The 72,089-nt window shown below is 42.9% G+C and overlaps 1 protein-coding gene across 4 annotated transcripts; it reads left to right on the top strand.

The window, feature by feature from the left end:
- The first annotated feature begins 19,681 nt into the window (after nt 1-19,681).
- Nucleotides 19,682-47,461, top strand: TAF5L (TATA-box binding protein associated factor 5 like). 4 transcript variants are annotated; one of them, XM_075203450.1, is made up of 5 exons: nt 19,889-19,973; nt 33,077-33,221; nt 33,481-33,585; nt 43,786-44,513; nt 45,614-47,461. In XM_075203450.1, the coding sequence occupies exons 2-5, from the start codon at nt 33,080-33,082 to the stop codon at nt 46,394-46,396; spliced, it is 1,758 nt and encodes a 585-aa protein (XP_075059551.1). In that variant the 5' UTR covers nt 19,889-19,973; nt 33,077-33,079; the 3' UTR covers nt 46,397-47,461. The 4 variants fall into 4 exon arrangements, with proteins under 4 accessions (XP_075059555.1, XP_075059551.1, XP_075059552.1 ...); XM_075203451.1 differs by lacking the exon at nt 19,889-19,973 and adding an exon at nt 20,058-20,154; XM_075203454.1 differs by lacking the exons at nt 19,889-19,973; nt 45,614-47,461 and adding an exon at nt 19,682-19,700 and having other exon boundaries at nt 43,786-44,519.
- Nucleotides 47,462-72,089: the final 24,628 nt, after the last annotated feature.

Raw genomic sequence — 72,089 nt, 5'->3', positions numbered from 1 at the left:
AGGGCCATCTTAACAACATTATGGGCCCCCGGGCAAAGCAGTGCACCGGGGCCCCTATATATATATATATATATATATATATATATATATATATATATATAGATGTATAGAGATACAGATATAGATATTTAGAGATAGATGTACTTGCTCAGTGACCCTTGAAGGTTTTTTTTGCAGGTTTTTTCTTTTGCAGGATTATTTATTCTAATTAAGAGCCCTGTCTATGGGGCCCCCTTGCCGGTGGGGCCCCCGGGCACCTGCCAATCGTGCCCAATGGAAAAGATGGCCCTGTATGGAACTTCTTACAATGTAGTCATCATCCAAAATGGCTGACTTGCCATGCTTTGTTATGAACACATGTAGGCCCACAAGGCCTCACTTACTAAACAATGTGAAGTCAGTACAGACCCATTACTCATTACAAGCAGTATTTAGCCAATCCACCACAAATAGCTCTCTATTCAGTCGTTAGCACACAATGTCCACTGGCCAATTTTAACACATGGTATTTCACATAAAGCACCAATGTTTTCAGGACCAAAACTTAACCAACAAAGAACCATGCATAGCACAAACGTCTCCATGACCAAAGCCTAAACAATCGATCCAAGCACAACAGGAATTCAAACACAAATGCTTTCATTTATCCCAACCAGGCATGCATTTATGTCACACTTTCATTCTCACTTAAACTTTCACTTACAACATTCATTCTCAAGTTACAACATTCATGTATCCATATTCACTCACCTTTTACTACATTCAGGCTCCATCATTCACTAGTTAGGGCCTATGTAGGCCATGGCCTGCATCATAGCATGTCTCGTCAGCCCAGCAGCAGCTTCCTCTCCGTTCGGGAATCAAGCATGGAGTGAGGGAGAGAACTTTTTCCTTGTCCAGTGTAAACCCCTCTTGTGCGCGGATTCTGGAAGCTGGCTACAGTCTTTCATATGTTAATTACTGGCCAAATGTATTCAAAACCTGTTTATCTGGTTTTTACAAGCAAGCCAAATGTTTGCAATGGGGGAAGAAGGCTAATTTCTCTGTTATATGTTATAAAATGAAACATAAATAATAGATTATTTATGTACTCTTTATCAGAGCAGATGGTATTTAGTTTATAGTTATATATATTAAGGTTATATGCACACTTTAGTGAAATCAAAGGTTCAGGTTGCAAGAACTATGTCATGTTTAGTATCATCATCATCATCATTTATTTATATAGCGGCGGCAAATTCCATAGCGCTTTACAATTGGGAACAAACACTGATAAGACAATACTGGGTCATACATACACACAGATAGCTAAGAGAACCCTGCTCGCAAGCTTACAATCTATAGGATCATCATTAGTATCATTTTAATCCCCTATTAATCAGCAGTTGTCCGGTTCATTCACCGAAGAACGCACCTTGCATACTCTAGCTAGCGATGTTAGGGAATAAATGTTTAAAGTGATACTGACTGTATAATGCAAATAGACTAGTTGAAACTGGATTCTTGGCGGGAAAATCGGAGTAAATCCCCTGGAGAGTTGACCCCCACCTTTGGATATTTTGGTTTGAACCGGCCTATGACCTGCAGTACACTGGACCCTCCTGAAGCCTGGACTTATAGAAGCAAGCCACATCATCTGTATTGTTTTCTCTGTAACACTGAGTGTATATATACAAGCTCCCTGGGACCAGCTAGTCAGTCATCTCTGACCACAGTCTTCTGGAGTGAAGTACTGTAGCTGGTACCAGCGGAGAGCAGCTGAGCGCAGCAGTATGTATTTGGTATCGGCTGTACTGTATTATAAAAATGTATTGAACTGCTAAACTTTTGCTTCTGCTAAATAAATTGTTTGTGCTTTGGAAACACAAGAAATCACTTAGACAATGCTTATTGGATAACGATAAAATTACTTTAATAGGCTAGATACAGGAGCCGGTGTAGAAGTCAGCAAATTGGATAAAGTCATCTCAATTAATATCGAGCAAACTTGATTGTCTTTGTCTGAAATTATGCGTAGAGCACGCTACGGCGTGGGAGGGCGTATCCAGCCGCAACACGTGGCAATAACAGTTTTTACACTTTTGTATGCATTCGCACAATCACACACATTTGTAAATAGTACACATTAATCGTAGTTGCAACACAGTTATTTATGTCGAAATATAGTAGTGTTTATGTGTAATATTATAAGCTATATGCATATTAGTGATACATATGGTTCAGGTTAAAGGAAAGGTGTCATGTCTGATATCATATTAATCCCCTTTATATCAGCACCTGTCCGGTGCATTCGGCGAAGCGATTGCATATTGCATACTCTAGTTATTGATGTTAGGGAATAAACCTTTAATATGATGCTGACTGTAAAATGCTAATGGACTGGTTGTAATTGGAGTTTTGGTGGGAAGAACAGAGCTCATTCCCTGGAGAGATGACCCCCATCTTTGGATTCCTTAGATTGAACCAGCCTATGATCTGCAACCCCCTGGACCTTACTGAAGCCTGGACCAATACAAGCAAACCATACCATCTGCATTGTTTCACTGCATTTCTGTTTGCATATAAGCAGGAGATTTTCATGTAGTGTTCAGACATCTTGTCCACAGACTTCAGGACTGAATGACTGTTCACTGGATCCAGAGCGCCTGCGATAAGTAATGGCTGTACTTACTATTATTTTGCTTGAATTATTCTGCTACTTTTTGAGAATAAATATTTGTGCATTGGAAACACAAATCGAGATTCGACAATCGTTATTGGATATTGACAAAACGTGCATAACACGGGTATAGTGGAGTAGATTAGTTAAACTAGCGCCACAAGCAAAGGGTGCGTTGCGACATGAGAGGGGAACCCAAAGTAGCTCAGACCATCATTATATGGCAGGACATACAACACCATAGTATTATTTGAAGCATATGCCAGACAGGAGATTTGGAGAACCTGCACCAACAACACCCACACAGGCACAGTAGACTAAAGATTGCCACTCAGCATACATGCAGATGCTACAGATGAGGGGGAGCTTCCAGGGCAGCCACCAGCCGTATGGTAAAACACAGACTCCTATAGGGGGAAATGATGCAGCAGATGTACAAGACAGCCTCAATGCCCTTCTCCTCTGGTTGGTAGCACTACAGCCAATGCATAAGATCTGATACGGCTGGAGGGTGTGTATGGCTGGTAGCCAGCTGGTCTAGCTGTTATATCAGCAGCGGTGTTTAGGCCCGTGAATTGGGAGTCCGGGTGAAGGCAAACCTACCTCCCCATTAAGATAATCAATATCTTGTGTCGCTTTATGCAGCGTGTTTTAATTTGAGTCCACTTTATGTTCAATAGATGCAGTACGTTTAGTCAACAGTGCAAATTCTCCACGAAAATCAGCCAACAGTTTTTGGAATTCAACTGTGAAGGAGTTCTGCAGAGACACCATCATTGCTTGAACAGTAGCCAGAGCGTCTGCAGGTTCCGCCGGTAGTGCAGATGAGGCTTGAGGAGACGGGGGGGGGGGGGGGGCGGTGTGTGCAGGAGAATCTCGTCATATGTTGCAAGATTCCCGTTTGAGTCCCTCTCCTACTTTTGGCGCTCTTTTTCTGCATTGTGGATAATCGATCACCAGCAGGTTTTTGATAAGAAAAGTGTTTCCGGTTAGGCCGGGTTGGGCAGAGTTAATTATGCAGACATAAGAAGAAAAGTGTGCATCTCAAATCTGTTGTTAGAAGGGTACAAAGTGCGGACATTCAGACAAATATTCATACATGACATTTAAAGTTTAAATAAAGGTGACAATAGGTGGCAAGCTTGTAATGTGCTGTAATAGCTGTCAGTCAATATGTTTGGTGTGAAAGCAGGGCTGATAGAGACACACAATCCTGGGAAGAGATAGTTCAGGAGCTGATGACACACTCAGTCCCAAGACATACGTACAGAGCCTTGTAGTGGCATGACCTTGTGTACTGACCTGGGGACAGCTGGTTCAATTTGAGGCACAGATGTATCAACCACAGGCCAGGTGGATGGGATTCTCTAGTGGCAGACTTTAGGAGCTCCAGTGTAAATTGGAGTATAGGCTAATATGTCAGAACCTGGTTCCAGGGATGAGAGCCCAATATCAGCGTTCTGCAGCCAACCGGAAGTTCGGGTGCACCAACAAATCTACACTTTCAGTTTCTCCAGCGGTGGATGAGCGTACTTCATAAGCCCCAGCCAGGCAGCCAGAAGAGCCGTTCAGCGGGGTCTGGAATCTCAGTATCTAAATATCACAACTGGGGAGGGCCAGACTGCCTGTCCAAGGCAGAAATAAGGTGTATAAGCCCCTGGAAGCAGGAGTTATTAGACACGGGCCACGCTAATCCGTGGATCCTTGTGAAGATAGGCCCTATTGCCGTCCAGGCATAACAGGGCAGCTAGAGGGACAATTTAAGCTACCAAATATAAGGGGGAGTGTGGCGCCGATGTTGGATGTAAGCAGATGCAAATATGGAGCAGCGATGGTTTGTGATAAAAGCTTGTTTGGTGGAGAGCTGAGGAAAAATTCACCAAGCCACACCCACCGGACTTTTGGTTTTTAACATGTACAACAACTGTGTCACGACCCGAGAGGTAGCTACTAGTCGGTATTTGCGCTGCTGAGCAGGGAGGCGCGGAGTCTAACATACCCCCGGTGTTCAGCAGGGAACCCCGCTAGGGAGTTTGGGCTTCACTGCAGAAGGGTGCGCAGGTCATGGTACTCTGAGTCAGCCAACAGTGTAGTAAAAGAGTCAATCAATCCGGCTCTGAACCAATCAGACAGTGAGGTACAAGGGAAGATCTGAAGAATGGTCAAAGACAAACCAGGAATCAGGAAACCAGAACAAGCAGCAAGGTACCAAAACGAAATCCAAAGGAAGGTCAGAGGAAAAAGCCGGGTCACAACAGGAGCAGTATCTGGAAACTAACAGATATAATAAATGTGAGTTTATACACCACTCCTGTCTCCAGATATATGCAGTATTACGCTATGGTTCTGTTTTTTCTTTTTCTATATATTATTGTCTTCGACGTACGTGGATGAATATGAGAATGCTTGGCACATCAGAAATATAGAATTGTGAGCTTGAAGTTCCACTGATTATATGGGAATTCGTTAGAGCACATTACATACAAAACCCACAGACTGACGGAGGATCCAGCAGAGAAGAGTATTTTGTACCGGGACTACACTTTATTGAAAGAAACCTGTGTTCAGTAGACTGGTTTATTTCATTTATTTTTAATTTTTGTTAATTCTTTATCATTTATATTGGTTTATGTTCTTATTATTTTATTGGTGTTTCATTCTGCATTTTTTGCGTGGCTGACCCATCTTTGGATAGATAAGATTTAATTCTATTTGCAGCCTCGATATGTTTGAATGAAGTTATACTGAATTTTTAAAAGGTTTGAAACAAGGGCTGTCTTAGCCCTACATTGCCTCATTTTTCGTGTATATTTACTGATTTCCTATACATAAGAAGTGCTAGGAGATTTCGCTTATTTGTGTATAACTTGGAAACCAGTAGTTTCACTAATCAATTTTGTAGCTATGGGTTCTTCACCAGGAATCATGTTTCTTTTGCCACAATGTTCATACTGTGTATGTATGTATGGTGGTGATGTAGGCTTATGAATATCAATCATTTCATCATGTGTAATGGTCATGACCTCAGGAACCAGTTTATCTAAAAAGCACAGACCCTTGGAACTAAAGAGTTAACCAGGAATAAACCTTTATCCCACAAACATAGTACACATCATCTGGGAGAACATAAGGTACAGTACGATCATTGATGATATCACACAAAGTTATGACAATAACCTATAGGGACTTTCCCAATGGATACTTTCCTATGTTGGTTGACACGTCCTAGTCTATGATGCCCATCAACATTGCTGCCTATTGGTGACCTTGAAAGTCTCCCCTCAACACTAGTGTGGCGAGCCATTGTCTGATCGGGTGGGTCAGCTTCCCAATTCTCCAGTCTTTTTACCTGCGAGATATTCATACACAGCAAAGACTGATCTAAGGAGTATTGGCAAAGACCTAGTGATATTAGTGGACCTAGTGATAATGTTCCTCGTGTCTATGGGCCTCCCTCCCCTTAATTTGAGTACCTCAGATGTTTAGTGGGAACGGCACTAGTCCTATGTTATGCTGTCCCTGAGGCACATGAGAGCCCACCCAGCACTCGGTTTGGTTTAAGACTTTACCCACTAGGGAGTGATAATCCTCCAGAGGATGCTCGCCCATGTCCAGATTACTATAGGACTGGCATGGCTGGATGCACTTTTCTTCAACTAGGGAGTCACAGTACTTACATATACAATATTCATCAGACAATAGCCCCTCACACTGCCTCTGAGTTCCAGAGCTAGCAGACCTTTTCATAACCCCTGGACTGAGCTTGACAATGGGCTTCACTGTTGGTTCTATCAACCTTTCCTCCAACTCCCCTTCATCAGTATCAATACCAGACCCGTTCTCCGTCATCCAGCCTCCTTCACAAAAATAAGATGTCCTGAAAAAAGTAAAAATAAGAAAAATCCTGGAACAAAAGAAAAACAAAAACCGCCACTCCATTGCTGGGATGATAGTCTGGGCAACATCCTTGGCTCAGGTGTCTTGGCTGCAGGCTTTCGGTCTCTCGGAACAGGTTTACGAGTGACAGATCTGTGTCGTCGATCTCAGCTTTGTCTCGTACTTTCTCCGGGCTACTGACTTTCCTGCAGTGAGTCAAATGGACCCAAGTGTCTCTTTCTGCAACCTTCAGTGATGTGGTACTGGTCAGCAGCACTTGGTACGGGCCTTCCCAACGGTCTGTTAAACAACCTGAGTGTAAGAAATTGCTAATCATAACATAATTCCCAGGTTCAACATCATGACAGTTCGTTTCTGGCATACCAGGTGACAGCATTTTCAGCTTTTGTTGTTGTTGTTTTAGTTGTCTGCTCATTTTTATGAGATATTGCAGTCACTTCATTATTACACTTTTAATCGTACTGCGGACTTATGATCAAATGAGGTTGTCTGCCAAAAAGGGGGACAGATTAAGAGGAGGTCTGGGAGTGGTTCTGATGCTATGGAGGACTAGGGGCAAAGCTTCTGGCCATGCCAACCCAGTTTCAGTCATTATCTTACTCAGCTTGTTCTTAATGGTACTGTTTACCCTTTCCCCCTTCCCAGTGGCTTGTGGTCAGTAAGGAGTATGAAGTCTGCTATTTATTCCCATGAGTTTACACATGTTCTGAAAGATATCACCAGTAAAGTGGGTTTGCACATACCTTCTTTACCCCGTTGAGTCAGACCATGTGCTGCCTCAGCCAGGCTTGGGTAGTATGCTCTGGGAGCCACAGGCCTACCTTGTCCATCTCTCCAGAGTCCCAAGGACTCTTGACCACATTCCTTCGCCTTCCAGACCGCCTTTTCCTGTAGGGAACACAAATCTTACATTTCAATCAATCTCTGCGTGTCTAATGTCTGAAAAACCATTACTGTCTCTGTCGATACAGTTATAGGTTGCCCTGCTGCCCATTTAGCAGCTTCATCCGCCCTGTTATTGCCCAATGACACCGGGTCTTCTTCAGATGTGTGGGCTTTACATTTTATGACGGCTACTGTCTTGGGTAACTGTATTGCTGTCAAAAGTCCTTTTATGTGTAGTGAGTGTGCTACTGGCGTGCCTGCTGCTGTCGTAAAGTTTCTAAGATGCCAAAGGGCCCCGAAATCGTTCGTACCTAGAGTCAGTATATATATTAGCTGACTTACCCTTTGCCAACTCACACGCTCTCCTTAATACTACTAGTTCGCCCGTTGAAGTGGATGCCTCCGATATGGGTGCGGATGCTGTTCTATCCTAGAAGGATCTTCGAGACCACAAATTACACCCACGTGCTTACTTTTTTACGGAAATTCTCTTCTGCTGAGGGTAATTACGACGTCGGCAATCGTGAACGCTTAGCTATAAAATGGGCATTTGAAGAATGGCGACACTGGGTAAAAGGAGCTGTCCATGTCATCTCTGTACTTACGGATCACAAAAATCTACTATTTACTGAATCAGCTAAACGCCTAATTCCAGACAAGCACGCTGGACATTCTTTTTCACCTACTTCAAGTTTGCTATCTCGTACAGACCAGGCTCCAAGAACATTAAAGCGGACGTTCTCTTCCGAAGTTTTATTTCCTCTCACGCTTCACCTGCTGTTCCGCTCCCTATTATTCCTCCAGCCTCTATCCATGCAGGGTTGACCCAGGATCTAGGGACTGCTCTCCGCCAGTTCCAGATAATTGCTCCTCCAGAGACTCCGTTGGTCAAGTTGTTTGTACCAGTCCATCTCAGGAAGGCCGTATTGTCTGAAACCCAGGAAAATAAAAAAGCTGGACATCCAGGCATTTAAAGGACCACTGAAGTTCCCTCGCGTACTGTTTGGTTTCCCACTTTATCCCCTGATGCTAGAGATTTCGTTCTCTCTTGTAAGGACTGCGCCAGAAACAAGTCTGCCAGAAGCTATCCGTCGGGACAACTTATGCCTTTGTCTGCTCCAACTTAACCTTGGTCACATCTTTTAATGGACTTCATTAGGGATCTACCCTACTCATCCCGGTCACAGTACAATTTGGGGGCTGGTAAATCGATTTAGCAAAATGGCTCACTTCATTCCGTTGGCAGGGCTACCGAATGCTCAAACCCTGGCATCATTGTTCATCCACCATGTCTTTCGTCTCCACGGGTGGCCTGGGGATATTGTCTGTGACCACGGGTCTCAATTCAACGCTCAATTTTGGAGATCTTTCTGCACCCACCTTGGCATCAACATCAGTCTATCATCTGCCTATCATCCACAGGGAAACGGTCATACAGAAAGAGTCAATCAGTCTTTGGAACAATTCTTTAGATTTTACATTTTCAAATTTCATAACAATTGGTCTTCTTTACTCCTGTAGGCCGAATTTGCCTACAATAATTCCTGTCATTTTTCCACCCACATATCTCCATTCTTTTGCAATTTTGGCTTTCATCCCAGGGCCAATTCCCTTTCTTCAATCAATCTTTCTGGTATACGTCCAACACTCTCTAGTCTCAGAATTATTTGGAAGAAGGTCCATTCCGCCTTGCTTCGGGCCTCCAATCGTGCAAAATTTGTTGCAGATCTTCATCGCAGGAACTGTTCTCTTAAAGTAGGAGACAAAGTCTGGCTGTCTGCAATATTATGCTCAAACAACCCTGCAAAAAATTGGGACCTAGGTTCATCGGACCCTTGTCTATTGTTAAAAAGTTAACCCTGTTGCCTTCAGGCTGAAGCTTCCATCTTCTTTGAGAATCCCTAATACTTTCCATTGTTTCTTGTCCACCAACTCCTGAACCATCCAAACCTTGACCAGTCAACTTGCACGGTTCTCATGAATTTATTGTGGAGAAGATTCTCGACTCCAAGAAAGTCCAGGGACATACCCATTTTCTGGTACATTCTAAGGGCTACAGCCCAAAAGAACGCTCCTGGGTCCCTCAGAAGCGCCTGCACGCTGACAAACTCCTCAAAGAATTCTTTAAACGATTCCCTGAAAAACCTGGATGTCGGGGTTCCTTGACCCCTCCTCAAGGGGGGTCACTGTTAAAAGCTGCGGCGGTGCTCAGTCACCGCGACTCTCTTCTCACCTGCGTCTCCATAACAACCGGGATGTCACTTCCTGTTTTTGCCCTGGCCGTTGCCAAGGCAACGGTCGGGACGCTGTAGTATCCAGCGCAGCGTCCCGGCGTTAGGGGCAGCCAGGTGCGAGGGCAAACCTGTTAATTTAATTATATTTATTAAGCAGATCCTGAGACTGATTACTCCTGCTGGACTCCTCTGCAGCCATTGGCCAATCTCTGTAATTAAGACAGGGAGGGCTTAGCCTCCCTGCCGGTTATAGCGCTTAGTATCCTGTCTGCTTGCCTGCTCCTGTGCCGTTTGCTAAACTTTTGGATTGACAACCGTGTTTGACCTTCTGCCTGGAACCTGGACTTTGTTTGTTCATTGCCCTGACCTTTGCCTTGTTTCCCGGACCTTTTTTGATCGCTGCCAGACCTGACTATCTGCCTGTACCTGACCACGTATCCTGCTTCAGACCCTAGACCTTTGGCGCTTCCTTTACTCCGCTTGTACCATCTCTCGCTACATCGGGCGGCAGTACGTTCACAATCTTGTATTACTTCGAGTGTAAGTCCTGGGGGCATCTGAGTTCCTATGAGCATAACCAGCTCTACGTGAAAGGCGGCTGCTATTGGCTATCTTCTACCGGTTCTACAAGCTCATGATAATACGGTTAGCCGTAACACCTCAGGACATCATGTCCCTGAGGAAAGTACTATACTGAAATGTTGGAATGGATTAAATACACCCTTTTGATACAAACTACAATTTGTCTTAAATCTATGAGTGCCGCCTCACCTGGAAAATTCATATATATATATATATATATATATATATATATATATATATATATATATATATATGTACCTTATGTTAAGATTGAGTCTAATAAACGGCATTCTGCCATGTTAAATCTGTGAGGGGGGCATGGTGTTTGAGGGTTACATTTTAAAAAGTATTAAGTCTATTAAGCTGAGATTTGGCATGCAAATTGAGAACTGTCCACAGGTGCCGCATGACAAAAAAAGAAAAATGACAAATTAGGGTTAATGTAGTTCAAAATCTCGCTTTTTTTTCCCCACTTCCTGTTTTGCAAAAGTCACCATTTTTTATGCGGGTTTTTTGGGAGAATGTAACTCAGTGTACAGGAGATTTTAAGACTTGGGGGTAAATGTATGAAGCTCCAGGTTCTTCAACATCCGCGAGTTCGGCGTCTTCAGCGCTTAAATTTAAAGCGGCGCTGCCTTGTAAAGGGAAGTTTCCCTTTACAAGGCAGCGCCGCTTTAAATTTAAGCGCTGAAGGCGTCGAACTCGCGGGTGTTGAAGAACCCAGAGCTTCATACATTTACCCCTTGAGGTTTGTTTTGTTAGAAAGCTATTAGGGTAGAGTAGTGCCTTTGAAGGTTTCAAATTTTGAGAAACTTACAGGTTTTTTACAATTCGGAAAATATGCCAGTTTGAAGATAGGGGATTTCACAAAATTTCATAACATTGCGCATGTCAAATAGAGGTGTGTGCTGGGTGTACTCAGTGGCTTCACTTGAGTACAAATATGGCTGTTCTCTCTCGCTAAGAAATTTTGTCACTAGATCCCGTTCAGCGTAGATACCTGGTATATTAACTGCATGCGAAATAGCACACTATGTGAGCCAGCTAGATCCCTTTCATAGAAATAACCCCCTCCCATCCCAGTGCTGACCGGGTAATTAATTGGAAGGGTATTTGTCAGGGATAAGCCCTCTCTAGCCACTCCCTGATTTAATATTGTGACAGGATTGACCGCCTATGTCACCCTGTCTGTTGTTGCTGGGAACCAGCTGGGTTTACTTTGCCACCATCCCCTTTTGTTATTCCGAATACGCCCCTCCTGCCACAGTGGGAGGGGCCTGCTGCCACCACTGAGCTCCTTTTATGGCACTCAGAACCACGTTCCTTCTGAGTAACTGACGCTGCTAGCGTACCGCGTTGCTGGTGTACCTGGGCTGGCACTCCTGACCTCTTACTATGGATCAGGGTTGCTGTGGATGGATCCCCCTGGTCTATCACACTGACCAGGGCTGCATGGGTAGCAGGCAGAGCGGTGGTACCGGAAAGCTTGGGTCCAAACTTCAGAACAGCCGAAAAAAGGATTAGTTCTAGGGTCTAATCTGCAGGTCACTGGAATACAGCAAGCAGGTCTTAGAAGCAATATGTTTATTTGCTCACACTGGTTAGAGGTACCAGTGATCAGGTCAGATGTTGAAATGAGAATACATTTCAGTGTACAAGACAGTGCTTTTATACAGATGTGAACACATGCTATTTTTAGAATCAGGAGGTACCCTGCTTACCAAAACATAGATTTACGTGCATTGCAAAGCGGACGATATTTACTCTTATCTGTGAAATTCTAGAAACGCTTTGATGTCCTGCATCTTTGTTTTAGACACAGGAAATGTAGCAGCACGTTTTAAATGAAACCTTCCGGTCTTCAAAAGGCCTCACACATCAAAAGGCCTGATTAACATATGGGCCTTTTGTTCCAACAGTTGCAGAATACGCATTCCCAAGGAAAGGTATAACTTCTAACAAGTCTTTTCCCCACATCACAATACACAGCAGACTTTCTAAAGAAAGGCTCTTTGTATCAGATATATACATCAGAAATAGGGTATTTGCTCTTCAAAGGTTAAAACAGAAAAACCAAATCTTCTGCCCTGGTCTTAGAGATAATGATTTTCTATCTCACAATATCAAAAATAAGTGCACGTCCAATTATAGAAATAAGTGGTCTGCACTATAACCCTAAAATAAATTTATACCAAAAGTTATTTATACGTGATCCAGTCACAAATATGTTATCATATATTAACACATTCAGACAATATATCACCTCTTTTTTGTCAGAAAACCATCTTAACTACCTTGGTCACAAACTGCACTTTGCGCACTCGTGACTTGGAAGTGTATATGTTAGGGGGTTACACACCATCCCAGCACTCAATCTTCTTCTCACCCATCGCACAGGCTACAGATTTGCTGAATCACACCCAAACAACCACACCCACTTCAGTCTTGCCACCAAGACTAAAAAGGGCAATAGGACCCCATTATCCTGTCCCACACTGGAACGCAATGAGCACTCCTTGTTACACAGTTAGCAAGGCACACACCAGCAATCAAAGGGTTAACCCTTAACCCCTCAAGGATCCATGACACAAATATACCTGCAGACACACACTAGGCTTGGTATACAAATGTATTCAAAATTCACACCTCAGTAATCAAAGGTTTTAGCATGGTCAAGCAATCTTATCTTTTCTACACAGGCAATGAATTTGTTTAGAGCAATAAGGACATGAACTATTAAATTTTCAGATTTAATATACAAACTGTACAATGCTTACAGGTTATTAAAAACATGATATACATAACAAGCAAAACAGTTTAAAATAAAGGGATTAAATTTCGATAATAACTTACAGATAAGTGGTATATTCTGGCCTGGGGAAATTGTCGTAAAGATGGACAGCTTATCGATAATGATAAATTTCCGATAAGACTGACAATTTGCCCCTTCACAACACAGGTTTTTAAAGCAAAATTAAATGGGACGACTGTCACAGGGGCAGTGTTGATGCTAATAAGGGGGCAGGAATGTCCTTTAGGTGTCACTATAGTTTGCTCAAAAATATTCCAAAAGTTTTGACCTTTGGCAACTCTTCACAGATAAATCCCAGAGATATAGCTCCCCCGTCAATAAACCGGTCATAAGCTCCCGCACATTTAAATAATAAACATGATGGAATTATAACAATGTGACATACCTCTCCCAAAAATGTGATTATAGCTGTTCCCTGATAAAGCTAGTACCTGTAATTAACAACCCTGGTGTGATTTCTGCTCCTCAGTATGGAGTGCCACACATATTTCCCAAAATATGAAACATGAAGACATTTTCTTTGAAGTTCATATTTCTATATATCTGTATAGGCAGCCTTCTGTCTGTAAGGATGTCAAGCTGTGAACAGCTCCAAAAAGTCTATTCAGGTGTCCAGACAACTAACTTGTGTCAGGATATAGCTCACCGCAGGCTCCCTAATTCTGCTTAGGTCTCCCGCACTCCCGGGAGAGCTGTTGGTTTACCCGCATCCTGCTACATCCTAGTGAACTGGGCAGGAAAAGGGTCCTCCATGACGCGAGTCATGGCAAACCGCGTAATGTAGACTTTGCCACCTGGGACATATTGACAGGGCTACGTAAATGCATCATTGGGGCGGTACCAAATTGACACGATTCGTCGCCCTGCATCCTCACCCTTAGCCACCCCTCCAGGATATGTATAGATTTGTGTCAATTAACATTTTAAGTTAAAAAGTATTTGGATATACCCATGGTGTATATTCTGCTCAAGGGGTACTTATGTGGCATTATTAACCACAATGGGTCTGGTGACTCCCTAGTCATTGTCTCCTGTCTATATGCTAGCATACCTTATCCCTATCCTTAATCGTACTCAAACCATACTCAAGAAGGGCACTGTGAGTAGGTATAGCAATCATAACAAGAGCGCAGAATGGTGAACAACGTAAGGCAGACAAGAGGAGGAATGATTCTGAGGATGCCCTATCACAGTAAAATCTTATATATAAAAATCATTGCTCTGCTTGTCTGTCCGATTATAAATTCAGACACCCCTCCACTGATTGGGATGAAACCGATGTGAGATGGTCGTTGGATCCTGGCCAGATTTTAGGGAGGTTACGGTCCCAGTACAACCTCCTGTTGGTGTACGCTGGGCAGAACTTTGCCCTGCCAAGTCTGTTCTGGGCCTTCCACTAGGATTTGAATGACATTTAACATAAAAACAAAAACGACCCTGGACAGCCACCTCATCGGTGTGTTGGAAGATCTGCTAAGCTGCTAATTATTTTTAAAAGGTTGACAGTTACATCCAACTCATTGATAACTTAATAAGTTGAAGATTTAAACCCATGGAACGCCAGCTACTTCAGCTAGTAATTAATAAAACAGGATCTTTATTCTTAAGATTATTTGCAGAATTATCTTTCTTTTAATGCCACAGCTTTTGTCTCTCAGGACTTACTGGGGTGGGCACAACGTACGGCAAATTTAGAATCAGACACACACCTAACTTAAAATTACCTGCACTGAAAAAAGATGCAGTTAGTGGCACACTATACACTTAAGCGCCAGTGGGATTATTATGGATCAATTGAAAATCACAGTACAAGTTACTTCTTCCTGATATAGGTGCAAAATGAAGTTAATCATGCATAGACCCTTCTTATAATCATATGTGATGTAATAGATGTGGTGCTAGATGTATTCTTTTTCCCCAAATTGACATTTTTTAATCATAACTTTGAATATGTAATGATTGCCAGGATAAAAGAAATGAAGGCATTCCATAAAACAATCCAAATATATGGCACATGGTTCTCATAATATATTGGCAAATTATGTCATTACTTTAAAAAAAAAAGAAAAAAAAAAAGAAAAGATAATTAAGAGAATGGAAAGAAGTATATTATTTGTTTTACAGTGCTTGGTTCAGTGGGTATACTTTATGCACTTATCTAATTTTTTGACATGCTTTTAGGACACAAGAGGAAAGTGTGACGGTCTTTTCCACAGGGGTCACCTATAGACATGTAACAAATGTCTGACATACATGGGGAGGGGGGGTGTTTGAGGTGAAACTTATCTTCCAGGTCTGTTACATAAAAAGCAGTGTGTCTGCCAAGTTAGCAGTCCGACGTGTGTAAGCTACTGTACATTGTAAATTATTGTGCACTATTTTCAGAGAGGCTTATGGCATAATATCAGTATTAAATAGATTTAAATAATTAGATCACGTGCAGTGCAAGACAATGGGGTATATTTACTAAACTGCAGGTTTGAAAAAGTGAAGATGTTGACTATAGCAACCAACCAGATTCTAGATGTCATTTTGTAGAATGTACTAAATAAATGAAAACTAGAATCTGATGGAGCTGTTGCCTATAGCAACCAATCAGATTATAGTTTTCATTTATTTAGTACATTCTACATAATGACATCTATAATCTGGTTGGTTTCTATAGGCAACATCTCCACTTTTTCAAACCTGCAGTTTAGTAAATATACCCCAATGAGTGTGCTGGTCCGTCCAGTCGCCTGGCTCAGTAACCCGTCCTGTGTTCTCCATTGCTGTGACATAGCAATTACAGGTAAAGTACAGACTTGATATACTAAAAATTGAGATGTTTTAGAGAAAGTATAACAGGCACAATAACAGTAAAGATGTAGTAATTGTAATGGTGGAAGAAATAACTACTTTAGAACAACCCTTGCCTCTCAAATATACAAAAAAACTGCTTTCAATAGGTTTTGTTTACATCACATTATGTATTCCTTACAAAATATTCAATTTTACAGTATATTACAAAGTTCAGCTGTCTGTAGTATAAACAGCACACACAATGTCTGATAACGTCCATTAACAATATCAGGTAATATATTTCACTTGCTGGTCCTCATCATAACAAGCGACAACATAACTATCACTCTTCGTGTTAAATTCATCAGGCATTATCAGGTGGGATAATAACATGAAGTTCATAAGTAGAAATAAAATAATCAATAAACCGTCTGTATTATTATGTTTCTTGTGTTCTCCTTCGTTAATATCGCTTGATCAACGGACACTAAAGAAGAAAGCACATAACAGTCCTCCAACACGTGTCCTTTTACCCTCTGGACCGCAGTTTTGGGAAAAGCAAGTCACAAGCACTATTTGAACGGGTCGTTAAACCGTTGAGCTTTCAGCAGACGATACTTGACAGAGAGACATTGTGTTGGAAGATTTCCAAGAACAAAAACATCCTAGAAGTTCACAGTAGCTCTACCCCATCTATACCACTCTCCAGAAAGGCCTTCAATTTATGTTTAACCCTGAAGAGTAGACCAGCTCAAATGTCAGAGATCGTGGGTGGGCAGAACACCATCACGCCAATTTCTTATAAGCAAATTTGGCGACTGCAAACCACGCCTGGGTGCAGATGAGAGAAACCTGGGCACCTTAGTTTTTGTTACAATAACAGGAAGGAAATCACTTTTTCCTCCGGTTGACTAACTAATCATAATGTTTAGCTACGGCTTAAACAGGACACCCACAGAAAAAGGAAGCGACCTCAAGAGTCTTCTTAGACTCTGTATCAGCCTCCCAGGACTAAAGCCAGAGAGTTTAACAAGCAAAAATCACAGAGGTAGATATCCATGCCCCAATCAATCCATTGCCCAGGACCGCCTCTCCCAGATACTCCGTAGCTCTCTGAATCTGCTCCACCAACAGGAGCAATTCAGATCACGGAGTGCCAGCTAAGCAGCCCTCAATAAGCTGCTCGGACCAGCATTTCACAACCTTAGTCAACCAAGCAGAGTCCAAAGTGGGCCATAAGGAGACTCCTGCTGTCTCAAAAAAGGACTTAAGGTTGCCCTCGACCTCATGGTTAGCACCATCCTTAAGCAAGACTGCATTAAGGGGTACGGTAGTTGTCTTGGACAACTTGGGATGGTAGTTGTCTTGGACAACTGCGCTACAGGTGTGCCCTTAGGAGGTGTTTCCCATTTAACAATATCCTCAGAGGGAAGAAGATAACAAGACTGTAACCTACAAGGAAACCAGGAACTTCTGATCCGGCAAGTTACGAACTTCACCTAACAAATCATCCAGCGGAAGAAAAAGGAAAAAAAACTGCACTTTTCAACCTCCACTTAAACATAGAAAGCTTTCAAGACTCAGGGACTGTTATTTCTGGGATGTCTAACACCTGGCACACATCAGCTCCTCCAACCTCTGACCGTAAGTGGCGACTTTTTGCCCAAAGCAGAAGTCCTCCATATCTAGCACTTTGTCCTCCTCCTGGGAAAAACAGTCAGAGTCTGGCTCATTCTCAGGTTGGGCTGTCACCACCCTCCTACACTTACATTTAGCGGATTCCAACATCCTCTCCAAAAAGGAGGAAACCAAAACCAGGCTGCTACCACAGGACCCGCAGGACCTTGGCCCAGCAATACAGGCACTGAACAAGCCAAACTCCCTGAAAAGCCAAAGGGAACTAACTAGCTGAGCAATCTAAGCCATAGAGTTGGCTAGTAACCTAGCACAGGCATTTAGAGTTTTAGCTGGGACAGGTAAACTTCTTCATATAAGTTACCCCAGCCATAGCCTTCGAGGATCAACCCCCAATCTGACATGATAAGCACCGATAGAATAAAAAAAAAAAAAAACAAGGACAGAAGCAGCACACATTCACATACAAATGTGAGCCTGCAATGCAGTCCTAGAGCCTAATAAATCTTTTGGACTAACCACTTACTAAAACCCAAAATAACTATTACCTTACGTTGGAGGAACAGAGAAAGGGAGTGTTGGTGATCCAAGATGGCTGCTGTTCTGGTGACTGCACACGTGGGGTGACAGACCACAGGAAAGGAAGTGCAGAGAAAGGAAAGAAGAGCCTCCCCCCAGACATGCATTGGCAGCTGTTCAAAAGGACGCACCATCCACCAGTCCAGTGCCTAGTGCTGGCTTACATATACCCAGTAACTCCCACCTGACTCAGGCCCCTTAAGGAAACATGAAGCCTGCCCCAACATTAAGAGGCAGCCATTTCTAAGGCCTACAGCAACTTGCTAAACCTATCTTCCAGCACAGTGGTGTGAAAGGTTAACGCTCACAGTCCTGCCTTACTACAAATCACTGTGAAGCAGTGACTGCCATTCCTGCAATCACTGCCTGGGAACCCCTGTAGCGACTATGGCCGGGTCCTGCAGAGGAATCCTCATTGTGAATGAGGAGGGGGGGGCATTAGTGTAAGCACCACCTCGTTACCTCCGATCTCGTGCTCCAAGCAGGAAAAATGCCTGAAAAATAACAAAATTTATAAGTTATGGATAAGTGAGAAGGCTGAAGTATGCCATCTAAAAAAAAGTGCGTAGAAAACTGGATGTATTATTATTTTTGGAAGATAACCAGGATAACCAAGTTAAGTCTTTTATGTTTGGTGTTGTGACAAAAGCAATTATACTCATGGACTGTAATGATAGTATCATCTGACTAAAATGTGACTAGATACGGTATGTTTAAAAAACAAAACCACAACATCTATGGCAATACTGGTCTCTATCATTATTTCATTTGCTGGTAAGGCTCTACTCTTCTTTCAAATAAAAGGTGCCGCTTTTCATTTTGAAGTAAGATCTGCCAAGATTGAGGCAGAGGGGCATGTGAGGAAAAAGCTGGTGGGCAGCAGTGAGACACGATTGTGGGCAGGGGGTCTGTGAGGGAAAACATAATGAGCATGTGTCATGTGGAAAACCAGAAAACAGCTGGCGAGTGTTGTCAGGGTATTGATGTTTGAGGATGGGCCATGTGGGGAAGAAGCTTCTCCATCACATGCCCTCCCCCACTGCTCACATGCTTTACTCACGCATGCCCCCAATCTGCCCAGCACCATTAAAAAACGTATGCCCCCAATCTGCACAGCGCCTTTAATAGACGCATGCCCCCAATCTGCCCAGCGCCTTTATAAAATTGCATGCCCCCAATCTGCCCAGCGCCTATAAAAAACAAAACACATGCCCCCGATCTGCCCAGTGCTTTTAAAAAAAAACGCATGCCCCCAATCTGCCCAGCGCCTATAAAAAAAAAAAACACATGCCCCCGATCTGCCCAGTGCTTTTAAAAAAAAACGCATGCCCCCAATCTGCACAGCGCCTATAAAAAAAAACACATGCCCCGGATCTGCCCAGTGCTTTAAAAAAAAAAAAACGCATGCCCCCAATGCACCCAGAGTCTTTAAAGACACGCATGCCTCCAACCTGCCCAGCACCTTTAAAAATGCATGACATCATATCTTCTTCACCACTGCACAGCAAACAGGAACAGAAAATTTCCAGCAGCCCGCCCGTACTCTACTATACTATGTGACCCCCTGTAGTCAGATGACCTGGTGATGTCACAGCGACGTCTGAAAGTAGCTGAATGGAATTTAGCCACTACCCTGGTGGGTGGGCGCGTGCTCGCTGTCGTTTATAGAGGTTCCCTCCTACTCTCCCCCCTGTGACCTAATATTGACACCCCCTCCCCGGCGAAAATATCCTGCCAGTGTCACCCGACACTCACTACTCACTGTAATGAGCCGACCGAAAGGCAGTGACCCCTGCCGCCCGGCACTATGACGCGTCCTAAAGTCGCTCTGCATTGACGTGAGCGCGACTTTCGTGCGCGTCATACTGCCGGGCGGCAGGGGTCACTGCCTTTCGGTCGGCTCGTCACAGTGAGTATGAGTATGTGCTGGGTGCTGGGTACCAGGTTGCAGGTTATTTTTTTTTAAGTGTGGGGAGAGCACTGGATATATTTTGATAACAGTGGCATGGACAAATTGCTCTAACATCTACAAGCCAGGCACAACATTTAAGAGTCTTTGGCCTTTTATTTCCATATGGCCATGGAACTCTGTAAGCAGGTTTTAAGCATATACAATTCACATCTTCGGGTGCTTGTTAAACCGCACTATGCAGTCTGCTGCTTCTTCTGTGTCACGCAACGTTATTCCTTTCTTATGCCAGAATTCACTGTTTTATGGCAGGGCTGAGAAGCAGAGGTCACTTATGAAGTGTAGATACAACGCTTAATGTGGTCCCATATGGACTTAATTTATGCTTCAGAGTGGGGTGCAGAATCTAGGTGGAAAATGAGGTGCATAGACTTCCAGGATTTATATTTGGTTTTTCTCATGAAAGGATAAAATTTTAACAATGTTCCATTGTTAGAGAGCTATCTGTAGCAGCTCTACTCATACTATTACTATATGCATTGGTCACAAAAGCCCAACTTAACTACGCTGGTCAGCTTAATTAATGCGGACCTGATCATGTGATAATATAAAAAATATTGCTGGATCATGACGGTGACCTGAGCTCCGTTTTGCTTAGTGGCCCATTCAATCAACAGGACACATACCACATCCCATCCTCTGTGATACAGTAACCTACAGTACATAACGCTTACTACACCTTGGCAGTTAAATTGTTTATATCAAAATGAGAACCTTTTAAAGAACAATTTCAGTCAGCATCAAATTATAAAGTCATTTGATATTCATTTTTTGATAGCATTAGGCCATGTATCATTTTGTTTATCTCCTTATACCCAGTTCATGTATTTAATGGTTACTATAATATCAAGCCTTAGAGGCATATTCAATTGTTGGCATTACATTTAAAAGTAACGCAGCGTGCGCACTATTACCGTCATTACAGTGATAGTGCGCGTAAATACCGTTATTACGGTACTTTTTACACTGAATTTGGAGCTGCGAGCTGAAATCCGTCTTAGTATTACCGTAATAACGGTAATACTTTTAACGCAGCGGGGAAACCCAACCATTAAATATGCCCTTTAGACTCATTTTATCTAATATTACATGTGATACTAATATATGCAAAAACTTCTGGAAATATCTATAAGTTCTGATGTTACTAGGTAAGTTATGTCATTACTTGTAAAGCGCTACAGAATATGCTGGTGCTATATAAATAAATGTTGATAATCACTTCAATGTTCATTGGGAAAATGTGTATTACGAAGAAAAACCCACTATCTGGTATAAAGTATTACAAATATTAGGGCGGATTCACGTGACCAGTATAAAAGCCATAATCCTGCACCATTGTACCTTCATATGGTCACAGCCTGAGCGCGATTTAACTCAGTTGGTAATAATGTACTATTGCCACCCAAAATGGTTCATAATACATCTCTCACCGTTTATTTTAAGCTATAATGCTGGTTGCATTACCTGCAATTTTTGTTTAATGACTCAAATCACTGTAATATATTTCTGCCTTTTGAATGGCCCAAGAGGAGCAATTCATGTGTATTGTAAGTTTTATATCGCTTGTTGATTATGTACTTAAAAACTGATTTGGCATTAGACTTGCTAACTTTTGCAAACTGTTTTTCAGCTTCAGGATTTATTTAACTAATTTCCTTTTTACGTCTCTTCCTACGTTCCTTGTATTCCCATTGTGACCTCTCAGTCCATTCTAGTTTTAACAATTTAACAACTCCTCTCCCCCTTCATTACCTTACATTTGTTAACTATATTAGGTTCATTTTATTTTTAATAATATTTAATTTAAAAACAAATTTCAAGGGTCTATTCTATACAGGAAATACTAGGACAGCCTCAAATTGATCTAACACAGAGGTGTCCAAGTTCAGTCCTCAAGAGCTACCAACAGTTCATGTTTTCTGGATTTCTTTAATTATGCACAGGCAAGTTAATATATTTGACTGGGTCAGTAATTATTCTACAGACAGAAATCCTGAAAACATGAACTGTTGGACACCTCTGATCTGGCATATTTATTAACAATAAAAACTTAAAATCAAAAGGGATATACTCAAGCATATGTAATGGGTAAGCGTGGATATGATCATTAGTACACGACTATCCTTTCAACCGACAGCAACACCTTATGGTCAGCTTGTGGACCAAATACAGCTGCCCAAGATCAATACACCAAATCTTATCCATACTGTTTTAAGGACTTATCTTCCTTAGGGAATCAGTGTTAAGTGAGTGGATGATAGGAAAGGTGTCTTGTAAATACCAGCTCAGTACCCGGTAGGCTGAATATACTTTCTCTAAGTATATTCCCCAGAGAGAATTATCACACATTGCTGCATTGCAAATCCAAAATCTGGTTTTAAAAATAGATCACAAACATCTATCTGTAATGCAATATACAACTTCTACAAACTATTTTTATAATTTATTTAGTAGTCTCCATTAAAAACTTGAAGCATCTAATGTATAATGCAGCATTCTGCTGTTAACTAGTAGGTTCAGAAAAAATAGAATTTGGCAAGCATCAAATGAACTAGTGGGATGCTGCCACATTGCATCTCCAGGTCATGTGGGACAAACTTTCAGAGATATGGCAACTTCTGAATGTGTGTTTCTTTTTAGTATCACTTTTTTGTCTTAAAAAATTACTTTTAAAAAATACAGAAATCAATTGTTGCCATTTGCAAAAGCAGCAATCATTTATGTTAAATGGTTTATAACCAACCTCAATCGGCATTCTTACCAGCTTCCTGCAGGGCAAGTCTTAAAAAGGTGTGTGTGTGTGTGTGTGTGTGTGTGTGTGTGTGTGTGTGTGTGTATATATATATATATATATATATATATATATTACATACATACATACATACATACATACACACACAAACCCTCCCTCTGAACTATCTTTCGGGTGCTGCGGCTTAACAAATAGAAGCTAGCGCATCCGCTCGTGAAGTGAGGACATAACAGGTGGCTTGTTAATACAGACAAGCACGCCATTTACTATTTCTCTGGACTGAAGTCGATGTGGGATGGCTTACAGAGAGGCCATCCCTACAGATATGGCGTTCAGTGCTATGTCCCAGGAGTGGCAAAAACAGCATCTGCACAGGTAGCAGAGACCTGAGACAAGCTGTAAATTCCACAGGCTGCAGACAGACTTCTCATCTTTTTCACGCTGTATCAGAGGGTCCTTGGCCACCTAGGAGGGCTATGTACCGTTTTATATATCTTGTGTTTTGCCAGCAATATATGTGTATGTGTGTGTGTGTATATATATATATATATATATATATATATATATAACTCCATGTATATAGTGTAAAATGCTAGCTGTGAGGTACTGTTTGGGGCTATTGTCCAGATACAAACAGTCCCCTCCATTCCTGTCCCATTCAGGCAACCTTATTCTGTGTGATTACTCTTCTGCCTGTATTTTAATTCTTGTTAAAATCCATGGGAGCCGTTGCCAAAAATAAGAAACATTTTGTGACAAGTATTTTATTTATTTCAAGTGTGGCTGAAAACCTCCCAGTGGACAGCAGGGACCAAAGATGGTTTGTGCCAGCTCTGAGGTGGGAACCCAGGGAGAACAGTCCCAGGGTAGCACTACGCCCCAAATGGAAGAACTTGCATGGGCTAGTACGCAGGGGTCATATGTGAGGTCCCGGATTCACAGAGATGCAAGGGGTTCTATTCCAATATCTTCTAGTCCCCAAACCAGATGGGTCCTTCCGTCCAATTCTGAACCTCAGGGCTGTAAATCTACACCTTCGTGTGGACAAATTTCCGCATGGAATCTATCAAATCAGTTTTCAATGAATTGCAACTACTGGAGTTCCTGGCATCCATCGACATTTGGGATGCTTATCTACATGCACCCATTTGGAAGGCCACTAATCCCTGCTCAGGTCCACGGTGGAGGACTCCCATTATCGGTTCTGGGTTATTCCCTTTAGCCTCTCCACGGCTCAAAGGGTGTTCACCAAGATCGTGGCGATAATGGCTGCACTGCAACGCTCCAATGGGGTCAGCATAGTTTTTTGGAACAATATAGAGACCGTTAAGAAAAGCACAAATCTCCTATAGTCAGTAAATCATATCACCACAGATTAATCAATCCACATATAGCAATTTAATTAATGTAAAAGATATATACACAATAATCAGAAATAATTAAAAATACTTTAAAACAATTAAAAAAAAGTCCAATTTATTCCAATTAGAAACCCGATGTGCTACTCAATAGTATCATTGGATGTACAGTGCACTAGTAGAACACAGTCATCTTGTAAGTTGTAACAAGCCTTCAAATAAATATTCGAACTTTCAACCATTAGGTCTCTAAACCGTTCACTAATCCACTACGTTGTTATGAAATCAAATGCTGATCAAAAGGAGTGAGAGGAGTATTCCAAACTAACGATGTTAACAATGGGGTCCACTTTGCGATTCCTCTTTACATGGGAACTAAAGTTAGTAAGCTGAGCTCAGCTGCTCTGTGACTTAAGGAGAGGTACATATATAGAGCTTGGCAAAGCTGTGTTGTCGGTTGTGCTCTCCGTTGGCTACAGACATCTCCATTCACTCTTGATAATTTGCACACAGTCTCCATAGTATAACAGTATATTACCCACAGTAGATTTTTGTTCCCAAGTGGAAAAAATATAAAGTACTGGATCCACATCCACTTCAGATGTTGGTGTTTCTACTCATAAAATCGGTGATATAAAATGCACATTGATCCTAATGGCAGACAATCTTACGCGTTTCTTCACAAACACTGTGATTACTTTTAAACACATTACATTGGCGGTTGTGCTCTCTGTCGGTTACAGACACCTCCTCTAGTTTCTTACCTGGACGGTCTGCTGATCAAGACAGATTGGGACCAGCTACTGAGAGCACATCTCTCTTACCATTCGAGTTCTTGAGCAACATGGGTGGATAATAAATCTTCCAAAATCCCAATTGACATCCTGTCAGCAGGTGGTCTTCCTGGGTCCAATCTTAGATACCAGGTTACACCAAAGTGCCTTCTCTTCAGAAATTTGTGCAAAGGGTTCTGGCCCTTCCTTGGCCTTCCATGCTAGTATGCATGAAGCTTCTGGGCCAGATGGTCTCCACGTTCGAGACACTTCCCTTCTTGAGATTCCATTCATACACTTCAGTGGTATCTGTTGAAGAATTGGACGGGCTCTACCATTCACTTGGATTCCCAGTTGAGCCACTTGTCTCAGGAATGCCGTCTGTCCCTTCGCTGGTGGCTGATGAAGGATCTTCTGTACATGGACAGTTCCACATGGTCTTTGACCATTGTCACAATGGACACAGGACTCATAGGTTGGGGTGCTGTTCACTTGAACCTCCAGGGGACCTGGTCGCCTCGGGAAACCTTGTTTCCGATAAATGTTTTGAAATTGAAGGTCATGTTGCTAGCTCTGCAGGGGTACAGCAAGTTCTGCAGGGTACTCCGGTACAACTCCAGTCCGACAATGCCACGGCCGTGGTGTATGTAAATTGTCAGAGAGGTACCTGAAGTGTGAGAGGCATGCAATTGGCAGCTCAGATTCTGGCTTGGGTGGAAAAATTTTATCCGGCCATATCAGCAGTGTTCATTCCCTGGGTGGAAAACTGGGAGGCTGACCATCTGAGGCCGACTGCTGTCCCTCTATCCGGAGGTGGGGTCTGCCCGAAAACCTTTTCACAGTAGGCAAATGGACAAATTCTGCTCGAGAACCAGGGATTCTTTGGGGTTAGCAGTGGGATGGTAATGACCGTGCTCTGGGACTTTCAGCTGGGATATCTGTTCCTCCCATTCCAATGCTGGCCCAAGAACTCAAACGAGTGAAACAAGAAGACTACCTGTGATCTTTGTGGCTCCACATTGGTCACTTTGAGTCTGGTTCGCAGACATTCTGCAACTGGCAAGTGAGCAAGGGCGGCGTCTACAGCTTCGCAATGAACTGCTACTACAGGGCCTGTTTCGTTTCCAGGACCTTCATCGGCTGGCTTTAATGGCGTGGCTGTTGAAGCCAGTCTTTGGTGGGCAAAAGGTTTATCCACCAGAGTAGTGGACACTATGTTGTGAGCTAGGAGCCGGCTTCTGCCTGCATTTATCACAGACTGTGACATTAGGTTGTGCTAGCGTCACTCTTGCCGCACAGGGGCTTTTCGACTTTCTAGTCTCTTGGCCTTCTTCCAAGATCGTTTGTCCGCGGGACTTAGACTCGGCTCTCTGAGAGTCCATATATCTGCCCTCTTTCTATTTCCAGAAGAAAATTGCGGAGCTGCCGGAAGTGAGGATCTTTCTTCAGGGGTTCTTGCATATGCAGACTCCTTATGTTCTACCCACAGCTCCCTGGGATCTGAACTTGGTGCTAACTATGCTTCAGAGTGCACCCTGTAACCCATTGAGGACGGTCGAGTTGAGTTTGCTCACGTGGAAGGTGGTTTTTCCCTTGGCCATAGCAGCTGCATGTAGAGTGTCAGAACTTGGAGCCTTTTCTTGCCGCCCGCCCTTGATAGGGCTGTTCTGCGGATGGTTCCTTCTCTTTAATGTAAGGTGGTTTCAGGTTTCATGTGAATCAGGAGATTGTAGTCCTGGCTTTCCGGGTGCATGATGGAACTTTGGGCTTACATTTTGAGGAATCCTTGGATGATGTTCGTGCCTTTCGCATATGTTAAACGAACTTCTGAGATTCGCAAGACAGATTCCCTGTTGTGGTGTTGCAGGCTTATAAGAGGGGCCAGCCGGCTACTAAGCAAACGGAGAGCGCCTGCTGGCGTTTTACTGCCTCCCCCTTGTGGATGGTGTCCTGGCCAGGATAGTGGCTACCCTGGGGGTTGCAGCTAGAAGCTTACTGGTCTCCTATACAGGGGGGAGGCGGAGCTTATGCGATTCTTACTCTACCTGTTTTTATGGCTACACCTCGGCTGGGACAGACAGAGAGATGGAGCTATCAAGGTACTGGGGACATTTATCTGGTGAAGAGCTGTTGTCAGAGCGCAGTCCTCAACAGTTTACACTGTAGATATGGGGGCCATATTCCACATAGACGGACTAAGGAACGGGGGGTGCGGTGCGGTTCCTCCCACTGTATTTCCCTGGCTCTGCAGTTCTCAGCGCCATTTTCTGCTCTTTGTTACAGTGTCCCTAGGCAGGGAAAATAGTTAGATATCTCTGGGTCATATCTGTAATATCCTGACACTGTGATTGTGCTGTTTGTATTACTTCACACTCTGCATATTGTGCCAGGCTCTTCTCCCTCTTTACTCCCTTTCTGATATACAGGGTATAGTATATAAAGTGGGCCTTTTTTCCCCCTCAATTGAGAATTCTAGTGGAAAATTATATACAGGTAGAAATCTCTCTCTCTCTCTCTCTCTCTCTCTGTATGTATGTATATATATATATATATATATATATATATATATATATATATATATATATATATACTTCAAAGTGGATTCGGTGGCTCGGCTGAGTCTTCATCTGCAATTGACCAGGCAATTCCTGCAGGAGCACTGGTGGATTATCAATATGAAGAAATTCAGCGCGATTCCTACCCAGCGGATGCTTTCTCTGGGCCTCTTGCTCGACACCAAGGCCCAAAGGATGTTTTTGCCTCTGGACAAGATTCAGACACTTCAAGCCCAGGGGAAATCCTTGCTCTCTCTGACCTACGTTTCAGTTCTACAGTGCATGAAACTGATGGGTCACATGGTGTCCTGTTTCGAGGTGCCTCGGTTTGCCCGGTTCCTTTCTCACAGATTTCAACTGGAGATCCTGGCAAAATGGTCGAAATTGAATCCTAAATTGGAGGGTCAGTCCGTTTGCTTATCAGCAGAGACGCATTGTACACTACTGTGGTGGCTCCGGTCAGAAAACCGGAATCAGCGGTGCAATTTGATGTCATGGGACTGGATGGTGGTGACAACAGACGCCAGTCTCTCAGGCTGCGGGGCGGTGGCTCTGCATCTCCACTTGCAGGTCACCTGGTCCGGCGAAGCTTGTCTACCCATAAATGTCTTTAGACCCGAGAGCCATTTTCAATGCGCTGACTCAGGCCCAGGAGATCTTGCGGTTCCGGCCAGTCAAGATACAGTCAAGCAACGCCTCTGTGGTGGCTTATATTAGTCACCAGGGAGGAACCAGGAGTTCGCTGGCTATGGCAGAGGTAGCCAAGATCTTCAAATGGGTGGAACGGTGAGTTCTGGTCATTTTGGCGGTATTTATCTCAGGTGTCCAAAATTGCTACTTTAGTCTAGGAATCAACAGAGAGCAGGTTTGTGTTTAAGGGCACTCAAAGGATATCGGAATGAAATTAAAATAAAAACAAAATTTTTTATTGGTATGCTTTAAAAATAATATCACAAAAATATCATAATAATTAGAACAGTGAAATATTAAAACATGTATATAGAAAAATTGACCTAAATCAGCAATAACTGTTAATATCAGCAGAAAATCTGCCTAAACGTGCCGTCCCTTACTAAAATGAAGGTAATAAGGTATAGGTGCTTTGTAGTTAAATAATACAGTTATTAAATAATAAAGGTATTAGTATATCATAATAAGTGTAACATTTGGAAAGAAAGGAGCTTTATATAGGGCTCCTAAATCATTTACAGCGGAACTGTGAAGTATATCCATAAATTATGCTGTATAGCTGTTAGGATCTCCTTATTGCAGACAGTACTTTATAACACAGAGGGCTATATCTTCAGCCTCCTGCTAGGCACTGTGTGCAAACACTGATAAAGTGAGAACAGCTAACACTGATACATAAGGCTGCCGTATTCCCTTCTTAGAGATAGTATTCATATATTTATACTCAGTCTCCAGAGAAGGGGAGGGGCTTACTACTTAAGTCACCATTCCTTGCACCCGGGGGAGTGGTCTATACACTTGGAGGTTTTCAGCATGATTGTACACTAATGGGGTCTACCGCATATAAACTTAATGGCCTCTCAGTTAAATTGGAAAGTGGCCATGTATTGTGCCAGGACCAGAAAACCTCAGGCGTTTTTGATGGACACTGTCAGGATGAGAGCATAAATCTGATATGCTGAAATAGAATATTGGATGTCAGGACCCAAAATAAATCTTTGCATGAATACCTAAATTAACCTGATTTTCAACTCAGATAAATGTGTGACCAAATGAGCCCAGGAGGAAGTAATTGAGTTAGGCAAACCCTTTGTGCAGAGACCAGCTTAAGATATGCAGATCACAGACATCCATTGTGTTTGATCATGTATTTTCCTAGCTAATTGACTTCCTTTCAATAGGTAGTGTAAACACAAACTAACTCCTGGGTCTAAATTGGAGAACCATATGCCTAGGTCAGATCCTTGTAGACAAAGATAGCGTTTGAAGACTGCCTATACAGATATATAGAAATATCACCTTCAAAGGATAATGTCATAGTTCATATTTTGGGGAAATCTGGATGCTACTCCGTACTGAGGGGCAAAAACCACACAAGGGTCTTAAAACATAGATACCAACTACACCGGGAACAACCATAGTCGCATGTATTCCAGGATGAGATTGGATATTGTTGTAATCTCATCATATTTGGTATTTAAACGTGCGGGAGATTATGACCGGTTTATTGAGGGGGGTGTTATTTCTCTGAGATATATCTGTGAAGAATTACCAACCGGTCAAAACTTAGGAATAGTTTGACCAAACCTGACCTAACACCCAGGGGACATTTCCGCCCCCACATTAGCATTCACACTGCCGCTGTGAATGCCGTCCCATTTGAGTTTGCTTAAAAATCTGTGTTCTGAGGGGAAAAACTGTCAGACTTTGGGGGAAATCAAGTTACATTGATAAGCTGTCCATCTTCTTAGCCAAATTCCCCTTGGCCAGAATGCAATTCATGTAAGTGCAAATCTGAATGTAATCCTTTTTATTTTAAACTGTTTTTGCTTGTTATGTCAAATTTATTAATTGTTTATTCATTATTTTTCTTTATATCTGAATGCCCTGTACCTTTTGTATATTAAATCTAAAATTTAATTAGTTGCGTCCTTGATACTCTAACGGATTTATTAGCCTTTTTAGAAGAGATTGCTCGTCCAGGTAAACCCTTGGAATGCCAGTGTGTGATTTGTTGATACATTTGATTAATAAGCTGTGTGTGCTTGTATTTACATTTGTGTAACAGTCTGCAGGTGTGAAACGTTAACCTTTCGTGTGCTGGTGTGGGTCTTGTTAGTTTGTGGATAACTGGAAGCCTGTGTGCCAGTGTGGGACAGTATACTGGGGTCCTATTGCCCGTACCCAATAGGTGGTGGCTGAACCTTGAAGTGTCTGGGGGGTGTGAGAGCGCTGTGTTTGGGGGCGATTCCGTAGGTCTAGAACCTGTGTGATAGGTGAAAGAGACTGTGGGCTGAAATCGTGTGTGACCTCATACAGCAAACACCCCAACATCACGGCAGCTGGGAGCGTGTTCCTGACAGACACCATGGCTATTTCCTTGGCTGTTGAGCCTTGGGTACATCTTTCCTCCGCTTCCAATGTTGCCAAGGGACCGACAAAGTGTAAGGCGAGAATGGGTCATAGTCATTCTACTGGCTTCTGATTGGCCTCGGCGGTTCTGGAACACGAATCTTCTCAACATGGCGGTGAAACCGCCTTGGCATCTTCCTCTGAGAGAAGATCTGCCCAGCCAGGGTCCGTTGTTCCACCAAGACCTGGTACAGTTGGCTTTGACACCCTGGAAGTTGGAACCTTATTCTTGAGACATAAAGGTTTGTTGGACAAGGTTATTTGCACAATTATTAGGGCTAGGAAGACTTTTTTGCCAGTAACTACCACAGGATCTGGAAGTCTTACATCGGCTGGTGCACGTTGGGGAAGGTTATTACCTTTTCCTTTAGGGTGCCTCGTTTGTTGGCTTTTCTTCACGAGGGTCTGGATAAGGGTTTGTAGTTGGCATCCCTTAAGGTACAGATCTCAGCTTTGTCCATCTACTTTCAAAGACAGTTGGCGTTACTACTGGATGTGCAAACCTTCTTGCAGGGGGTTCTCCATGTGCAACCGCCTTTTGTCTCGTCAGTGGAACTGTGGGACTTAAATTTAGTAATCAAGGGGGTAAATTTATCAAGCTGCGGGTTTGGAAAAGTGGAAATGTTGCCTATAGCAACCAATCATATTCTAGCTGTCATTTTGTAGAATGTACTAAATAATAAATAACTAGAATCTTATTGGTTGATATAGGCAACATCTCCACTTTTTCAAACTCGCAGCTTGATAAAGTTACCCCAAGGTCTTGGACCTTTGAACCATTGGACTGTGTTTCCCTCAAATTCCTTCCTTGGAAAGTGGTCTGTTTGCTGGCAATTTCTTCGGCTAGAAGCGTTTCGGAGTCAGCAGCTCTTTCCTGCTGACCTTTTCTTTCTTCTCACGATGACCGGGCGGTATTCTGTACAATGCCATCTTTTTTTACCTAAAGTGGTGTCTCTGTTCCACGTCTATGCAGATATTGTTATTCCTGGCCTTTCTGGCAAGAGTCAGTACAGCGGTCAAAGCTCGCTTTTGCTCTTGGATGTGGTCCGCGCCTTGCGGATCTATATGGATAGGTTAGTGTCAGTCAGGAAGTCTGACATCCTCTGGGTGTTGTATGATGTCCAGAAGTGTGGCTGGCCAGCCACTAAACAAACGATATCTCAATGGATTACGGCTACCATTCGTCAGGCTTATGACTCTGCGGGTGCGTCACTTCCGGGGGTGGGGGGACTTACTGCCCATTCCACTAGGTCAGTTAGTGCTTCTTGGGTGGCATGAGGCCTCCATTGAGCAAGTGTGCCTGGCTGTTACATGGTCTTCCGTTCACATGTTCACCAAATTCTTCCGATTTTATATGTTTGCCTCTAAGGATGCGAGTTTTGGCCGTAAAGTTTTATGTGCGGCTCGCTTTGAGCTTTCCCACCCATATGGACAGATTTGAAACATCACCGTGGTCCACAGTGTCCCCCAACTATTTGTGTTGTGTGTTCTGTTGGTTGAGTTTCGCCCTGTCTTTCGGCTTGGTTGGAAGGAGTCGGAGAGGGTCATAGAGGCCTGAGAGTAGGCTAAACAAGTTTGTAGTGCCTTTACTCCACAGTGCCCTCTATACCCCATGGTCCACAGTTTTATGGTAAGTATAAAAAATGTCTTTTGGAGATGCTATCCTTAAGATTACAGCTCAAGTTCAAAATCATTTTTGAGGATCATCCATCTACCATCTCTGCCACTTTTGCCTATATGTACTATGACTGTTGAATCCTTCCCAGTCCCTCCTAATGATCTGTTGAGTCGATACTCAATATACTGAAACATAGGACCTGGAAAAACAGCAAACTGTTTGGCATTTACAGGCCTAGCTGCAGATTACCTTAGGTGGCCTAGTAATTGAAACCCCTACAAACAGCACCTGTCTGTCCTTCATTTGAGTAGCCATTCCCTGGGTTGCTACTGGAAGTATCTTGCTGCAGCAACTCTACTCCTGTACTAATATCCTCAATATCAATCAATTTGCCATATGTATTAGGGTGTGTCATATCAGGACTAAAATCTCCCTTATCCTTTTTTCTTGACCCATTGTTCTGTGACCCAGCTGCCTACCTCAGTATAAGACTGCTCCAATATTTAATAGTAAATTATAATGTAATATGCAATTCATAAAAAAGTTAAACAATAAAAAATGGCACTTTTACACTGCAATCCAACTACCTGGGCTCTAATCTTTACTACAACAGAAATCTCTAATGGAGTGGGAAAATGGGAAGGCGTTCGAAAAGGACTGTCAATTTGGCTCTGAGCAAAGTGTGAAGGCTGTGTCTCCTACCAAAAAAAAAAGTTTGTCAATGTAGATGAAAATCTCAAAGAGGATTCTTCTGTCCCAGTTAAAAATATATATGTGGTTAATGTTCTTTTAATGAAGTTCAAATCTGAGACTTATATATTTTTATATTTAAAGGCCAGTTTGTGAGTTTCCTTTTAATTTTTATTTTTATAAATCTCCCTGTAGAACATGAAGCGAGTACGCACAGAGCAGATTCAGTTGGCTGTAACTTGCTATCTCAAACGTCGTCATTATATAGATATAGATGGGCCCCTAAAGCAAGGACTACGACTTTGCCAGACTGCAGAGGAAATGGCAACTAATCTGACTGGTAAGTAGATTATGACGATTGCTCTGCCACGTAAACACCAAATATTGGAGTTTAGTACACTGCCTATTTCTTCATTGACATACTTCCTAGAGTTGCATATGAGATCGCTCTCTCCACACGCTTTTTCAGCTGTGCATACTTGTATCTACACTGTAGAACTCTTGTCTAATCAAAGAGCAATAAAATTAAATCCGTATGATTAATGTTATTATCAGAATATGTGTTATGTTAACTTATTATTTCTGTACCTTCTGTCTAGTACAAGCAGAGTCCAGCTGTGCCAGTGTCGTGTCTTCAGCCCCCTGCCAGGTTGAACCACAGCAATATGAATTACAGTTTGCACGACTGCGAAATTTCCTTTTAGGTCAGTGATTTTTTTAGCATCAGATAATATGTAATGTATGTTTTTTTGTTTCTATTTTTTTTTTTTAATTAATATTCTTTAGAAAATTCATATACTCAACTAGTAAGATGATTAAGAAATTGTTAACTTTCCTACTGCTGCCTGGAAACAAAAATAAACCTATATTAAACTAATTGAGAGCTAGCAATTTTAGCAGTTGACAGTTTGGTAGTGTAGCCTCTTGCAACCCTTCTCTACTTATTAGAACAGGGTTTCCCAAACCTAGACCTGAGACCTAAAACAGCTTGGGGAAACCCCAGACCTGCTTACTGTGTATTTGCACTCTTCAGGAGTACTTTCTGTGGAATATTCTGCTGTCATGGAGCCTGAGATCACCCCAAAAAGTTGTAGAGCACCCATTCCCGATATGCACCACTTACTTAAGGGTGCTTTCTACATCATTAGTCAGTCATTCTTCTTTTTCAGTACTATTTTAGAGCTTGTTGAAGGAAAGAAGAAAAACAGAGTCTCCTCACTGTGTTCGTGTAGCATGTGAATGTCTGGAAACTGTGAAGGAGCTTTCTGTGCAGACTGTGTTACTTAGCCCAAAAGGGCTCACTGCTCAGCCTACTGAGGCCTGTACCAGCTCCTTATTCTCTCTAAGATTGCCTTTTTGAGCGTAAAGGCAGAGTGTTCCAAGTGCAAAGGTTATATAGGAATCTGAAAAACCAGACAGATGTTAGCGAGGCCAAGTTAAGATTCTCCATCACATGTGTATACCTTTTACAATGAAGAGTCTTCAAGGTGGTGTTCGGTGCCTGAAATTGATGCTGCGTTCTTAGAAAAACCACAAAAAAACTTGCTTATTGGCTTTTACTATTGTTCTGTACATCTGTTTCCTTTACAAATATTAATAATAAAAAAATGATGCTTCTGTAGTCAGTCTTTCAGCTAGGACCACTATTCCATATGACGTTGGGGACTTGTTGGAAAATGGAAAGCTGTTTCAAGAAACTTAATATTTCCTCAGGTATCGTACTCAAGTCTGGAGTGGCAGTATCTACTCAAAAGCACCGATGTCATGAGAAAAGGTATTGATTTCCGATGTGAAGCTTCACAAGACACAATTACCCTTTCTGCCAGAACAAAAAATCTGCGCATCCGCAATGTTCCGAGGAACATCGGGGATAATTGAAAATGCCCCCCTAAAGTTGATTTCATTTAGAAGAGATGCGCTGGAAAAGGGGCAATCATAGATCAAAAAACATGCTGGAATTCAGATCACGCAAGCGCAGAATCATTGTATTGTTGACATTGTCAACCCTCAAGTTACTCTTAAGTAGAGCCCAGTGGACACAGGTGACAGAATTGAAAGAGTTGCTTCTTCACCCATTTACAGCGACTAAATAATGACAAGCTGAGGACTTAACTACAGGTATTTCTCCTTCAATCACTCTGGGGGACACTGCTACCATAGGATTGTATCAGTGTGCATGTAGTTGACACTTAAATAGTTAACTAAACTTGCTGCTGCTGATTCCTCCCCTCTGCAACCCTATAGACCTCAGTTTTGTTTAAGTGCCCAAGGAGTTGGGCTGTGTAGATACTGCTCTGCAGAATTTGTTGCTAGATTAGTGTTTTATTGTTTTATTAGAGCTGTTATCTAGGATAAGAGAGGAAGTGTGTAATTATTTACACTATTCCTGTTAGTTTGAATGGAACACAGTTCCGTTTTTGTTTTTGGGGAAAAAAAAAAAAAAAAGGAGAAACTTATGTGACATAGATCAACACTGCAGTCTCCCGGCAGGTTCGGAGCTGCCTTTGGCAGAAAGCGCCAGCTTTGGTCAGTGGAGCAGCCATGTTGGGATATACCAAGTCCACCACTGAGGCGGAGGGGGGACTTGGATCTCTTTCGGCCACTAGAGAAGCAGGCTGAGCATCGCAGCACGAGCAGATAAGAGAAGCTGCACGATGGATTGTGAGCGCCAGATGGTGGGCATCTCAGCGGGCAGAGTAAGAAGGATCTTCCCCAGAGACGCAAAACCATCCAGGAACGGGAGTGTGTGAGACACCCCTCACCTGTTGGTGTGCTCGGAAGCGGGAGAATTTCGAGCCAGAATCGGCTCCTCAGACGCACTGTCACCGGTGTGCACTGTCTGTTGCTGGCTCCCTTTCCCTGACTCTCCTGACAGGAAGAAGGCTGAGTACCTTGTGGGGGTGCTTGTTTTATTGTGGGCAGCATATCATATTTAGACTAGGGCATTATGGGTCTCTGTATACTCTGTCTGTATCAACCGTTTTGTCTTGCATTTATTTCATATACTGCCTTTACTGTTTTGCGGCCATAGGTCAGGGTCAGAGCAAGTAACTGTTTTACTTTGTTTATCTGTGGTGCTCACAGGTTCTGCATTTTCTTTTTTGTAAAAAAAACAAATAAAAATGAGCGAGACTATATATTTATATGTATAGAATACATATATACCTTTTAGACACAGAGTTACCGAAGTACTGTTTTGAGGCTATTAGCCAGGGTCAGAACAAGTAATTGAACTCACTGTATTGTCTTTTTTAAAAAAAAAAAACAAAAAAACAAAGATAAGGAGAACTAGGAATATCTGAGAAGGGCAAGAATTTTACGGTTCCTCGCAGGTATACAATGTTTTACCCTCTGCAGGAACAGGAGGTAGCTCGTTGGGAGAACTTATCCACAGTGGATATTCCCATTGTTGGATTAGCCCGGCATACTACCTTGCAGGTGCCAAGCTCGGGGGTCCTTCAGCATTCGACGGACTGCAAGATGGAGGGGTTTATTAAGTACATCTTCCTTGCGGCCTCAATTCCCTGAACCTTTAGAAGCTACAGGATTAACCAACTCATTGGAGACTGCTGAGGAGGATCCCGCATTAACATTGATAGTCGCGGAAGTAACCTCTGTTTAGCTATCTTTAACCTCAAGAGCCTCAGTTTACATCTTCAGGTGGACATGTTTTGGATGGAATCAGTACATTCTGTGATCCAGGGGATGGAATTCCCGGAGTTCCTCGGGTCTATAGATATCCGGGACGCTTACTTTCATGTTCCCATTTGGGAGGGACATCAATCCCTTCTTCGATTTACCGTAGGCAGCTCCCACTTTCAGTTTCGGGCACTTCCCTTTGGTCTTTCCACTACTCCCAGAGTTTTCACGAAGATTGTGGCAGTAAAGGCAGTTGTTCTACGTGCCTAGGGGGAGAACATAGTTCCATAGCTGGACGATTTACACATCAATGCCTTTTCGAGCCCTCCTGTCCCAGCATCTATCTTTGACTCTTCGTTTTCTGGAGCAGCACGGGTGGATAATCAGTTATCTGAAATCCCAGTTTTACCCCTCCCAGAGGATAATGTTCTTGGGACTTCTGATGGACACATCTCTCCAACGAGCTTGCTTACTAGAGCAGACGATTCGCTCGGTTCAGAGCTCAGTCCGACTACACCTGGATCATCTGCGGCCTTCTATGCATTTGGGCATGCGAGTCTTAGTATTGTTGGTGTTTACGTTCAAGACCCATCCTTACGGTCAATTCCATTTGCATGTCTTTCAGTGGGATCTTCTGAGAGAGTGGTCGGGATCTTGAGACCCAGTGGATTCGACTCCGAAAGGGCCAGTCTGGCGGTGTCATGGTGGCTTCTACAGGAACATCTGATGACAGGCAGGTCGTTTTCTCCGTGGACTTGGGTCATAGTAACGATGGATGCCAGTCTGCGAGGCTCTAGGGGTTTCTAGGGTTTTTTTTTCTAAAGTAGGGGAAACTCATGAAGGCTCAGAAGCCGGTGTCGGCCAAAATCTATCACAGGGCGTGGAAAATTTATGTAAAATGGTGCGAGAGAAGGCGTCATTGTCAGTCTAGCCCGGTCTCTGGCTTTTCCTCAGGATGGGTTGGAGATGGGCCTTATGCGGAGTTCACTGAAGGTTCGGGTCTCTGCGTTTTCTATCTTTTTTCGGGCCGTTTGGCTTGTCTTCCCGATGTGTGTACTTTTCTTCAGGGAGTGCTGCATGTCTCCCCACATTCCTCCTCTGACTCCGTGTGACCTGAATTTGGTCCTTGGTGTCCTCCAGTGGCCTCCATTCGAACCCTGGAATCGGTAAATCTACGTTTCTTGACGTGGAAGGTGGTGTTTTTGTTGGCCGTTGCTTCTGCCCGAAGGTTATTTGAGCTAGGTGCCATGTCCTTATCTGGTGTTCCACGAGGATAGGGCGGTTCTTAGAACCGTGCCTACCTTTTTGCCAAAGGTAGTTTCTGGGTTTCATATTAACCAGGAGATAGTGGTTACGGCTTTTCGGGAAGGAATTTCTCCCTCTGGCCCTTCTTCTTCGGTCTGTCTGGATGTTGTCTGTGCCTTGAAGATTTATGTGGATAGGACTTCTTCCTGTCGAAGGACCGACTATCTGTGTGTACTTGCTTTTCATAAGAGAGGGTGGCAAGCTACTAAGCAGAACATTGCTCGGTGGATCAGGTCCATGATTAAGCATGTCTATGTGTGTAGGAATCGAGCTGTGCCTCAGGTTCTCATGGCACACTCTACACGGGAGGTGGGGGACTCTTGGGCCGCTCGCCACGGGGCGTCTGCAAATCTTCAGACTTTAGAAGGTCCCCATAGTAGCAGTGTCTCCCAGAGTGGATGAAGGAGAAAAGAAGATTTTTGTACTTACGTTAAATCTATTTCTCCGATTCAATCTGGGGGACAATGCGTTCCCTCCCTTTTGCTGTTCTTCGGTGTGGTTTGTATTGTGTACCCTTTTCTTGGGACTTTCGTATTACTGAGATCTATGGGGATGGAGAGGGGAGGAGTCGGCAGCTGCAAGTTTAGTTGTTATCTAAGTGCCAACTCCGTGCGCCCTCATACAATCCCATGGTAGCAGTGTCCCCCAGATTCAATTGGAGAAAGAGATTTAACGCAAGTACAAACATTTTCTTTCTCTTGAAGGATTGGACAAACCTGATGTTTCTCCTGTTCCAAAAATAAATCTCAATTGCAGAAATGCTGCTTCCATGAAATAAAGAAAAGCACTGTTATTAGAAAAACAGATTCATTTGGCAGATGTTTATGTCGACTTAATTCATCAGATTCTGCTGACTTAAAGGAAAGATGCTCTGAGGTAGCAGTTAGGGTGAACTGGTTCCTGGAATGGAGGAAGAAGTTAGTATTATTGCCAGAATGTCTTCACCGTCATCAACTGAGGAGGAATTTGATTTTGACAAATATTTGGATCACAAGGGGTATACAAAGCGTCCATGCATAAAAATGTATTACTCCAAAAACATAGATAACAATTTGTATACATTCCAGCTTAATTTCTCACTTGAACTAAAAGTAGAAAAAAAGTGATTGTTCATCAAAACTAACAGTACAAGAAGCCATTCCCTTATATCCTGAACTTGTCAGAGATGTTGTCCTGGTGGTTACTGGTTTCCTGCCAAACCAGGTTATTGTTGAGGGGTTGTTCTCTGCTATTAGAATAATTAGATCATATTTAAGGAAATCCATGAAGGAGGATCTTTTTCTGAGGACAGATTATTCAGAGATGTATTAAAAATACTAAGTGTGTAACAGTGTATTGTATATTTTCAACTGACAGCAATTTTTTGTTCATATACAAAAGCCAAAGGATAGTGAATATCTGTGCTAGTGTCGGGCACTAGCGCAGATATTCACTATCCTTTTGGTTTTTGTAAATGTGTTGGGGTGACATTTAGATACTGAGGTCTGCTGCAGGCGGTTTTATTGAACATTCCATTTGTCTTATTTCTTTTGTTCATTTTTTTGCTTAAGTAAATATATTTTGTGGATTATTAGTCATTTTATACATCTGTTGATTAAAGAAATATCATATATTTCTGTAATCAATCCAGTTTCTTAGATTTAAGTAGTCCTTTTTTATTTATTACTTTCATAGGAAAGTTTTCTTCAGAAATTTTAATATAATAAATATATTTTATGTTCAGTCAATCTAGCCTGATTATTTACATGCGATTAGTATACAAAACGCCTGTCTCACTTTCTCTTCTCTCATTCCATTCTTGACTCTCGGCAATCAGGCTTCCACCCCCAACATTCAACTGAAACTGTTCTCACAAAAGTGACCAATACTTACTGCAAAATCTAAGGGAATTTCTATATGCTCATTCTCCTGGACCTCTCTGTTGCTTTGACATTTTTGATCACCCTCTTTTCCTACACACCTTTTACGCCACTGGCCTCCGTGACACAGTTCTTTCCTGGTTCACTTCCTACCTATCAAACTGGTCCTTTAGTGTTTCTACATCTGGCACATCCTACCCTCTACTCCCACTATCTGTTGGGATCCCACAAGACTCTGTTCTTGGCCCTTTATTTTTTTCATTGTACACCTCCTCCTCCTGGGGCATTAATTTGCTTATTTGGTCTCCAATGCCACCTCTACACTGATGACACCCAAATCTATATCTCTTCCCCTGACCTCTCTCCTTCCGTATTATCCCATGTAACCAATTGTCTTTCTGTTATCTTCACATGGATGTCCCAACGCTACCTTAAGCTCATCATGTCCAAAACAGAGCTTGTTGTCTTCCCTCCTGCCAGAGTCACCACCTGCCCTTAAATCTCCCTCACTGTCAATAACACCACAATTTCCTCAGTCTCCCAAGCCCGCTGCCTTGGTGTCACATTTGACTCCGCCATCTGCTTTATTCCTCACATCCAGACACTCTTGCAGTCCTGTCGACTCCACCTTAAAACATTGCCAGCATACGCCCTTTTTTTTATTACTCCGTATGCTACCAAAACTCTTATCCATTCTCATCATCTCCTGTCTTGACTATTGCAGCCTCCTTCTGTCTGGCATTCCTGACTCCAATATATCCACATTTCAATCCTTCCTAAATGCTGCTGCAAGACTGATCTTCCTCTCACCACTCCACGCCTGCTGCACCACTTTGCAAATCCCTACACTGGGTCTCTGTGTCCTCCAGGATCAAATTCAGATTACTCACCCTTTCCTACAAAACCCTCAACAACACTGCCCGTGCGCCTTGTCTTGTCTTGTCTCTGGTAACCACCTCTCAATTCCGCCTACAAGACTTCTCCCGTGCTGCTCCCCACTTATGGAATTCCCTACCATGCACAATCAGACTTCCCACAGCCTTCAAATCTTTAGACTCTTTTTGAAAACCCATCTCTTTTTTAGAGGTGGCCTTATCCCAGATAACACTATTTATACTAATGCACCCTCACAACTCTCCCAATTTCCACTCTGAGCCACATTTGCTCCTCTTGTTTCAGCTGTGCACTCTTCCATTTAGAATGTAAGCTCTCTAATGAGCAGGGTCCTCCATACCCCTTGTTCTCATGTCTGCATTTATTTTGTCTACCTTGTATGTCCCTGTTTTATGTATGTACTGTATAGCGCTGCGGAAGACTGTGACGCCTTACAAATCTATGATAGTAAAATTAATAATAATAATAATGGTGGTGATGAATATGCATTTTGCTACCATCTTACTACAGTAAATTGTTTTTTTTTTACTAATTAATACACATTTGCCATTTATGAAGGAGTCGGACAGTAGTAAAATAGGAGAACATACTTCCATCTTTCTGCCCATAAACAACTAACGGCAAAGTGTAAAGATTACATACACTGGATCTTGTCAGCAGTTTCGGTTTACCTCTCGAAAACGAAGGAATTAAAAAAAAAAAACTGATCAATTATTTGACCTTCCTGTAGGACCTTGACAAGGTCCGAACATACTCTTGCAAAGTGAATCACAAATGTCATTGTACAGGCTTATTATAAGAGTAGCAGAAATTCTAAGAGCGTATTCTCCAAGGGGCGGTGGAAACCTCCTGGGTACAAGGCCTCAGCAGATCTCTGCAAAGCAGCAGGTTGGTTGTGAATCTACACCTTTGCCTCTAAAGTACACATTGGCCCCCCAGCTCTGGGCCAGGGTGTCAGATTGACACCTCCTCCCAGTAGCACCCCTCTTATTATTTGTTTTATGTTAACCCTAAAACAAATAATAACCTTATTAATATATAGTGTGAAGCAAAAAACAAGGCCTTTTGCTGACAAACACATCAGTGGGTGTATTTACTAAACTGCGGGTTTGAAAAAGTGGAGATGTTGCCTATAGCAACCAATCAGATTATAGTTATCGTTTATTTAGTTAATTCTACAAAATGACAGGTAGAATCTGATTTGATGCTAAAGGCAACATCTCCACTTTTTCAAACCAGCAGTTTAGTAAATATACACCCCCCCCCCCACACACACACACAGTTTTTAAAGCAAAGGGGCCTTTTACATTTTGATAAATCAGCCCCAATGTTTAGTACTGTAATAGAACATAATTATATAATATATTGCTATATGATTTATACCCCATTATAATCAGCCAGGTATGTGTACAAATAAATAAATAAAAATTAAAGTGCTGTAGGGAGAAGGAACATAAAATAAAATGCAATATAAAGTGAGGTTTGTTTTTTGCTGCATTATTTGTTTTCATTATTTAAGATTTATCAGTTATAATAATAATGAAATGTTGCTGACTTGAGCAACACTAAAATAGCCTTTTTTATATTAATAAATATATATTGTACCTAAAACCACACTTTAAGGATGGGCCACTACTGAAGGGCCATTGCAATGTGCTTGCCCCCCGGGCTAAAGTCTGCCAGCCAGCCTTTTCCCTTTAACCAGTCCAGACTGATTCATGCAGCTAGCACGTGAATCAGCCTGCAGGAGTTTCACACCTTTAACACCTGGCCAGGTGAGAAATTTAAAGATTTATCTTTAAATCTCCTGCCTAAAAATACTTCCAGGGACTTTTCAGCAGGATCTAGATCACTCTGTAGCCGAATTTTGCTCCAGTGTGTAGGCAGCCAGATCCCTGGGCTGCTGCACCTGTAGCTCTTTGAGCTTCAGTAAATTATCACATTGTTTATTTGAATCCAGAAGGCACCATTGAAAGCCACTCCGGCCGCTACTCTACTGAGGTTGCCAGCAGGGTTGACTCTAGGGCTACTAACAGCACACCAGCACTACGGTCCCCATGAACAGGAATCGGAACAGAGGATTAAAGCTGCCGGTGAAGTCCCGATCCCCACTTGACCACCAGGGAATATGGGAAACATTCCTTTATTTTACATAAATACATTGTATTTACACATTTAACACTGGTACATTCAATCTCTTGATGTTTAGCGCCGGGAATTAACCCTTTCAGAGCTACACGTCCCTTCCCCATTTAATACACATACGTTTATTTAAATGTACATTAAAATACACAGCAATGCACAAATTTACAGACTCCTGGGGTTGGGGGTTAATTTGTTCAGTGCTGCAGCACCGGATATTAGCCTCCCGATGCTGCAGCGCACAGTTAAAAAAAAAAATACATTTCACATTTTTTGTACATTTTTAATAACTACCATACACATTCGGATGCTAAATTAAACCTCCCAACGCATGTTTCACGATGGACCCGGTCACAAATATTTTAAGGATTGTGATTTACTCCCACACTTACTATTTAATCCTGCTTGCAGCTCTATTATTGATATTACCATCAACACTTCATTCATTATACTTACATTCAGATAGATTTTTGCCATAGAGGCACACTCCACCACGTCAGACTGACTTATGTCTCATAAAGTTAAATGTGTTGTTAATTTGACCAAAAATGAATTGATTAAATACGACTTGCGGGCACTGCACCCTCGATCTGTTATTGCTGCACTTCATTGTGTAGAAGCAAGCATGGCATGTTTGTCCTGCCAATCTGCCATGTACAAAGATTTGGGGTTATAAATTCTTATTTAATGTACTCCTTGATTTGCTTGGTATCGCACAGGTGAGGAAATGAGCATTGGGAGTGGAAATAACATGAGGGATGACAGAGGTGGGTCATACTATTTCATTGTGTTCTAGCCGCATAAAGTACAATGTTAATCTTCTGTGTTAGGTGGATAAAGCGTTAAGACAAAAAAGACAACATAAAACTGAAAACCATTGTCCCTGCGACCAACTGTGTATATTTATTTCTGCTTGCTTGCAGTACACAATAAACCGTCACTCTCTAAGCCTTGCCTTACAAAAGCCAGCACCCACATCTAGGTCCATGGTATCTAATGTATTTTCTCTTCTCTACTTAAAATGTTTATAAACTTTTTTCTTTTTTCTTGTTTTTCAAAATACAGAAGAAGATTCTCCTCAGAGCCAGGACATGTCGACTCTACTCTATCCTCTCTTTGTCTATCTCCACCTGGACATGGTTCAGAATAACCTAAAAAGTATGGTAGATAGCTTCTATAGTCGCTTTCATGGGATGTTCTTTCAGCACCCAGCACAGAGAGACATCATTGAGCAGCTTCAAACAACAATGAACATGCAGGACATTCACACCAACTTTAAACTTAGAGCTTTCCTGGATAACAAGTATGTAGTGCACCTTCAAGAGGACAGCTACAACTACCTCCTTCGCTACCTTCAAAGTGATAACAACAGTGCTCTGCTTAAAGCGCTCACTCTGCACATTCAGCTGGATGTTCAGCCAGTCAAGCGAACAGAGTACCAGCTGTATGCAAGTGATGGGTTTTCCACAAGGGCAGATAACAGCAGCCTTGACCCTCAGGATGTACCAGCTCCTATTCTGCAAAATGAAGCCGCTCTTGAACAGCTACAGGACTGCATAAAGAGAGTGAAAGATGGGTCTCCTTCACTCACAACGGTTTGTCTTTATGCCTTTTATAACACTGCAAACTTGTTAAACACAGCTGAGGTTTCCCCAAACAGCAAACTGCTCGCTGCTGGTTTTGACAACTCTTCTGTGAAGTTGTGGAGCTTGAGTTCAAAAAAACTGAAAACAGAACCACACAGTGTGAACGTTTCTCGCATACGACTAGCTTGTGATGTTTTACAGGAAGAGGTATGATTTACTGCTTTTATGTTTAAAGTTGAAGCCGCTCCTAACTTTGCTCACTGTGAGCTACATTAAAATCCAAGAAGTGTTGGTAGTATATAATAATTACCAGTGCCCCAGCACATTACACTATAGTAAATCACAATTCTATATATATTTTATTTCTAATACTAAATAATTTTAGTGTCTTTTTGTATGTGAAGGCAGTAAGGGTACTATTTACACTGCACATTCACTTGAGCTTTGGCTTTGAAGTAGTTTTGAATACTGCTTGAGCAAACCAAAAAATTGAAAGCATGCCATTCATGTGAAATAGTTAAGTAGTTAAATGTTAGAAGTAGTTAAATGTAAATATCCCATTATATTGTAATGGAACTTGAAGTAGAAAGTTTATAAAGCCATTAAATTCATTTGAAAGGTACAGTTTTTTTTATTTTTAGTCAAAAGTATAGCAGAATGCATATGCTATAATATCTCAATTAAGCAAAGTTTCAGTGCCTTGTTAGAGCAAAATGTTAAATAATTAGTTATTTAAAGCTACGCTACCATCTTGAAAAACGTTCCCCATAGTCAGAGCCACAAGGCTACTCCATTCTTCTCACTGCCTCCCACTGTCCCAAGGAAAAAGGCTTCATACAGCAGCCCTTGGATTCTGGTTAGGAGGAAAGGGCACATTAGTAAAATATTTTCCCACATGGTTGTGAAGCCTTAAGACACCTATAACAAATAACAGAAAGACACTTATTATCTGGTCTTTGATAGTACCTCGCATCCCCACCATTATATAATTTGCTAAACCATTGTTCAGGTTTTTTTTTATCAGCTTCTATGCATCATTTGGCATTCAACTGTTTCCTGGTACATCAATAGTCTGATAAAACACCATTTCAGTTTGAAGGCTAGTTTAGAAAAAAACAAGTCTTCACTGAAATATAAATGGCCTAAATCAGTTTGAAAAATAAACTGAACAAGCAGTTAGAATTACTAAATCTCACATAAATTTAGTGGCGGGGATTTACCTAATCTGACATTTGCATCATTAATTTTATTGTGGAATAAAATATCTGTTTTGATGTTTGTTAATTTGGATTTTTAATCCACCACAGGAAGAGGAGGAAGACCAAGCGGGTACCGAAATGAAGATACTTAGAGGACATTGTGGACCAGTTTATAGCACACGTTTCCTATCAAACAGCTCTGGCCTTTTGTCTTGCTCTGAGGATGCATCCATTCGCTATTGGGATCTTAGTAGCTTTTCTAACACAGTCCTGTTTGAAGGTCATGCATACCCAGTTTGGGATCTAGATGTTAGCACATGTGGTTTGTTTTTTGCCAGTGGCTCTCATGACCGCACAGCCAGGTTGTGGTCATTTGACCGGACATTTCCTCTGAGAATATATGCTGGACACCTAGCGGATGTGGACTGCATAAAGTTCCATCCCAATACCAATTACTTTGCCACGGGATCTACAGATAAAACCATTCGTTTGTGGAGCAGTCAGCAAGGAAACTCTGTGAGACTTTTCACTGGACATCGAGGACCTGTTCTTGCTCTTGCATTTTCCCCAAATGGCAGGTACTTGGCCTCAGCTGGGGAGGATCAGCGTCTTAAATTATGGGATTTGGCATCAGGGACTCTTTATAAGGAGCTGAGAGGGCACACTGACAATATTAACAGTCTTTCGTTTAGCCCAGACAGCAGTTTGATTGCTTCTGCATCAATGGACAACTCTGTCCGTGTATGGGACATTAGAAACACTTACTGCAGTGCCCTTTCTGATGGTTCTTCTAGTGAACTAGTTGGCGTATACACAGGGCAGACAAATAATGTTTTGAGTGTGCAATTTATGGCATGTAATCTACTTATGGTGATTGGGACTGCACAATGACAGTAAGAATGTTGATACTAATTTGTGAAGGATAAATTAAATTAAATTGAAAAAACAAAAGCTATGTTCTTTTGCGGAAATGTTGCTCCTTCTAATGAGATGCATAAATTAGCTTCTAAATGACCACTAAACAATAACTTTTGCAATATAAAGGGACTTTTATTAATATATATATATATATATATATATATATATATATATATATATATATATATATATATATATATAATCTCTCATACTCTTCAGTTTTGTGGAAGCCATATTCTTAAGAAATCGGCCATAAAATATTACTGTTGGGTGCCTGAAGTGATTCTCAATAGACTTTCACACTCAAAGCCAAGAATAAGCCCATCAAACACAGCCTTATATGCAAACTGAATGTCTTGAAACAAGATCTAATTAAAAATGTCAATAAAACATTGCCAGTTCAGCACAGACTCAAATCTCATAAAGGTAGCTGGTCAGTTAAGTATCATAGAATAAGTAGGACATTTGGACATATGTGCTTTGCCAAGTTTAATGTTAAAGCTTTGGGTGTTGATGTAGGACAGTTTGCACTGCCAGATTTTGATTGGAGAATAATTTTTTTACCTGTTATGATTTGTAGGGAAACTTGAATCTGTAGAGAGAGTAATATATTGCTACATGGAATTTCCATAATAGAACAGGTTCACAAAATGTAGTACATGTGTTATCTTTCTGCTTGATTAGTATTTTTATATATTATTTTTGCAATGTACATAGGGCATTGCATGTGGATAAAAGGACTGTTATGCAAAAAGCCTTTGAATATAAAGTCCAGTGTATTTGTTTGTTTTTTTATTTTTCCTCAACTTTCTTATTCTTTACTCAATAAGAGGCGTTATCAGAGTTTGCACAAACTATGCTACAATAATGTGATGTGCTAGATGTGAAATGTGAACATTTTTCAGTAAAGAAACAACTACATATTCAAAGCCAGTTCGCAAGCAACTGTATTTACTCAGGTACATGCCAAGTCTACTGTCTAAGCATAAGTGATGCTAATATACATATTCCAATAAATAATATCTTTGTAACTGGTAAGTTTTGATGTTATCACTTCAGTATTTATTAAGAAAACTTGAGTATTGTCAGGAATTGTGCATAGGGTTAATATAAATTGTTATGAATATTAGCTGTTACTTTAGCTGTTACTGTTACTATACCTTGGATTTCAGTGAAGACTATGAATGCGCTTAACCTGTGGTTTTGCGCGTTTTATGTGGTAGAGGTGCTACATTATGTCACACTTCTTTTCAGAGTTTAGTTTTAAATGCATATTTGTGAATTTTTAGAAATTGTAGTATGTCTATTCTGTTACCTAGAATTGTAGCTAGTGTTCTTGATTCTATTAGCTATTTAAAAAGCAATGAAGTTTCTTAAAAAAAAAAAAATGTGGTTGAAAACCGATTATTTGTAGCGGAGACTTCCAAATGTAGACTCTACATTATATAGTACAATACACTTTGTACAATGTGCTGTTTTTAAATATGAAAATATTGGTGATGTGGTTTTTTTACGGTGGAAAGTATGATGCATTGCCATTTCGATCCTTCATCGGTAGGCCCCTTATTCTTTAACAATGTAAATAATTCCCATGGGTAATTGGGACTGATTACAAAACAGCATAGATAACTTGTTTGTTAGGAACCCCTCTAGCCGGTATAGCACAACCCGGAGTCTGCTCTGCCAGTCAGGTGTTCACTGGAGCCCCTAGTGGTGGGGACAGACTTGGCCGCAGACTAGCAGAGGGTCGTGAAGTGCGTACCTACTAGGGAGAACCCAGGAAAGCGGAGTAGAGTCCAGGCAGGGGTCGAAGGCCGGCAGGAGACAGGGAATCCAATACACAAGCCGGGATTAAGGGGCACAAGCACGGTAGCTAGGTCCAGTTCAGGCAAGAAGGTCAGGGTCACGAGAAACACGAGCAAGGTCCAAATCCAGGCAAGGGGTCATACACGAGCAATCCAACACGGTATCCAAAGGACAGAGCAAGGCAGGGAGCAGGTCAGCACACTGGCAACAGAAACTATAACCGGCAGTGAGGCTGCAGACCTCACTGCCTTAAATATACACAAGGACCAATCAGAGCCTAGCTCTGCAAGCACACCCAGGGGCTGGCTAATTAACATAACTAGCTTAACAGCCATCAGGCTATCAAAGACCTCCGCGCGCTACCTTGCAAAGCGTCCGGCCGTTGCCTTGGGGGTTAGAAGGAAGTGACGTCCCGGCCGTCATGGTGACGGCCGAGACGCCGGGGCACACAGGAAGCGAGCCGCGACGGCCGTGAGTACCGCCGCGGATCGTGATAGTACCCCCCCCCCGTTGAGGAGGGGTTAAGGAACCCCGACACCCAGGTTTCTTAGGAAATTTTCTAAAAAATTCCCTGAGGTGTTTTGGAGCACGAAGTCGTCTTCGGGGAACCCAGGATCGCTCCTTCAAACCACGATTCTTCCATTGTACTAGGAAGTGCACCTGACCCTGCACTTTTTTAGAGTCGAGAATCTTCTGAATAATGTATTTCTGTGATTTACTCCAACTCCGCACAGACAGACTCGAAGGCTGGGATTGGTTGGAATATAGCACAGGCTTAAGCAAAGAACAATGAAACGTGTTAGGGATCCTCAATGAAGCAGGAATTTTCAATCTGAATGGACCGATAAACTTAGGGCCCAACTTCCTGCAAGGCTGTCTGAGCCTAATATTTCTCGTAGAAAGCCACACTCTCTGGCCCACTTTGAAGGAGCAGATGGTACGGTGACGATCTGAATTTTTTTTTGTAGAGTGAAGCCCTTCTTAAAGACAGTTGAACTTTTTTCCAGATGACCTTAAGATCAGCGGCTGTGGAGCGAATCCCTGGGACACCAACAGATTTGAGGGAATATAGAGAATTGGACCTGGGATGAAAACCAAAATTACAGTAGAAGGGAGAGGTTTGAGTAGATGAATGGGATGAGTTATTATAGCAAACTCTGCCCAGGGTAACAAGGAGGACCAGTTGTCATGAAATTCTGAAGTATAACAGCGTAGGAACTGTTCTAATGACTGATTAACTCTTTCAGTTTGCCCATTAGACTGGGGATGGTATGCTGAGGAGAGACTAATCTTGATTCCGAGAAGGGTACAAAAAGATTTCCAGAACTTTGCTATGAACTGGGAACCACGATCAGAAAACTATATCAGCAGGGAGTCCATGGAGATGGGAAAATGTGTTGTATGAACAAGACCGCCAAATCTCAGGTGATGGGAAGCCTGGTTAGCGGTATAAAGTGTGACATCTTGCTGAACCGGTCTACCACAACCCAAATGGTATTGTGTCCCGCAGAGGGTGGCAGATCCACTATAAACTCCATGGACAAGTGTGTCCAAGGTTTTGCAGGAATAGCCAAGAGAACCAACTGGCCTACCGGACGAGTCCTGGAGATCTTATTCCTGGCGCAAACCTCACAAGAGCGGACATGACTCCTGACGTCAGCAGACAACGATGGCCCCCACACAGTGCGGGAGAGGATTTCTAAAGTTTTATAAATTCCAGGATGTCCAGCAGTTTGGCTATCATGTGCCTCAGACAGGACTGCTTTCCTTAAATGAACAAATAAGCATCCTACCGGAGTTTTATCAGGAGCTAACCTTTGCAGGGTGCAGCTCAGGTCTTGAGTTAACCAGCATGGATCATGGACGAGGGAATAATAGGCTCCGGACTAGTAACTGGAGCATGATGTGCCAGGAAGCTTCTGGACAGAGCATCTGCTTGGACATTTTTAGAACCTGGACGGTAGGTAATCACAAAGTTAAAATGGGTGAAGAACAGCGACCAACGAGCCTGTCTGGGGTTTAGGTGTTTGGCTGACTGTATGTATTGCAGATTCTTGTGATCTGTTATAACGGAGATCTGATGTGTAGCGCCTTCCAGCCAATGTCGCCACTCCTCAAATGCCCATTTGATTGCCAATAGTTCTCGGTTACCCACATCATAGTTGGCTTCAGCTGAGGAAAACTGACGGGAGAAGTAGGCACATGGGTGTAGGCAACGAGTATGGGGATCTTTCTGTGATAAGATGGAACCAGCACCAACGTCGGAGGCATCAACTTCAAAAACAAACGGTACTTTAGGGTCTGGATGTCTAAGGACCTGAGCAGAAACAAAGGCTTTCTTCAAGGTCTCAAACGCAGTTATTTCTTGGGGTGACCAATCAGTTGGATCCATTCCTTTGCGAGTCAAGATGACAATAGGAGCCACAATATCAGCAAAGCCGCAAATGAATCTTCTATAGTAGTTGGCGAAGCCCAGGAATCTCTGTACCGCCTTGAGGTTATTCGGTTGTACCCAGTCCAGGATAGCCTGGACCTTGGTTGGGTCCATGGAGAACCCCTCAGAGGAGATTACATAACCAAGAAAGGATACTTTCTGTACCTCAAATTCACATTTTTCTAATTTATCGTAGAGATGGTGCTCGCAATTTCTGTAGAACTAGTCTGACATGATCCCAATGTACAGACAATGACTTAGACTATATGAGGATGTCGTCCAAATAGACCACGAAATGTCCAAGGAACTCCCGTAGCACTTCATTAATCAGATCTTGGAATACTGCAGGCGCGTTACTAAGACCAAACGGCATGACCAGATACTTGTAGTGGCCAGAAAGCGTATTGAATGCCGTCTTCCACTCATCTCCTTCTCTAATACGGATGAGGTTGTATGCACCACGAAGATCGATTTTGGTGAAGACTGTTGCACCTCTTAATTGATCAAATAGTACGGAGATGAGAGGAAGGGGATAGGTGTTTTTGACTGTGATGAGGTTCAATCCTCTGTAATCAATACAGGGTCTTAGTCCTCCGTCTTTTTTAGACACAAAAAAACATCCAGCTCCTACTGGAGATTTAGAGGGCCTGATGAAACCCTTTTTCAAATTCTCCTCTATATAATCCTGCATGGATGTGGTCTCGGGACCAGAGAGAGAATACAAGCGTCCCTTGGGTAACTTGGAACCAGGTATAAGTTCAATGGCACAGTCAAAGTCACGATGAGGTGGTAGAGTATCAGCCGCGTTCTTGGAGAACACATCCCAGAATTCGTGGTATTGTGAGGGAAGTCGTTCCGGAATAGGCTGGATCATCCGCAGAGGCAGAGTCAAGCAAGACTGTGAACAAGATGAGCTCCACTGAACAATCTGCTTTCTTCCAATCCACAACAGGGTTGTGACGGGAAAGCCAGGGATGGCCCAGGACCAATGGAACTGATGAACAGTCAATAAGGAGGAATGTTATGGACTCTGATGAATGAAGCGCTCCAATGTTCAAGTGTAATAGCGGAGTTTCCCATTCAATCTTGCCTCCAGGCAATGGATAATGGATTCCCATCTAAGCCACAAACTGTAATAGCGGATTTGAGCTTAACAGATGGAATCCCAGCGGAGCGGGCGAACCCAATATCGAGGAAGTTGCCTGCAGCTCCGCTGTCGATGAAGGCCGACAGGGTCACAGATCCGGAACTGAAAGTGACTTGAGCAGGAATTAGTACAGCATTCTTTGGGAAAAATGAATTGCAGACCTAGGTGAACCTTCCCCCATTCCCTAGGCATACTCTTTTCCCAGTTTACTAGGACAGGAGCGGGAAAAGTGGCCCTGTGACCGTCTTCTATTTTTTTCCTCAGGAGAGAGACGGTACGCTCCTAACTGCATAGGCTCCTCACCGTCCGTAGAAACAGGAATCAAAGCAGATGGAAAGGAAGACACCTCCTTCTCAGACCTCCTTTCCCTAAATCTCCTGTCAATTTTAATGGTGAGCTGCATAAGACTCTCCAATGAGGTATGAGGCGGATATTGCACCAAAGAATTTTTGATCTGTTCTGACAGACCTAGGCGAAACTGACTGCGTAAGGCAGGGTCATTCCATCCACTGTCAGATGACCATCTACGGAATTCGGCGCAGTACTCCTCTGCCGACCGCCGACCTTGTTTCAAGGCCCGTAGATGAGCCTCAGCGGAGGCCATTCGTTTTCCGGGTCATCATATAGTCCTAATTCCTCGAAGAAAGCGTCTACTGACTGCATGGCAGGACTGGTCTGCGGCAAGGAGAAGGCCCAGGACTGGGGGTCACCCTGAACGAGGGAAATGATAATCCCGACTTACTGTTGTTCCGAACCAGAAGAGCGGGATCTCAACCGAAAATAGAGCTTGCAGCTCTCCCTGAAATTCCGGAACAGGGATCTATCTACGGAGAACCGGTCTGGCAGATTCATTTTAGGTTCACAGGTGGAATCTGGAGTGGATTGTGAAGGTTTTGCAGCCTCTTTCTGAACGGACAAACGCTCAGACAATCCCTGGACCATTTGGTATAGGGTCTCGACATGACCCGCTAGGGCTTGCGCTGGAGACGGTGTGGTTCCGCTTCCATCCATTCCAACTTCGTCTCTGGCACCTGTTATTATTAGGGCCGGTTATAATGTTAGGAACCCCTCTAGCCGCTACAGCACAACCCGGAGTCTGCTCTGCCAGTCAGGTGTTCACTGGAGCCCCTAGTGGTGGGGACAGACTTGGCCGCAGACTAGCAGAGGGTCGTGAAGTGCGTACCGACTAGGGAGAACCCAGGAAAGCGGAGTAAAGTCCAGGCAGTGGTCGAGGGCCGGCAGCAGACAGGGAATCCAATACACAAGCCAGGGTCAAGGGTCACAAGCACGGTAGCTAGGTCTTGTTCAGGCAAGAAGGTCAGGGTCATGAGAAACACGAGCAAGGTCCAAATCCAAGCAAGGGGTCATACAGGAGCAATCCAACATGATATCCAAAGAACAGAGCCGTGAGTACCGCCGCGGCTCGTGACATAACCTAAACAGTTTATTTTATTTTTTTCCTTCTACACTATGGATCATTAGGGCCTAATCTGTAAAACCTCCAGTACTTCCCCTGCAGCCTTTGGCCTCAAGTATTTACAATGGAAATGGAGGAGTGACAGCAGAAAATTATCAATATAACAGCTCGGCCACCATTAATACACACATAGCTTTCAGACTTTTAAAGACAAAATGTATCATATTTAGAGATGCTTGCATTTACTTATATATTGTAAAGATAAACTTGTTTATCACACAGAGCATTTAGGAATCCACCTCTTACATATGCACCACCTCAAAATATGTGGAAATGGATATGATTGATAGCCTTTTCTGGTGATTAACATTATTGTCTTGGATCACTAGGGCCTTGAGTTAGATTCTCGCCAAACTACTATCTGTATGTATATTGTTTGAATTTTTCAGGATGCTTTGGTTACTACACTGCCTTCCTTATTGTCCTCCTATTAGTTTGGCCTTGGCATGAGTTATGCACCTTTTTAAATTTAGCTTGCAAGCTTCACCTCAGCATGTACTAATTTCCCTGAAGTTCCCAAATTTTTTACAGCTATGGACTATATAAATTTGTTGGGGGGAAAATACTAACCGTTTATCAAAAAATGGCTATCCGTAGTAAGGTTTGTATTTTTTAAATTATTTTATTTTATTTTTTAAACTTATGCATACCTACATACCCAGATGGAGCCTACCAGTGAAGTATAAAAATGTTGCCTATAGGAACCAATCTTGTTGTTTTTTATTTGGTACTTTCTACAAAATGATAGCTAGAATCCACTTTTCAAACCTGCCGGAAACTTGCAGCTTGATACATTTACCCCCAGGAGTGTAGCACAGAGATTTCACGCTGATGAAAGTGGATGATCGTTGATAACGAACAGTGAAGGACAATCTGTGAAGACGAAGGACAGCTAGACTTACAGTAGTCAAATTTTAGATCTAATATCAGAAAAAGGCATGTTTTAAATTTGTATGGGAGTTACATTTTGTTACTTTCTGTAAGTCTCTCAAATGAAGTAATTTTAATTTCAGTGTATTTTAATGGGTGTATGGATAGAGGTATTTGTCACACAAATGTCGAACATTATAAATCTAATTCCCATGGAATTATATAGGCAGTTAATCTGACTCACGCGCAGCATTTTTGCCTGGTAAGTTTACAGATTTAGACCTATTTTGCACAGTGTATGATGCTCCACTGTCCAATTATTAATAATATTTTTATTGTCAGCTATTTGTAAGGTGCCACAGTTCTTAACAGCACTGTGAGAAAAGGGCAAAGCTGAGAAAAGAGGAGGGAATATGAATCAGAGTGTAGATTGGGACAATAGCAAGGGTGTAAGTAGTATAGGTAGGAATCGAGTAGGCTCTTATAAAGATGTGCTTTCAGAGAACATTTCAAGTTTGGGAGATCTGATTGGATGTGATAGGGCATTCCATAGGTTGGCATTGGCACAGAGAAAGTCTTGTAGGCAGCAGTAAAAGGAGTTCAGAGAAGAGATGATACTGACATAAGTAGATATCTTGTTTATTGGTGTCAGTTGTGTGGGTCATTGTGAGGGAGGAAGGGAGTGGTGGTTCAGGTAGGCAGAGAAGCAAGTTGAAGATGTCAAAAAATTGTCAAGGTTTAGAAGACTGGATGTATAATAAAAAAAGTAGATTTTCTTGGCAAGTATAAGGGCAGTGTCATGAGGTGAAAGTATGAATTTATAGGGAATGAAGTCTGCATTGGAGTGAGTGAGTGATTTCCTCCAGTTGTGCCCGGCAGTGCTTGAGCAATTTTGCAGGCAGTGGGTCTGTTTTGTGTGCTATGATTGAGTTTGGGATTGTCAGAAACTGTATGTGGTGGACTTCATGTGGTAGAGCTACTTTGTATATAGCTAAAGTGAGTTGTAGAAAGAGGGAGACAGATCAGGATAGGACATATTTATAGGAGAGAAGTCATTTTAGTTAAGCTGAGAAGTGGACTAGGTCGGGAGCCCAATAATGACTGACATCTAAAATTTGGCAACACACAGAGTTTTTAGTATAGTCCATTATATATGAGATAATTAAAATGTAACATTTAGAAATAGTGTAACCTTTCTTTCAGAGAAGCACCCACCATGTAAGTTTATGTTTTGAAAATGTTCACAAATTAAAAATCGAGGATTTCAATCATCATCATTTATTTATATTGCGCCACTAATTCCGCAGCGCTGTACAAAGAACTCACGAACATCAGTCCCTGCCCCATTGGAGCTTACAGTCTAAATTCCCTAACATACATACACACATACACAGACAGACAGACTAGGGTAAATTTTTTGACAACGGCCAATTAACCTACTAGTATATTTTTGGATTGTGGGAGGAAACCCATACAAACACAGGGAGAACATACAAACTCCACACAGATAAGGCCATGGTCGGGAATGGAACTCATGACCCCAGTGCTGTGAGGCAGAAGTGCTAACCACTAAGCCACCATGCTGTCCATAATCAGTCTCTTTACTTGAAGCAGTTTTTTTTTTTTTTTAAAAATAAGTTTTTATTGAGGTTTAACAACAAATACAGGTTATATAAATGTACTTTCAGCAGTATTCGTTTTGGATGGCGGGTGATAAAGAGATTTATAACATCATAACAACATAACTCTAAGCCAAAAAAAATAAAAAATTGAATGTATCAATGAGAATATACGTTCCCAGCCATAGAAGTAGGGTATTGTTAACCTGGCACATAGAGCACAAAGACAGACAGGGGGGAGAGGACACAGAGGAAACAAAAGGGAAGAATGGGGGATGACATGATGCAAGTCTTCAAAGTAAAAGGTCTACAGCATATATAGCGTAGGTATATGGCAAAGCTTAATCCAACAATCAGAAGCGTTTGATACAACCTTGTACCTAAAGATAGATGGTTCAGGTGGATGAACCCAAGGCCGCAAATTCTGGTGAATCTATAAATTTTAACCAAGGTCCCCATATAGTATAATATGTTACAAAAGAGTCTTTATCTGACAAATATAATTCGTCCATGGACCTGTAATATTCTAATCTCCTAATCCAGTCCCGGATATTTGGTGGCGTGGTTGTTTTCCATCTCACAGGTATGACTGCCTTGGCGGCTGATATCACAAATTTTAATAGAGATTTTTTAAAGCAGGAAATAGGCATATCTACTTTATTGAGGAGCCAATACTCCGGGGTGTCGGGAATAGCTTGTCCAAGCAACTTCCGTGTGATGTCTATAACCTGCGACCAAAAGGGTCGTAATATGGGACAGTCCCACCAGATATGTAATAAGGAACCTGATCCCAAACCACACCTCCAGCAGACACTAGACAGTCCGCGAAACATTTTTGCAAGATGTACCGGGCATCTGTACCACCTGGTGAGAACCTTAAAGTGGGTCTCTAATATTGAGACGTTAGGTGAGCAAGCATGGATTGCTTGGAAAATTTTCGACCAATCAGTCTCTCTTAATTCTATTCCTAGATCCCTTTCCCACTCCAAGAGAAATTTCGGGGGAGATCTAAAGCGGAACTCGATTAAGAGTTTGTAAATAATCGATAAGGAGTGTGGGGTGTGATGCGGTCTGCTACAGAGGGATTCAAAGACTGTCAAATTCCTATTAATATCCTGTTTTGAGAGACTAGAAGCGAGAAAATGTTTAAGCTGAAGATATCGCCAGATCTCTATATTCGGTAGTTTCCACTTAGATTGAATCTCTACAAATGAGAGGACCCCAGTAGCTCTCACCAACTGGCCGACACGGTGGATCCCTGCCCGTGACCACAGGTTAAACGCTAATGGAGTATTTCCTGGGGGGAATTTAGGATTATTAAACAATGGCGTTAGTGGAGATATTAAAGATGAAATATAAGTAAGAGTTCTTAACTTAGACCATTTAATAAGAGTGGGTCCTAGGGTAGGGTGGGAGACCCTGGGCAACTTGGTTAACCAAATTACTGTCTTACTAGAAGAGTCGAGATATGATGATTCGATCGCTACCCATTGTTTCCCTCCCTCCTGGACTGACATCTCTATTATTCTAGTTAAGATAGCAGCATCATAGTACGCGGGAATATGGGGAAGCTGGAGACCCCCCAAGTGTCTTCGTCTAAATAAAGTATCGTGCTTGAATCTTGGGCGCCTCCCACTCCACACAAAGTCCCGCACCAGACGCTGGATGCCCTGAAACCAGGAGTCGGGAATTAAGATAGGTAACGTCTGTATAAGGTAGAGAAGTCGGGGTAGGACATTCATTTTTATAATGTTAACCCTGCCTATCCATGCGAAATTCTTGCTCTGCCACTCTCTCAAATCAGCCCGGAGATTCCCAAGAAGTGGTTTAAAGTTGAGGTTGTATAGGCGTGAGAGATCGTTAGAAAGTACAACACCTAAATATTTCAATTGGGTGGGATGCCAAATAAAAGGAAATGCACATTTTAAACCCTCCACCACGGGGGCCGGGGTATTAATGTTCAGAGCTACTGACTTGCCATAATTAATTTTGAAGTTAGATAGAAAGCTAAACCTTTGGAATTCCTTAACTAAGTTAGGTAGGGAAACAACAGGATTGGTAATAACGGCCAAAAGGTCGTCCGCAAATAAAGCGAGTTTATGTTCTCTCTCACCCACCTGGACACCGGATATATTCGGATTGGCCCTGATTGCCCTTGCCAACGCCTCCATGCACAGCACAAATATGAGTGGAGACAGCGGACACCCCTGCCTAGTGCCATTATTGATCATCACCGGATCCGACAGATCGCCGTTAATTTTAATTCTAGCCCTGGGTTGTCGATAAAGTGCTAAGATTCTATGAAGTCCCAATGGGCCTAATCCAAGATGCTCCAGGAGCCCTCTCATAAACGGCCAACTCACACGGTCAAAGGCCTTTTCAGCGTCTGTAGACAAGAGCATTGAAGCCGTTGTTGAGCATGAGGCTGAGTAAATCAAATCTATCACCTTGGTGGTGTTGTCCCGTGCCTCGCGATCCGGGACAAAGCCCACCTGATCTGAGTGAATCAGATCTGGGAGTAGGTATTTTTTTAACTTCAATAGTATTTTTATTATTAATTTTTTCAAAAATTATGGGGTACAGAAAGAAGAAAGGGATGGGGGGGTAAGGAAAGGACACAAAATAAAAAGGGAAAGGATTGAAGGGGTACATAGTGGGGGGAACACATTAAACAATTCTGTGGGAGTAGGTATTTTAATCTATTTGCAATAAGTTTTGCGTACAACTTAACGTCTACGTTCAGCAAGGAAATAGGCCTATAGCTTGCACATTGAGAGGGGTCCTTTCCTTCTTTGGGGATCACCATTATATGGGCTTTCAAACTCTGTGGGGAGAAAGCGGATTCGTTGGAGATCGCATTAAAGGCCGGCACCATCAGGGGTATCAACTTATCTTTAAAGGTCTTATAGTATGCAATGGAAAAGCCATCAGGGCCCGGACTTTTACCCGAAGGTGTTGATTTAATTACCTCCCTCAACTCCCCTTCAGTGAAAGGTTGTTCCAGTTTATCCCTATCTGATCTTGAGAGAGTGGGAAAACTGATCTCCTTTAAATATGCCGCAATCTGAGCTGAGCGTGTGGCATCTATAGGGTCAAGTTCTTGAGTTTCGAGATTATATAACTTGGTGTAGTATGTGTGAAATGCACCCGCTATGTCACCGGTTAATTTGCACTCCCGATCATTGTTGTCCTTAATCATGGCAATGTAGGCCTTAGCTCGCTGTTTACGCAGAGCCCTTGCTAACATTGTTCACGGTCTGTTTCCCCAGCGAAAGAAACGATGGCGACACCTCTGGAAGTCAAGCTTCACTTTGTCATAAAGTAATTTGTTAAGTGCCGCCCTCGTCTCCTTCAGCCTGTTCAACAGGTCTCTAGACATGTTAGATTTATGTGTCGTCTCTAAGTCCCTAATCTGCTGGAGTAAGTGATCTCGATATGCGATGTTTTCTTTCTTCATTCGGGAGCCTAATTCAATAAGTTTCCCTCTGATAACGCATTTATGCGCCTCCCAGATAGTAATACTCGAGACGTCTGGAGTAACATTGTCAGATATATAGTCATCTAATGCAGCAGTCAGTTGGTCCCTACAATATGTATTTTGAAGGAGAAGCTCGTTTAGGCGCCAAGTGCATTTTTTATTCTTTAAATGAGAGAGTTGAAAAGTCAATGAAATGGGGGCGTGATCTGACCAAGTTATTTGGCCAATAGATGTTGTTAGAAGGCTAGGTAGGAACCGTTGTGGAAGGAGCAGATAGTCAATTCGTGAGTATACCTCATGGGGGTGGGAGAAAAAGGAATAGTCCCTCTCCCCTGGGTGTTGCAGGCGCCATGTGTCGACCAGTTGGTGTTCATGAAGTGTACGTCTAACCTTACAATGTTGCGATCTGCGCACCCCCGTCCGGCTATTAGAGGTATCAATCTCTGGATGAAGGGTCCAATTTAGATCACCTCCCACAAGCAGAATTCCCTCTGCATACTCTGCGACTTTATCTAATACCTGTGAAATAAACATTGGTTGACCTTGGTTAGGCAGGTATAAGTTCACAAAAGTATATATAACATCAAATAATCTACATTTTATCAGAAGTGCTCTTCCTTCTACTAGACAAATTTTCTGAAAATCTGAGAAGGGCAATCTCTTAGAGAACAGGGTAGCCACTCCCAGCGTCTTGCCCTCTCTATTGTTACTAAGATATGAGGAAGTGTAGAAGCCATCTGAGAGCCGTGGGGCGGATTCCTGCTTAAAGTGGGTTTCTTGAAAAAAGACAACATCTGCTCCCAGATGTCTCATTTCTCTCAATGCCCGTGATCTTTTTTCAGGGAGGTTAAGACCCTTGGCATTAATTGAGACCAATTTAAATTTATCTGTCATGGTGGATCTAAGTATCTCAGAAAAGCACTTCTGTCAATCTCATAGCTGAAGAGTTGGGTTGGCATTTGTGAGCAATAAATGACCTTGCACCTTGCAAATAAGTAAAGTGTTATATGAGTTGAGACTAGTGGGAAGGGGGGGGGTAGGGAAGCCACATGAGGGGGGACACGACACTGACAGACACAAACAAACAAACAGAAAAAAACACAACAAATAGTATACCATCGAACCGCTCCAGGGAGACGGGTGTGGAGGGGCCACATCCATCTCTCGGGTGTCTTCCAGCGGTGGGGGGTAAAAGGGGGGTTAACGACAGTGACTAACAGAAACATCTTATCAGTATAACAGAGAATTGCAATGGCCTAGGCAGCAAGACCAGTAGAAGTAGTAATGGCAATAACAATAACAGTAACAATTTAACAGGTCTCATGGTTAGTAGTAGGACCTCCGACGAGTGTAGACCAGAGAGATCTGCGCTACCAAACAGGAACACAGAACGATCATATCCGCTCGATATGGTGTTACATTAAGATTTATATTTGGACAATCTAAGGCTTGAGTGACTATAAAAATCAGACAGCATATAAGGCTGTTGTTGACCTGAAACTTGGTTTAGACAGTCACTCTCTCTAGCCTAGTCAGAAGAGAGGGGAACAGGAACGGAAGTGAGTCCCTCTGTAGAGAATGTCCGAGTGGGATGAGAAAGTCCAAAGGTCACCAAGAGTTCTCAGTCGGATAGTGTAGAGATTTATAAGAAGACCTAAAGCAGGAGTAGGATTATGGATCCGAGGTTTCCGGTGGGTCTCGGCGTCTCATCATCGCATTTCTAGGGCTTCCAACGGTTTGCCAGGTTTCCCTGTTAGTTGGATGCAATCGGCCGGAGTGTTGATGCCAGTCCGGAAGTGCCACCTCCTGTAGTCCCAAGTGCAAGCAGAATAGTTTAATGTCTTGGGGTGTTCTCAAGATCTCCATCCTTCCGTTGTGAGACACTTGCAAGCTAAGAGGAAATCCCCAGCGGTATTTAATGTTCTTAGAACGCAATATGTCTGTCAAAGGCTTAAGCATCCGGCGTAACTGTAAGGTTTGCCATGAGAGGTCTTGGAAGATCTGAAGTCTATTGCCATCATAATCAATAGCGTCCAGTTTCCTAGATTTCTGGAGAATTGCCTCTTTCTGTATATAGTAATGCAGGCGGCAGATCACGTCTCTTGGGCGTTCAGACGGAGACCCTCGTGGTCTGAGGGACCTATGGGCTCTGTCAAATTGAATACTGGTGGTCGGATCTTGTTCTAAGATCTCATTGAAGACCTTAGTGAGGAAGGCAATTAGGTCTTGAGTGGGTATGTCCTCAGGGATTCCTCGGATTCTCAGGTTGTTCCTACGGCCTCTATTGTCAAGATCGTCCACTCTACTGTTGATCAATTGTAACTCTTGAGCTTGTTGAGCTACTGTGTCGCTAAGAGTATCATGACGTGCCGCAAATTTCTCTCTGAAATCCTCTAGTTTAGACATTCTAGATGACAGTCGGGCCAGATCCGCTTGTAAAGTGGCTACCTCCTTCTTAACTGTATCTTTAAGTCTGGACTCCAGATGTTCAAAGTCTTTCTTAGAGGGGAGCTCCGCCTTTGTAGGTAAGGATTTTACTAATTGTAGAATCGCCCCGATGTCTTGATTTGTACTCATCGAGCAATCGGTGGAGGCGGATTCAGTTGAGTTGGCCATTTCTGCAGCCTTAGCCACTTCTGGTGAAGACGGCGGGCTATTTTCTTGTTCTGAAGGAGTAGTCGCAGAATGAAGGTATTGCCGTAGGTCTTGACGCCTAGGTGTTTCCGTGGGTTTCCGTTTGGACTGATTCTTCTTATCTTTGCCCATTAGAAGAACACATCAAGATCTCTCAGTACAGAATATAAGTACAGAGGTTGTATACCGCCTTGCTTTAGAATAATGATCTGCTTTGTCACATGTCGTCTCCCCCTAGTGGGTGGATTATTCCGCCATCTAGCCGATTCTCAGCACAGTGTTAAAGTTCTTTGTGGGAAGACATGGCCCTGTCTTTTGATACATGGCCTATGACCACGCGTGTTATTTCGTCCTGGCGAATATGATATATCTGGCTATGTGTAACCAGACAAGTCTCGGATGGCTCACATACCAGATTGCCTGAAGTGTCCTATAATAGGTTTAGAGTAGTGATGCTGTTGAAAAGCTTTATAATATATGGTAACAAAAGTGCTTGCACTCTTTAAAATTCGCCACTAGGTGGCAGCAGAGACTGATTTTTTGATTCACAGGAGTGTATAGGTAGGCACTATAAAAAAAAAAAGGGATCTCTGCAGCTTATTCAAGAGGTGCCTCTGTACCACAGCGACGGCACACCTTCTATTTGATTATGCCTTTCTTTGTGCTTGCCTTGCACTACACTGGGTACCTGGTAGCGTATGCCGCTGGGGGGCCCTAGAACGGCACCTCCCCGCCTTTCTCCTTCTCTCCCCCGACGACCGGAAGTCCCCTCCCGAAACCGGAAGTCAGATCATACACTTTTAAAAGTAGAATTGCAGCCGCAGCTTTAGGGCCGCGACCAAGCCTCCGCTCACGAGGGGTTTGTTAGGGAGCCCAGAAGTCCTGCAAGGCCCGGTGATCTCTCCTGCCAGCACCCTCCGCTGACCTTTTGCCGCCGACCGGAAGTTGGTCTCCATAAACCAGAAGTCGCGGCACTCGCGCTTCCAAGTAAGATCACAGCCGTGGATTGAAAGGCGCAGGCAGGCCGCAGAACGCGGACCCCCCGTTGGAAGAGCCGGAGATTCCCCAGGTGCAGGTAGGATGGAGGCTTATGTGCTGAAGGACCCCTTCTTCGTGGCCGTGTAGGTTCCGCGACGACGTAGCTTTGAGGGACAGCCCTTACAGGGCGTTTTTATAAGCCCCACTAGTGCCTGGATGTTTTAGCCTTCAATATATATATTGGTTCTCGGCTTTTGCAAGATATAGTTACTCTTTTAGAGTGTTTAATTGGGGAGTTGGAACGGAGCTCCTAGGAATTCCAACCTCCCAAGATGGCGTCCAGCTTGAAGCAGTTTTTTTGTATGTGACACAAAGAAGTTACACAAATGGAACAGAAAAAAAGTCCAATCGAAGTTGCTCAAAAATTGATAGCCAAACTCTATTCACTTCTACACAAATTCCTACTTACCAGATGTTAGACATGCAGTTTTTACGGACTTTGAAATCGGCGTCCAGTGTGGAATCCGAATGAGCTAAACACCTGGATAATGTAATACAGGCTGTAAAACCGGCATTTTCAGTGTGTCCATAGTAAAAGACGTCATTTCATAGTGTAGGTGTTTAGCTCATTCGGATTCCACACTGGACGCCGATTTCAAAGTCCGGAAAAACTGCATGTCTAACATCTGGTAAGTAGGAATTTCAGTACTGTAGGGATTAGAGCCATCGTGATTCCCCTGTCGTGTAAAACGTTGTCGGGGTTACCAGTGGCGTGGAAGCGAGTACCACCGGCTTGAATAATGATGCAAATATTTCAGTGGAGGCATTAAAGATTTTAGTTAGGGCTGGTTTGAGCACAGGAGTCAGGGGTGGGCTAATTTGTTGATGTATAGGATCAAAAGGACAAGTAGTAGAGTAGGAAGCTAAGAAGAATGTAGATACTTCATCTTCATTTATGGGATCAAATGAAATCTGAAGAAAGACTACAAATCCTTTCAGTAAGTAATTGACCAGGAGCTGGAAAGTGACTGATGCATTCTTCATCAAAGTAGGCATAGCCTTGAACTCGAACAGTCTAAATGGGGTTTATGAAAGCCAAACGTTCTCAGACCTCTGGGGTCAGTGGTATATGCCAATACCCATTACTCAAGTAAACTTTGGACCTGGTACACGGGTTGTTTAATTGGCCTATGCCCACTGGTTTGTACATGATGCATCACCAGGCTTACTACTGAACTGGGCCTCTACTGCAACTACTCTAGCTGTCCATTAAAGGTCCTATAAATGCCATTCATTTGTTCTGATTAATAACTATTCACACAAGTGTGAGATTCTCTTGTCCAGACATGTTGTGTATGCTGCCTGCAGGCAGTTTAGCTGGATAGCTAATTACAATCAAATGATTACTAGTGAGAATTTATACTCCATATCAGTTCTGTTCAGCTTGTTGTTATTTGTGGCATTGTTTTTTATATTTATTTTTTATTAGTATATTACTTATTGTTTTAATAAATGTATCTGTGAAGAGCGCTCTCTTTGTTCTCTTTTGCTTAGTACTGATTTGCAGGTTTCAGATTCCCGCTGTTGAGAGCTGCAGTGCAGATTATTATTACTATTCTGAATGGTTTACTTAGCGCCCTTTCAAATATATTGTGGCAAGTGCCCGCTACTGCAGAAGCACACGCGAACAACTTCTTCCTTTTTATGTAGCTTTATTGTCAGGATGGTAAATGTTTTTGACACCGTATATTTTCACAGCAATTATGGAGACCCTAAACGCTAGCTATACATAAACAAGCTCTCTCTCAGGACCAGCCAGCTTACCCAGCGTTGGTCTCCGTGCACATATGATACAAACAAGCTTTTATAAATGATACTCCTCCCCCAGCCTTAGCTTGATGGACAGGTGACACACCCACCTTCTCTTTAAAAGGAAACGCCCCATCACTGGCTCTGTTTGCACTAAACAGACACACCCTGTCTGTTTGCTGAGAGGAAGGATTTCTCTATCATGTAAGTTAACCAAACTTAAACTATTGTTTGTTACACATAAGTCATCAATCTAGGTGCATTACTGCACAAATGTTTTACTCTACATGCTTTCTCTGCATATTGCCAGCTAAATGCCTCCCTTTGTTACATATCAATCCCCCTAGCGTCTCCAAGTAGGGGGACGCGGACTTCGCGAGGAGCGCATTTTTTCGTGACAACGCATCTGCATTTTTGTGTAGAATCCCAGGTCTATGTTCTACTGAGAATTTGAAAGGTTGTAGTGCCAAGAACCAACGGGTTACATTGGCATTTACCTCCCGGTTGTTCTGCATCCATCGCAATAGTGCATGATCTGTTATTAAGGTAAACTCTCTGCCTAGGAGATAATAGCGCAGAGCTTCTGTAGCCCATTTAATGGTGAGACATTCTTTCTCCACAGTGGCATATTTTTGTTCCCTTGGAAGCAACTTCTGACTTAGGTACAGGACAGGATTTTCTACTCCATTCTTCTCCTGTGACAAGACTGCACCTAAGCCAACACCAGAAGCATCAGTTTGGAGGAAGAACCTCCGGGTAAAATCCGGTGCTTGTAGAACTGGGGAGGAACAAAGAGCTAACCGAAGATCAGACCAGGCGGTTTCTGCAGAATCAGACCAGATTAATCTATCTGGACAACTTTTTTTTAACATGTCCGTAAGTGGAGCAGCTCTAGTGGCGAAGTGGCTTACAAACCGCCTGTAGTAACCGACTAAGCCTAAAAAGGTTCTTAACTGCAACTTTTTTTCTGGTCTTGCCCAATATTTGACTGCCTCCACTTTGTCTAGCTGGGGTTTTACATGCCTTCAACCAACAACGTACCCCAAATATTTGGCTTCTCTCATGGCTATGGCACATTTCTCTGGGTTAGCTGTTAACCCTGATGACCTTAATGAAGCTAAGACCGCCTCAACTTTGGCTAAATGTGATCCCCAGTCTGGGGTATAAATCACTATATCATCCAAGTAAGCAGCTGCATAAGCTGTGTGAGGTCGTTGCAATTTATTCATGGCCCTTTGGAAGGTGGCAGGTGCCCCATGCAGCCCAAAGGGTAAGACTTTATATTGGTAGAGACCATCAGGGGTGGAAAATGCAGTCTGGCTTGGCCGTGGAAGTCAGGGGAACTTGCCAATAACCCTTTGTTAGATCAAGGGTTGTTAAATAATTGCTACCAGCAAGATTTTCCACTAGTTCATCCACACATGGCATCGGATAGGCATCAAACTGTGACATACTGTTTAGGCGCCTAAAGTCATTGCAGAACCTAATTGTCCCATTGGGTTTCGGGACAAGCACAATGGGACTATTCCTCTCACTAGTGGACTCTTCAATCACATCTAAATGGAGCATCTTCTCGACCTCCTTTCTCACGTCCACCCGTCTGGCTTCTGGAATACGATACGGCTTCTGCTTTACAATGACTCCTGGCGCAGTGACAATGTCGTGTTCGATTAAGGTAGTGCGCCCAGGAATGGAAGAGAAGACATCCCTGTTCCGGCGAATCATTTCTTCAGTCTGTTGTCTCTGCTGAATGGACAAAGCTGGCTCTATGGGCACTTCAGACTTTTCAATGGCAGTACTCACTACCTGAGGAGAGGTTTCCTCATCATGCCAAGGTTTAAGGAGGTTAACATGATATATTTGCTCCTCTCTTCTCCTACCTAACTGGCGGACTCTGTAATTGACAGGACCGACAGCCTCTAGAACCTCATATGGACCCTGCCAATGGGTGAAAAGTTTGCTTTCCTGGGTGGGAACCAGGACTAGGACCTTGTCCCCAGGCTTGAAAGATCGAACAACAGCACTTTTATCATAACTTTTTCTCTGTCGTTTCTGAGCCTCTTTTACATGTTGCTGCACAATGGGCCCTATCTTTCCTAGCCTCTCATACATTTGGGACACAAATTGGACCAGATTTGGCTCCCTGGGACCTTGCTGCTCCCATCCTTCTTTTAACATATCCAAGATACCCCTGGGCTGTCTCCCAAACAATAACTCAAAGGGACTAAACCCTGTTGAAGCTTGAGGTACCTCACGGATGGCAAACATCAAATAGGGAATAAGAGTGTCCCAAATTTTTTTTTCTTGAGCCACTGCTTTCCTGAGCATGTGCTTTAATGTGCGGTCAAAGCGTTCCACCAAGACATCTGTTTGTGGATGGTATACAGAGGTGTGAAGCGCCGTAACCCCTAGCAACTGGCACATGTCCTTCATCAGTTTAGACATGAATGGAGTACCCTGATCTGTGAGAATTTCTTTAGGTATTCCCAAACGTGTAAACATCAATACTATTTCTCTAGCTATGGTGCTGGACTTTATGCTTCATAGGAGAATTGCCTCTGGATACCTGGTTGCATAGTCAAGCACCACTAGTATATATTGGTGCCCACGTGCGGATTTTTCCAGTGGCCCCACAAGGTCCATAGCTATCAGTTCAAAGGGAACTTGTACTATTGGTATTGGAACGAGAGGTGCCCTGTACATGGGTTTGGGACAGGTTCTCTGACAAATGGGACAGGACCGGCAATACTTTTTCACTGCCATGTGTACCCCGGGCCAGTAAAACCTAAGCAGAACTCGTTCCTGTGTTTTATCCTCCCCTAGGTGTCCCCCACAGACGTTTGTGTGCTGCTTTTAACACTAGGGTTACATGAACCTGAGGAACCATTAATTGTTCTAATTTTTCCCCCTGCACATTAGCAACTCTATACAGGAAATTATTTTTAACAATAAAATATGGTATACCTTCTGCAGGCGGGGCGGCTTTCGCTACCCCATTTACCTCAGTCATACTTTTAAAGGCATGTTCCAAAGTGGCATCATTAAGTTGGTCTCGAGCAAAGTCCTGCAGAGGAAACAAAATTGGTATTGCGGACCAGTCCGTATCCTCACTGACAGGCGAGGTGGGCTCATCTGCGACATCACCGACCAATGCTAGTTTGGACTGTCCATGTTTCCCCCCAGGTGGATGCTTTTGTGGAACTCCTGCTGTGACTCCCAGGATGGCATTCCGGTTTGGCCGTTCCCAAAGATCGATGTCCAGATGTTGTGGATTCTTAGGCGGTTCCTTTAAGACCGTGATTCCGACCGTTGCATCAGTTGCCGGCATGTCCGGCAGGATCCGCTCACCGAGGACATCATTAAACAGTGGGAAGTCTCGCCCCAAAATGAGTGGATATGGGAGTTTAGGTGTTATGGCAGCTACCGCCATAACAGTTTTGTCTTTGAGTGTGACTGGTAGTATTGTTCTTTCATACTCCTCTGTTGAGCCATGTACGCAAAGAACTTTCACTTTGGGCAACCAAGAAGTTGTAGTTTCGGGTAAGGCAGAGCTAGAAACCAATGAGAGTTCACTCCCCGAGTAAACCAAGGCCAGAACAAGGTTTTGGTTGATTAGCACAGTCACCTGGAACAAACAAGGACTTCCTGATGTGGGACTCATGGTAAAACAGCTTGGAAAAGCAGGCCCAATATGTGCCACGGAACAGTCCATGGGTTCCGGTAGTTTAGGACACTCTGCCTTAAAGTGGCCTGGCTCACCACATTCAAAACACTTCAGATTAGACGGCTTTGCACCTGGCCCTCTGTCCGTAGCAGTTTTGCCATTGGGCCCTGTAGCAAGGATTGTCAAACCTGGCTTTTGGCGTGGCAGCGGCTTTGGCACAATTGCAGGTTCTTTAGTCATTTGCTGTAGCGCACAAAACCTTTCTACCACGGTGGCAAGCTCTTCATAAGTTTGTGGGTCTGATTGCAGAACCCACCTTTGCAAATCGCGGTTCAGCCCCTGGATGCAGTGATCTATCGCCAGAACTTCAATAATCCGAGAATGCGAATTCTCCTCAGGCTGCAGCCATTTCTTTAAAATTTTAGAAATCTCAGCCACTTGCGCTCTGACCGGTTTTTATTTATCATAGCGCCATTGGTGATAGCGCTGGGCTCGGCCTGGCCCGGAAACTCCAATGCGAGCCAATATCTCAGACTTTAGGCACAAATAATCAGAGGCCCATTCCTCATCTAGATCCATATACGCTCGCTGAGCTTCACCAGTCAGATATGGCGCCAGTCTCTCAGTCCAATCTTTAGGAGGCCATTTTGCCCTTTTTGCAAGTCTCTCAAAGGACACCAGATATGCTATGTCATTACCTGGCGACATTTTCTGGAGAACAGGACCAAGTGGTTAATTTCTGTCATGTCACACCTGGCTTAACTCTACTCTTAAGAACCTTGTATTTCCACCTGTGCCTCAGCAACTCGTAGCATCTGAGCTTGCTGCTGTTGCTGCGCAGCGACCACATTCACGAGGGTTCTCAGTACCTCCTCCATTTTGACGTCTGCGCGGGTTGGGTAGCGGAAACTTGCTTCCCGGAGTATCCCACTCCTGACACCACTTGTGGCAAGAGCCCACTACTGCAGAAGCACACGCGAACAACTTCTTCCTTTTTATGTAGCTTTATTGTCAGGATGGTAAATGTTTTTGACACCGTATATTTTCACAGCAATTATGGAGACCCTAAGCGCTAGCTATACATAGACCAGCTCTCTCTTAGGACCAGCCAGCTTACCCAGCATTGGTCTCCGTGCACATATGATACAAACAAGCTTTTATACCTGATACTCCTCCCCCAGCCTTAGCTTGATGGACAGGTGACACACCCACCTTCTCTTTAAAAGGAAATGCCCCATCACTGGCTCTGTTTGCATTAAACATACACACCCTGTGTGTTTGCTGAGAGGAAGGGTTTCTCTATCATGTAAGTTAACCAAACTTAAACTATTGTTTGTTACACATAAGTCATCAATCTAGGTGCACAAATGTTTTACTCTACTTCCATGCTTTCTCTGCATATTGCCAGCTAAATGCCTCTCTTTGTTACAAAATATATGTAAATATATATATATATATATATATATATATATATATATATATATATATATATATTTATGTGTGTGTGTGTAATGAAACTCACTGTTTATGCCTCCATAATGATCTCTCTGTGCCTCTCTCTGCATTTCTCTGCAGCCAGGCTCGAATCGCACTGATTGGATACTCACCAGTCACTCGTTCCAGTGTCTGTCTGTGGTGTGATCATCTCTCGATGCGATCACATGATCGGGTCTCGGGGCGGGAGTTTCGAACTGCTCCCTATTTAAACCTGCACTGGCACTTGCTTTGTGTCAGTGCAACTTGTTTGCTGTGCTTCTGACTTCCAGTTCTCAGCCACTACCTACTCCCTCGGATCACCGTGTAACAGTAATACCTGTCTGACCAAGTCTGTGGAACTTTCTTGTGTACCTCGCTACCTGATCTCCGTGTACCAGTTCCGGTGTGTCTGACTACTTTTGGCCTGATTCCAGTGTACCAGTTCCTGGTGTGTCTACATACTCTGATACCTTTACTGCATCCTTTCGGATCTGCTGTTCTCTAGTGACTTTCTCAAGGATTCAGATCCATTGTTACATTCTGGGGCAATCCTGAGGGCCGCTACCTGCGGATTCCCTTCAGCTAAGCCCATCCCGCCTTGCGGCATTTCTTGGTGAACAAAAGGGGGAATCCGTTAGACTCTGCGCCTCTGGTCTTCCTGTGCTAATCAGGATTAATACAGGTATCTGAATCGTAACAGTTTGCATTGACCTTTAACTATGGATCTTGCAGGAGATCCTTCTCCGAAAGATCTACTACAGCATCTACCAGGGAGAGTAGAGAAACAAGAGGCCAATACGCCTCATGCAGTTTCTTCAGGGTCTCGCCTGGGCCTCTTCCCTATGGGAGAGAAATGATTCTCTTTTGTTGGACTTTATTGAATTTCTGAAAGCTTTTATAAAAGTTTTTGATGAACCTGGACGGATATCAAGTGCGGCCACAGAAATCCTTCACTTATGGCATCTCAATCTGTTGGACAATATGCTATTCAATTCAGAACTATTGCATCAGAATTGCATTTGAATAATGAGGCCCTTGTAGCAACTTTATCAGAAAAGATATAGGATGAGCTGGCTTCTCAGGAGCTCCCTTCTCTGGATGATCTTATCTCTGTGTGTAAAGGTGGACTTACGTTTTCAGGAGAGATCAAATATTCGTTTTTCTCCACAGTTTCAGACTTCTCCTACCTTTTCTGAGGAACCTATGCAATTGGGTAGAGCCCGGCTGACTCCCGAGAAGAGGGAGAGAAGATTTAAATATGCGTGAGTTTCGAACTGCTTCCTATTTAAACTTGCTTGGTGTCAGTGCAACTAGTTTGCTGTGCTGCTGACTTCCAGTTCTCCTCAGCCGCTTTCTACTCCCTCGGATCACCGTGTACCAGAAGTCGCCTTTCTGACCAAGTCTGTGGCCTGATTCCAGTGTACCAGTTCCTGGCGTGTCTTCCTACTCTTGGCCTGATTCCAGTGTACCAGTTCCTGGCGTGTCTGCCTACTCTTGGCCTGATTCCAGTGTACCAGTTCCCGGCATGTCTGAATACTCTGATCTCCGTGTACCAGTAACTAGCGTGTCTGACTACTCTGATACCTTCACTGCATCCTTTTGGTTCTGCTGTTCTCTAGTGACTTTCTCAAGGAGGGCCACTACCTACGGATTCCTGGCAGCTAAGCCCCTTCCCGCCTTGTGGCGGAATGGGGCTTAGCTGGGGAATCTTACTCTGCTAAAGGTTCCTAGCAGTGTGTCCGCTCTCTTTTGAGATGTATCCTTTCTCCGATCTACTGGGCACAGGCAGACGATCAACGACTATTGACAAGAACTGAACAGAAGCATTGGGATGCCCAAGCCGTTGACACACATCACAGGTTTACCAGAAGATCTGCCATCTAACATTCCAGGTAATAAAAAGTTCAGTTTTCGGCGCTTCAGTGTATTCATGTTTATTTAATTCTTTTTTTTTTATACTGCAATCATCCTCACAGACCTACAAGAAATACGTCTACTGACAAGCATATCTGCGGGTGTGGCCTTCTCTAATTGTGTCGTAATTAGGTGAATATGCCTTTAATGTACTTGGCTGTCCCTTCCCTGCCACTTTCCACCTCCCCAGGTGTAAAGAGTCATAAGTGTTAGACGCGGCCAAATCTGCATAAGGATGTATGCTTATGCATCTTTGGTGGTCATACGCAGTATGTAAATGGGTATTTTATGCAAATAAGATGTTCTTCTGCATACCACTGTTGTAAGGCATGGTTATTTGAGTTACTATTGCCTTCCTGT

This window comes from Mixophyes fleayi, chromosome 3 (assembly GCF_038048845.1).
Source record: "Mixophyes fleayi isolate aMixFle1 chromosome 3, aMixFle1.hap1, whole genome shotgun sequence".
Taxonomy (NCBI): domain Eukaryota; kingdom Metazoa; phylum Chordata; class Amphibia; order Anura; family Limnodynastidae; genus Mixophyes; species Mixophyes fleayi.
Note: the sequence above shows the minus strand (reverse complement) of the source record. Positions and strands in the feature narration are given on the sequence as shown.

Excerpts from the sequence above, each read along its gene's own strand:
- TAF5L (XM_075203450.1), top strand. The coding sequence starts at position 33,080 with ATGAAGCGAGTACGCACAGAGCAGATTCAGTTGGCTGTAACTTGCTAT. Across the intron at positions 33,586-43,785 it reads ACTGCGAAATTTCCTTTTAG|AAGAAGATTCTCCTCAGAGC; the intron begins GTCAGTGATTTT and ends TTCAAAATACAG. Across the intron at positions 44,514-45,613 it reads GTGATGTTTTACAGGAAGAG|GAAGAGGAGGAAGACCAAGC; the intron begins GTATGATTTACT and ends AATCCACCACAG.